The sequence below is a fragment of the Henckelia pumila genome, chromosome 4 (genome assembly GCF_033568475.1).
Source record: "Henckelia pumila isolate YLH828 chromosome 4, ASM3356847v2, whole genome shotgun sequence".
In the NCBI taxonomy this organism is placed as follows: domain Eukaryota; kingdom Viridiplantae; phylum Streptophyta; class Magnoliopsida; order Lamiales; family Gesneriaceae; genus Henckelia; species Henckelia pumila.
Window position 1 is genome coordinate 151,274,020 of NC_133123.1, and position 72,089 is coordinate 151,346,108.

General features: G+C 34.6%; 3 protein-coding genes and 1 long non-coding RNA gene across 4 annotated transcripts; all 4 read left to right on the plus strand.

Moving 5' to 3' along the window:
* Positions 1 to 202: 202 nt before the first annotated feature.
* Positions 203 to 691, plus strand: LOC140862068 (putative late blight resistance protein homolog R1A-3). Its single transcript, XM_073265071.1, has one exon. The coding sequence runs from the start codon at positions 203 to 205 to the stop codon at positions 689 to 691; it is 489 nt and encodes a 162-aa protein (XP_073121172.1).
* A 9,841-nt stretch (positions 692 to 10,532) lies between these two features.
* On the plus strand, positions 10,533 to 47,755 carry LOC140865448 (putative late blight resistance protein homolog R1A-3). The gene is made up of 2 exons (XM_073270102.1): positions 10,533 to 12,043; positions 46,314 to 47,755. Exons 1-2 carry the CDS (start codon positions 10,567 to 10,569, stop codon positions 47,513 to 47,515), a joined length of 2,679 nt encoding a protein of 892 aa, XP_073126203.1. The 5' UTR covers positions 10,533 to 10,566; the 3' UTR covers positions 47,516 to 47,755.
* Positions 23,365 to 36,051, plus strand: LOC140867019 (uncharacterized). The gene is made up of 6 exons (XR_012145018.1): positions 23,365 to 23,589; positions 34,141 to 34,287; positions 34,586 to 34,913; positions 35,002 to 35,595; positions 35,671 to 35,767; positions 36,001 to 36,051. It is a non-coding gene; the product is annotated as an uncharacterized lncRNA (long non-coding RNA).
* Positions 41,308 to 42,951, plus strand: LOC140865545 (putative late blight resistance protein homolog R1A-10). The gene is made up of 2 exons (XM_073270222.1): positions 41,308 to 42,083; positions 42,300 to 42,951. The coding sequence occupies exons 1-2, from the start codon at positions 41,308 to 41,310 to the stop codon at positions 42,949 to 42,951; spliced, it is 1,428 nt and encodes a 475-aa protein (XP_073126323.1).
* Positions 47,756 to 72,089: the final 24,334 nt, after the last annotated feature.

Here is a 72,089-nt window from a genome sequence, read left to right on the forward strand (position 1 = left end):
CTCGGTAATACTCGGGTGTTGGGATCGGGTGAGAGATATAGTGTTTTATACATTTGTAATATTTCTCCGGTATTAAATATTTGCAGCAGCTCCGTGGATGTAGCCTATTTTGGGTGAACCACGTAAATCCTTAGTGTCCTTATTGATAGTTTTATTCCGCAATTATTATTATCGTCATGATCATTCCGGCATAATCCATAACATGTACTACTTGTCTACTGATTACTCAATGACATGGAACCATGCTTTTCCAATGGGCCTAAAGAAGTTATATCTAAATAGTGTCCCTTTTCCTTGGGAAAATATGAACATAATCGGGTGGCTTCCGGATCTTCATGTGCTCCAAATGACGGCTATTAGAGTCAATAAAACTTCCGAGTGGAGAACAGAGGAAGGTCAATTTCTTCAACTCAAGTATTTTCATTCTTCCTTAGATTATGTGAGCAAGTGGGAAATGGAAAAAGAGCACTTCCCATGCCTCGAAAGCTTGATTATCGATCGTGCTATTTGGATTTATAAGTTTCCTAGTGGCGTAGGAGAAATAGATTCACTTCAATACATCGAGTTGAAGGACTGTCAACAATCATTGGTGGACTCAGCCAAGCAAATTCAAAAGAATCAACATGAAAATGGAAACAATGCTTTTCGTGTTCGTGTCATTGATTACAAAGGAGAAGATGTTTTGTTTTGAAAGATATTATTGTAAGAATTTGTGTTTGTTTCGAAGAAAGAATTTTGTTTGACTATTAATCGAAGCAAATAGTGGGATCGGACGAGGATACAAGCTCAAAACATTATAAATCATAAACTTCAATTTATGGTCACGTAATTCTTTGTTCTTTCAAATCTATCTATCTATCTTCTAAATCTATCTTCTAAATCAGCCACTTCCAATTGTGAAATTCCTTATATGTCCTCCACTATTTAGTTTAGCAAGTTATTTATTATGTGGGTTAATTTGTAATTTCATTGTCTATCTTAACTAATGAATAATTATTAGGTTATGAACATTAATAGTTATACATTAAACACATTGAATTTTTTTATATTTTTTCCTTCTTTACGGTTCTATATATAAATTCCTTATATGTCATCCACTATTTAGTTTAGCAAGTTATTTATTATGTGGGTTAATATATAAATTCTTTGCTATAATAATTTTTCTCAAAATATTATTTATTAGTTAGTGCCATTTTGTGTATTAGCTTAAATATTTAATTAATAGCTTAAATATTTAATTAATATTTCCCAACTAATCTATCTTCTAAATAAGCCACTTCCAATTGTGAAATTCCTTATATGTCCTCCACTATTTAGTTTAGCAAGTTATTTATTATGTGGGTTAATTTGTAATTTCATTCTCTATCTTAACTAATGAATAATTATTAGGTTATGGACATTAATAGTTATACATTAAACACATTGAATTTTTTTATATTTTTTCCTTCTTTACGGTTCTATATATAAATTCCTTATATGTCATCCACTATTTAGTTTAGCAAGTTATTTATTATGTGGGTTAATATATAAATTCTTTGCTATAATAATTTTTCTCAAAATATTATTTATTAGTTAGTGTCATTTTGTGTATTAGCTTAAATATTTAATTAATAGCTTAAATATTTAATTAATATTTCCCAACTAATACATCAAATTTTTCACATGCAAATCGAATTCTCCACATGAAAATTTAGTTAAAAAATGAAATTACTTTTTGTTTGTTAATTAAATGCATGAGATAATCTTTGATGAAATGTTGGTTTCCTTGGTTTAATAGTTTAAGTTATCAATAGTCCGTCTTTGTTTTCATTTAATCTTCTTCATCTTGATTTTTCTATGGTTCAGCTGATCTATAAAATATAATTATCATTTTCACAAAATTATGAGCTTATATTAGTTCCAAGGATTTCTTTTGATACTCATTTTGAGCTCTTTCAAATTATATATTATAATATTTTATTTAGTTGTATTACATTTACATTTTTGGTGCATTAAGTTTTTTAGGATCCCAATTTATTTTAATTAGCGTCTATATATTTGCTTATGTAGCTTAGACCTGGCTACGGTCCGGGTCCGGAATTGTGAGCTCACAATTTTACCCTCTTACTTATTTGTGATTCACAAGGTTGTTTGTGCCATTTTTTTTTTTACTAACTTAATATGGTCCTTAATAGTATATTTAACTCCACCAAATTTAATAACCTTGTAATTTAAGTGTTTAGTGGAAAATGATGTTTTTATAAAAAAATAATAATAAGGGTTATTGATTGATACATGGTAATTTGGATCCAATGTGTATGCATTTAATTATTTCGGTAAACCGTAAAGAAGGAAAAAGTATAAAAAAATTCAATGTGTTTAATGTATAACTTTTAATGTCCATAACCTAATAATTATTCATTAGTTAAGATAGACAATGAAATTATAAATTAACCCACATAATAAATAACTTGCTAAACTAAATAGTGGAGGACATATAATGAATTTCATAATTGGAAGTGGCTTATTTAAAATATAGATGAATGTATTTTTGGTTGCTTTTCATCATCTTTAATATAAATATATTTTTCTGTCATCCTTGTATCTTTGATTTTTATTTAAATATGAAGGGTATAAAGACATCTACATTTTTCGGTTTGACTTCTAGATTTTTTTTTGTTTTTTAACTTTTATATATAATTTTTGGCTAATAGATATACGTAAATAAAAAGATTAAAAAATTAGAAACTCTAAAAAAAAAAAAGAAATCCACAAATGCCCTTAAAAATATATCGGTAAATGTCATTTTTAAAAGTGTATTTCCAATGAACTGGATGTTTTCCGAATGAAACTGGGAATTGAGAGCAAGTGGATTTTAAGTGAGCTTTTGTAAATTTTACTTACGTCTATTTGCTCTACAATTTAATTAGTGTGATTTATTTTTTATTTTATTCATAAAAAAATAAATCAATGAGAAGTTTTTAAAGATAAAAATTACTTTCTAAATTTGAATTTAATGTATGATATATATGTATATGTGATATTTATAATAAATATGAATTATAGGGGAAAAAAGATTTACATATGACATTTTGATTTTTTTTTCTAAAACACATACTGTATTTTTATCTTTAAAATATGTGTTTTATTTCACATATTTATTTAATTCATATCATTTGAGAATTTCACATGAAAATTTACAAAAGAATCATTATGATATAAAATTAACTATTTATATTATGTAATTCTGAAAAATAGAGAAAAGTAAATAAATTATAGAAATGGCCGTTACAAATTTAGCACAAGAACGAGTGATATTGAATTTAATAAAAATTTTAAGGTTTTTATTTTAACATTAATATGATCATTTTTGTTAATTAAGAAAATTTTAATTGATAAACGTATTATTTTTTTTTATGAATATGTGTTTTATTGAACATATTTATTCGAAATCACGTGACAATAATGGCCATCGATATTTACAAAAGATCAACTCGGATATAAATAATTATCAATAATATGTAATTCTAAAAAAAATAGAGAAAGGTAAACAAAATCAAAAGGAGTTTAAAGATTTAGTAAAATCATGATTGATATTGCATTTAATAAAAATGTTAAGGGTTTTATTCTAACATCAGTATGATAATTTTTGTTAATTAAGCTAATTTATTTGATAATTGTTTGATTTATGTGTGCTTCTATTTTATTTTTATTTTTTTTAGCTTTTGTGCTCCATTTGAGTAAGTATTGATTTGGAAATTATATTATTATATTAATTTATTTATGGGCGTAATAATTTCCCCTATTGGGTAGAGAAATAAAAATGTGGCGCTTAAGCTGTCATATGGTTTAAAAGATTTGAGTTGCATCATTAACAGTTTACCACCTCCTATAGTTGTTGGTAAGGTGTCAAAGGCTCGTTCTTATAATTAATATCAGAGTCAAGCTCGTGGATTCGATTCTCATTGATTGAAATGAGTGCAATTATAATTAGGTGGGAGATTGTTGGATGCAATAATTGTCCTCGTTGAGTAGAAAAATCAAAACATGGCGCTTGAGTTGTTTTGCAGTTAAAATATTTGAGTTGCACCGTTGTCATTTGCTATAGTTTTTTTTTCAAAGCCGATTGTTGTTGCAGGGGGTTAGGAGGACCTTTACCCGTTTTTTGAACAAAAAAGAAATACAGGAGAGGGAGACTAGGCCAAAACCTCTCGAGCAATTATAAGAGCCAAAACAAAATTCATGAAAGCAAATTAATTACAAACTTTTGATCTAACTCTAATATAAGGAAAATTTGCTCTATCCAGTCTACAGATCCCCTTGAGCCGTCTCTGGAAGCCTTAGGTTGTAGAATAGACTTCCCAAACGCAAGTCCCTTAGCAAGTTCATTCGCCACCAAATTAACCTCCCTGTAGACGTGAGATTTGCGCACATTGGAGCCATGCCAAATTATTTGTATTTGCGTGAGAGTATGACTTAGCTCCCAACTCATGGGATCTACTTCAATGATGGCTAGAGCCACGGTAAAATCCACCTCCAGCCAAAGAGGAAACGGATTATACAGATTGCAAATCTGTAGCCCCTTCATAGCAATCAACTGAGCCCTGATGTTTGTTCATGCACCAATGGAATCATAATAAACAATAACCGGACTACTTGTGTGATCCCGAATGATGCCTCCAATGCCTGATTTTTCTCCTTCTTTCTTGCACCCGTCCGAGTTAAGTTTGTAATATCCTGGTGGAGGAGGAATCCAACGCACCACCCCAATGATGTTAGAGAGAGTGATGCGATGCTCCAGCCTAGATTCGCCACATGACTATAACCAATCCAATGACCAGCCCTCAGGACCCCTGCATCGACGATCGATAAAATGAACTAATTAATACTTTGAATGATTATGTCTGCTCGGATGCGGACCCCACTGTGTTTCTGATCGTTTCTGGCTTTCCAGATGGATCAAATAATAATGAAAGGTAATAGTTCCCTGATTTGACCCTTTTTTCGCCACTCCAGATCCACCCATCATTCACTAAAAACATGAGGGTTCTGCACCCAAATAACCGAGCATAATGATGCCAAACAGAGACTGCTGGAATGTTAGAGTGAAAAATATGAGAGAATGTCTCATGTACCTGGCAACACTGGCACAAAAATGCTAAAGCAATCCCTCGAGACTGAAGAATATCATCTACTGGAAGCCGCTTATAATATCAATGCCAGCAAAATATCAAAATGGTTGGCCGGAGTATCTTGGACCAATAGCCTTTAAGCCGCCCAATATTTGGATTCTTAATCCTCACCGCCTCCCAAACAGATTTAACAGAGAACCTTCCATTAGTCAAAAGTTTCCATATAATGCTATACATAGCCATCGGATCGTCGGGGACCACATGGAGTAGACTTTCCAAATTCCAATCCCTCCCATCAAGAAACCATATAACCAACCTATTGGGCTGCTCTTGGATAGGGGTAATATTCACCAACGGACCATCTGAAAGCCAAGAGTCAAACTAGAAACTGATATTCCCGTCCCCCTATGTTCCAATCGAGCTCACTTTCTACCCGGTTTCTAATCTTCAACATCCTTTTCCATGTGGGGGAAATATTTTGCATGAGACGCACCATAGCAGGTGGTACCATTTTGCAATATCTGATGTGCAAGTATCTGCTCCAAATAGAATCCACATTTTGGAATCTGAACCAAATTTTAATAGAAAAGGCCGTCATCGAGTTTTTCAGTCAACTAATTCCCAGAACACCTTCTGACATCAGTATGCAGACCTTGTCTCAGGCAAGCCAATGAATTTATGCACCCTCGTCTTCGATCCCCATAATAATTTAGCACACAACATCTCAAAACAATGGAGAACAGTGCCCGCAAGTCGTAAGACTTGGAACAAGTATATAGGCATGGAGCATAAGATGCATTTGATCAAAACCAGTCTACTCCCATAAGACAGGGATTACGTCTCCCACCCCTGCAGCTTCTTGCTGGTATTGGCGATAATATGATTAAAATACGAACTCTTAAGAGGACCCAAGTACAATGGCACACCAAGATAATGCAGTGGTAAAGTCCCTTCTCCCAAGCCAGTAATAACTAGCTATAGTTTCTTGTAAAGCGGCATACACGATATCTTACATTATTTTTTTGGTTTTTCTTTATGATTAGTATTTGGATGAAAAAAAGTATCTTCTATGACTTGAAGAGAGTTGTCCTTGTATCAAACGAGAAAAAAAAGTGGATTGAAAGTGTCAGATATGGATCGGTGAAAAAATATGATTTATTATCATGCATGTTGTTTTTGTTTTATCTATTGTGTTTTTCTCTATTTAGATTGATAAATACTCCAAAACATAATATTATTTCAATGAATTTAAACAATATCTAAATTTCGTAAATATATTTTTAACGGTTAATCACTCACGTGCAATGCATGTGCACTTTCCTAGTACTAGTAAAAAACACGTGTGTTGCACGTGATGAGCTAAACTACGAAAAATTAGAGAAAATTATTATATTTTTACACTTCATAAAGATTGAATTAACGCCTCATTCAAATTTAACTTCTTAGTAGTTTTTAGTTTTGAAATTTAAGAAATAAATTGTACATTCTCTGAAATTTTATTTACCGAGTAATTTATTATTTTGAAAATGGTTAATGTTTCATGCAAAACAGAAAGAAAATTACGGTATAGAGATAAACATTGTGATAACTGATGAGATTTGTTCAGCACATTCAATTTAAAAATAAATAAATTAATATCTATCTTTATTAGATTGAAAATATGAAAAGTCGTATTTTTGGTTAATTATATTTTTATGATATATTTTTGTTCAAAAAAACTGCTAAAACTTGTTAAGTTTTGAAGGTTAACCATGAGATTTGTCATGCATCTTGCTTTTTAGAACCTTGTATAAAAGTTTTCTCAAAAAAAAAAAACGTTGCATAAAAGTGACTGTGATATATTATATATCTATATCTATATCTATCTATCTATATATATCTATACCTATATAAAAGAGTGAATAAAAAGTCAAAGTTTTACAATTGTTAAATAACAACTTTGTCCTTTTATTTACACTATATGTAAAATCATATAAAAATATATAGGGTTATAAAAGTAAAAACAACACTTTAGTTATAAAACATAAACGTAAATCAATATTTATATTATATGTAAAATAGATTATTATGATAAACTCGAAATTGACAAAGTGTGTCCAAATTAGATAAGGATTCAGTTTTCAAAAAGATTGAAATACCTACATACTTTGTTTTTTATTTTCTTGTAGATAAAGTGATCAATATTTATATTATATCTAAAATCTTTTATTATGATAAGATCAAAATTGACAAAGTATGTGCATATTAGATAAGGATTCAGTTTTCAAAAAGATTGAACTACCAAAATACTTTGTTTTTTTATTTTTTTGTAGGTAAAGTAAACATATTTTTCAACAGATATTTTTTTAAAAAAAAATTCACAAAAAATTTAATTAAATACTATTCAATTTCTTTGAAGATTGAAACACCAAATTTTTTATTTTTTATATGTTTGTAAACTGAATAAAAACATATTTTTTTTAAAAAAATCTTATTTAATGCGTATAAGGACCTATTGAGATAAATAATACTGATGTTGAAATAAATCAATTCAAGTAGAGTCAAGTTTTAATGTAAAAGAATAAATAAAAAAATACACCAACACACACACACACATATATATATATATAATTTGAAATTAAAAAAAATTAACTAATTTTCCTTCACATAAAACCTAAAACCATTTTAAAAAATTATGGAGATGAATAAATCGGTTATGGATTTCTATAATTTATAAATACCAGTGTGAAGGTAACTGTTTTATGTTTTATATTAATAAATAATATCATGTTATTATATAAATGGAGTTTATGACATCTCATTATAATAACGTGATATGATTATATTATATATTGCTGCTTATATATTTTATTGTGTATATATTATAATATATCAATTATATATGTATAATGTCACATTATTATATAAAAGAAGTCTATGACACATCATTATAATATTGTGACGTGATATACAATACATGACTTTATACTAACTATATTTGTAAAATTTCACGTTATTATATAAAAGGAGTCTCTGACAACTCATTATATATAATATTACGATATGATATACAATATCTGACTTTATACTAATTATATTTGTATAATTTCACACTATTATAAAAAAAGAGTTTATGACACCTCATTATAATAATGTAACGTGATATACATAATTATTTAATTATGATTATCATTATATGCATCGCATGATTATCGTAAATTTTCATTAATACAAATAAATTAAGTTTTTAACAATCATAAATTTTTTTCCTCCCAGCGGTCACAAACGATAACAAAATGGCTAGTTTTTGTCCTATAAATATGATCACTCGTACACATTTTGAATCATACCAAACTCACACTTTCTCTCAAAATTATTTCTCGTCATTTTTCAAAGAAGAAAAAGATAACATTTTCAAGACTATTTTTTATAACTATTATGACTATCATACTCACGAGTCTTGTATTCATCAAGGAATATCTACCACACATTTTTTCTTTATTTTTAAACGTGCTTATACTCATCGTTCTTCCGTTATTTTGTACTATCATATTAATGAAAATTCACTAATAAAATATATTGTTATTTTTTCTAGTATTACTATGTCAAATTTGGCAAAGCTTGAATTCGTTGCGCTCGATATTAGGGGAAAAAAATTATATTTCATGGGCCCTCGATGTAAAAATGCATCTTGAGTCATTAGGTTTAAATGATAGTATTAACTAAAATAATATATCATCCTCACAAGATAAAACAAAAGCTATGATTTTCTTACGTTTACATCTTGATGAATGATTGAAATATGAATATCTCAAAAAAAAAATATGAGTATCTCACAGAAAAAGATCCAATGATTTTATGAAAATGAGAGGAATGAAGGAAATATTTGAGCATATAAGAGAAGTTATACTTCCAACCGCACGTGATTAATGGAATACTTTAAGATTATAAAACTTTAAAAAATCGGTGATTATAACTCTACGATGTATCGAATAGTCTCGCAATTAAAATTTTGTGGACATAAGATTACTGAAATGAAAATACTTAAGAAAATATTTTTAACTTTTCATCTTCGGGTTGACCCCAAAGGAGACCTCATCCCACATGAGTTAGAGACCGCATTGGCTCATGCGGGGTTAAATCGAGGAATGTGCACGAGCGGCAGAGACTTGAAAGAGAGAGCAACATGATCAATCCCTAAAGCATACCCCCATAATATTTCAGCATGAATATGCTCCACACGAGAATCAAACCCACAATGCTAAGAAATTTCTTCCCACGTCACCTCAAATCTTACCAATTCGCCTATATCCTTATAGGTTTCATCTTTTGACGACAGCGCAACAGCATTAATATACAATGTTATTTAATAATATATATATATAATATTGCTTCCAGCTGTTTCCCACATGCTAACTAATTAATTAATTAATCCAAGGTTTGATAAAATAAAAAAATAAAAGAGTCAACTACTTATTTATTTCGAGGCAAGAATGAGCGTTCCCACAAGCTGCACCATTTTTGTCTCCCTTTCCCATTTCCCATTTTCATTATAAATATAGAGCGTGAATTTTTAAATCTTAAAATTATATTAAATACGCGTTTATGAAATAAAATAGAAGATTGATGCTTTAATTTAATAGTTATTCGTTAGTTTACACTTATACATATTTTTTTTTCAAACTTTCAATATTAGTTTTATTCACTATGTATTTTGAAATTGTTTGAAAAAAATCGAGCATAATATAAATTATCTAAATCTAAGTATAATAAATATGTAAATAAAAAATAATTAAAATATATATTTTTTAATTCGAGCATAATATAAATTATCTAAATCTAAATATAATAAATATGTAGATATAATATATTTTATATATATATTTTTTAATTTTAAATTTATATGGTAATATTTTTCCAAGTGATTGGTTATTTTAATTTTTTTAATATTCAAACTTTGTAGTTGCTTCCTACGGTTCTTTTTCTTAATATTTTTCTAGTGAGTTTTTAATCTATGTGGAAAAATAAAAGTATATAATCGAAACGAAATAATTAATGATTTGAAAGTGGTTAAAAAATTAGAGTAGAAAAAATTATCACTTAACAAATAAACTAAAATTAGTGTCGACAATTCACGAAGCTCGATATACAGTTTTTAAATATTATTTAATAAAATCCTATACAAGCAGGAGTTATTTAAAATTTTAACATAGAATTTACAATAACTTGTTATAGTTGACTCGAATCCAGGAGATCATGCAATGCACTATAATTAGAATGACATTAAACAATGATTAATTAATAATATAATGGCTCTATGGAGATGTTTCCCACATGCTAATTAATTAATTAATTAATCAAAGGTTTAATCGAAAAAGTCAACTACTTAACATAATTGATTTATTTATACATTCAAGAAACTAAGATGAGTCTTCCCACAAAGCTGCACCATTTTTGTCTTCAGTTCCAACTTCCCATGGCTGCGTATGCTGCGCTTCTTGCTCTTGCTCGATCATTGCAAGATATTTTGGATCTTGAACAATATATCGATCCTCTACACAAACCAAAAATCATTTCTCTCCATGAAAAAGTTGATTTTATTGTTACTTCCCTTGAAAAGTATTCAGACAAGCATCATGGAAAGCTTGATTGTGTGGGAAATGGGATCAGAAAAGCTGCATTTGAAGCTCAAGATTTCATGGATTCGTGTTATTATTCACTATCAACTACTACTGATGACGATGATGAATATGGGAGTTCTTCTTCAGAGGCTAATGACGAGGAGGTGAACTTGGATCAATGCTTAACCATGGCGTCTGAAAGAATTGATTTTATTTTGGAAGAGACGATGAAGATGAACAACAGTGACACAGCTCAAGATCTCCCATCCGAATATTATTCATTTCCTGTTGATCGTTCATCCACAGCCAAAAACATGGTTGTGGGATTTGACGATGACTTGAATTCAATCAAAGAAAGGTTATACGAAGATTCTTCTAAGCTTCAAATCATCCCAATTGTCGGGATGGGAGGAATCGGGAAGACGACTCTAGCTAGAAGAGCTTACCAGGATTCAATAATTTCTGATCAATACTTTGACAAATGCGCATGGATCACGGTGTCACAAGAGTATCAAAGGAAAGAGGTTCTTTCAATGCTTTTGAAGTCTCTCAAGAATGAACAAACTGATAAGAGTGAAGCAGAACTGGCAAAACTAGCGTATCAAACTCTCATTGGCAGACGATATCTCATTGTGGTCGATGATATATGGAGCACCAAAGCTTGGGATGATTTGAAGATGATATTCCCAGATGACGGCAATGGAAGTAGGATCATGTTAACTAGTAGAATATTGGAGGTGTCTGCTCATGCAGGGTCTTCTGATACTCTGGTTCATCAAATGAGTTTTTTAAATGAAGATCAAAGCTGGAAACTACTTCAAGAAAGGGTTTTTAGACAAGAATATTCTTGTCCTCTCCATCTGGTGGAAATCGGCAAGAAGATTGCGAAAAATTGTGGTGGACTTCCACTCACCATCGTGGTGGTTGCAGGGCTACTCCTCTCTTCTGGCAACATGATGAGAGAACAATTGTGGGAAAATATTTCGGAAAATATAAGTTCTAGAGAGCCTACAATTGCACTTCAATGCTCAAAGATATTGTGTTTTAGTTATGATCTGTTACCTCTTCGACTAAAACCATGTTTCCTATACATTGCGGTTTTTCCAGAAGATTCTGAAATTGATGTTTCTAAGCTAATCAGATTGTGGGTTGCGGAGGGATTTCTGAAACCAAACGGTACTCATGAGTTCAAATGCTTGGAAGATGTGGGGGAACATTATTTGGAGGATCTTGTGAAGAGAAGTTTGCTCTTAGTGAGCAAGAAAGGGCGGGATGGGAAACTCGAAAGTGTTGGAATCCATGATATGTTGAGGGAGATTTGCATCGCAAAAGGTGAAGAAGAGGGGTTTCTTCATCATGTGTCATCCAAAATGAAATATGGTAGAGAATCCATAGAGAATCCATATCGTTGCCTCACAATTCATAGTTTAAATTCAACAACATTTGTCAAATATGTCTTTTATCCAATAACACACCACATGAAGCCTTATTTCATCAGGCCCCACCTTATTCCCATTTGCGGGTCTTAGGTTGCCTTTGTTATGCCATAGTCTTGCCTAGAGGAGATAAATTTTCCCCTCGATCTACGGCATGTGTCTTTCTTGGCTATGCATCTTTCCAAAAAGGCTATAAAGTTCAGGCCTTGGACACTCATAAAATTTTTATTTCCAGGGACGTTCAATTTTATGAACAAGAATTTCCTTTTTCTAATACCATTTCTCCTTCACCAATGTTTCATCAATTACCTATCACCTCTCCTTATGAATTTTCTCCTCAGCCCTGTCCTCCTCCTGCCCCTGCAGCTTCTATTCAAAGTACTTCTCCTACCCTTTTACATGAGTCTCTAGCTCGCCGTTCTTCTCGAACTTCTCGACCACCCATTTGGACAAAAGATTATATTTGTTCTCTTGCTCCATCCTCTTCTTTACATTCCATTTCTAACTATCTCAATTATGCCAATCTTTCCCCTCCCTATCAAGCTTTCCTCTCCTCCATTTCTGCCATTCGTGAACCTATTAGTTACTACGAGGCAGTGAAAGATCCCCGCTGGTGTACAGCAATGGACCTGGAACTCGCCGCATTGGATGCTAACAATACATGGGATATTGTGGACTTACCATCGGGCAAGGTACCTATTGGTAACAAATGGGTGTACAAGATTAAATTTCATGCTGATGGCAGTTTAGATCGTTTCAAAGCCCGCCTTGTTGCCAAAGGCTATACTCAACTTCATGGGGTTGACTATCATGACACATTCTCACCGGTTGCAAAAATCACTACAGTTCGATGTTTATTAAGTGTTGCTGCCATTTTTCGTTGGACATTATATCAAATGGATGTTACTAACGCTTTCCTTCAAGGTGATCTTGATGAAGAAATTTACATGAGCTTGCCTCAAGGCCTTCGAAGTCAAAGGGGGGCTGTGAGTAATGGACTTCGAAGTAAGGGGGAGATCTAAGTATGTCGATTAAAGAAATCATTATATGGGCTCAAACAAGCATCGAGACAATGGAATATCAAATTTGCCCAAATTATGAGGCAAGCTGGTTTTGATCAATCAACACATGATCACTCATTATTTGTGAAGAAAATGCAGGGTCAAATTACTATATTGTTGGTGTACGTTGATGACATCGTCATTACAGGGAATCATGAGGCTTCCATTGTAAATCTAAAAGAGTTCTTACGCATGACAATCAAAATCAAGGATTTAGGAGAACTTAAATTTTTTCTTGGCATTGAGGTGGCACGATCTAAAGATGGAATCTGCTTGAATCAAAGGAAATATGCTCTATAGCTCATATCTGATATGGGGTTGTCAGGTGCTAAGATTAGCGACACTCCAATGGAACAAAATGTGAGATTGACAACAAAGGAGTATGATGAAAGTGTGGGGCAAGATAGTGCAAATGATCCATTACTTGATGATCCAGGTAGCTATCGTAGATTGATTGGGAGGCTTATTTACCTAACAATAACAAGACGAGACATATGTTTCACAGTGCAAACGTTAAGTCAATTTATGCAAAGTCCAAAGTTGTCACATATGGAAGCTGCAACAAAAGTATTAAGATATCTAAAGGCTGCACCAGGGCAAGGAATATTGCTGTCTTCCAAGAGCTCATTGATATTGAATGCATTCTGCGATTCTGATTGGGGAACATGTCCTATGAGTAGGAAGTCAGTGACTGGCTATTGTATAAAGCTGGGCGACTCTCTAATATCATGGAAAACAAAAAAACAAATCACGGTATCCAGATCTTCTGCAGAAGCGGAATATAGAGCAATGGCAAACACAACTTGTGAAGTAATCTGGATTATCGGGTTGTTGAAAAACATGGGAGTTCATCAAACGCAGCCAGTAACTTTGTATTGTGATAATACAGCGGCACTTCACATTGCAGCTAACCCATTATACCATGAAAGAACCAAGCACATTGAAATAGATTGTCATTTGGTACGAGAGAAAATACGGGATAAAGTTATCAAGACATCTCACGTTGCAACAGAACATCAACCGGCAGATTTGTTTACCAAAGCATTGGGGAAACGCCAGTTTCAGTATTTGTCATCCAAGCTTGGTCTGGTTAACCTATTCCAAGCTTGAGGGGAGTGTTAAATATGTCTTTGTAAATAGTCAAAAGCGTGTTTTTGGTTGTTGACTTTTATACACATAAATAGAGTAGTTTAGTTATTTTTGTAATTAATAAAACTTTATTGTTCTAGAGGGTTTAAGAAACTAAACAAATGGAGTTTACCATCACGAGTTTCCAAACGATTCCTCTGTTCCTTCTTGCATTTTAAACATTCGAGCGTACGTTCAATTCTATTTTCCTCTGAATTTCATTTGCTTGGACTATATGCACGATCTAGGCACGTCTGTGTCTTGGATGGACCCCGCGTAAGTTGGAGCAAGTTTTCCCATGTATTCTCTACATTCCTCAATTTAAGGTACTTTGATTTTGTCTTAAAATCATTCCATTCACCATGCACCTTTAGTGAATTGCCGGTCTCGACATCAAAACATCTCAATCTCGAAACTGTAGTTGTTACCACATGGAAGTCCGGACAAACCAGTAATGTGTTAGATGTACCATGTGAAATTTTAAAGACGCGAAAGTTAAGGAATTTGATCTGGAAAACCTCTATTCGTTTAACCAAACCCTATGACGACATAGGAATTGGTCACGAAAGTGGTCTACAAACAATCGAGACAGTGAGGGATTTTATATTTTCCGAGGAGATCACCAGAATACTTGTGAATCTGAAGAAATTGAAAGTTGACTATTTTATGAAGAATCGTAGCTGGGATGATTTCAATTTCGACAACCTTTCCAATTTACGAAACCTCGAGGACTTACAAATCTGCATGTACCAAATCTACTCTATTACTGATCCCTCAATGACATGGAAGCATGCTTTTCCAATTGGTCTAAAAAAGTTATATCTAGACGGAGTCCCTTTTCGTTGGGAAAATATGACCATAATCGGGTCTCTACCGGATCTTCAAGTGCTCCACATAACGAATACCAGAGCCAAAAAAGCTTCCGAGTGGAGAACAGAGGAAGGTCAATTTCTTCAACTCAAGTATTTACATTCCTCCTTAGATTATGTGAGGAAGTGGGAAATGGAAAAAGAGCACTTCCCATGCCTTGAAAGCTTGATTCTCGTGGGTGCACTGTGGATTGATCAGATTCCTAGTGGCGTAGGAGAAATAGATACGCTTCAATACATCGAGCTGTGGTGCTGTGACAAGCCTTTGGTGGACTCAGCCAAGCAAATTCAAAAGCATCAACACGAAAATGGAAACGATGCTTTACGTGTTCGTTTCATTGATAAAGAAGGAGAAGATGTTTTGTTTTGAACAGTAACGTTGTTATGCCAACATTTGAAAAGAGATTATTGTAAGGATTTGTATTTGTTTCGATGACAGATTTTTGTTTGACAATGCAAATAGTGGGACGATGATCCACGCTATGTTTTATTCCACGGAACCGAGCGTCTTTGCCCATTTCCATTTCGTGACATCGAAAATAATCCCCTTTCATGTCCCAAGACTATGAAGTATTAGAGATGATAATAGGTCGGGTTCGGGTAGGATTTCATACTTCTATTCTCATCCTTATTTATTATATTTATCCAATACTTATTCTCATCCCCGTCGGATATTAACTTTGGGAGCAGATCCTCTATTGTGGTCAAAAAACAACACCATGTGATGTGCTCCCAAAACGATGCCATTTGAGAAAAAAAAATGGTGCATAACTTTAGTTTCTTCTCATGGGCTTCTGTTTTCCTATTCCATAATTCATTTTCCTTTTTATTTTTATATTTAGGTGGTTTGTCGACGGAAACTTTCACATATAATGTTAAATTTCTCGATCTCGGACTCGTTTATCTCTTCATTGCTCAATTTATCTAGTTTATTTTTATCAATTTGTTAAATATATTTTAGATGTATATATGATTTAATTATGAGTACTAGAATAACCGTATGGACAGGTGGTCGGTTGCATGTGATTGGTTGGACACGTGGATAGGGATTGGACCATCCGAAGGTCAATATCGGACAATCCGAAGTCAAGGTGCCAAGTGTCCGTGATGATGTAATCGTGCTTACATCACAAGGAGGGATGGGACGATCCCAAGTCCAGATCGGACCATCTGATCTGCTGGCGGGGACACGCGGAGTGAATAAAGAGATCGAATGCTCCGAAACCCAGTTCGAACCATCCGAACTCTGGCTATAAATAGAGGGTCCAAGAGCCATTTGGAGTGCACCCGTTTCATTTATTTCCCTCTCCTTTGGTTGTATATTCTAGGTGTTCTAGTCACCTAGGTTGGTCCGGAAGTTGGTGGAACGGTATACAAGGCGTAGCGAAATTGTGCCCAAGTTTTGGGGCAGTCGTCATGAGCGGACTGACGATGGATGCAGGTATGGTTTGAGTTCCCTAAAAATAATAGGGAGTATATTATATCTTAGTTAAGGCTTTTAGAGCACTGTTAGTGATGCATGAGTATTTTTCATTATAGAGTTATAGTGCGGGATGATAGGCTTGAAACCTAGACGGATGCTTCTAAAATTGCCTTAGTGAGGTAGTTAAGTACTGACTGAGATAGTCAGGGGGTATGCATGCTTATATGTTATATTTATGTGCCATGATTGCATGTTATTGCATGGATTATTATGCAACATTTACATATCATATTGTGCATGTACATCTTATGAGATGAACCAGTGTTAGGGCCGCCTAGCCTTGTTGGACGGTTTGATGTCGAGCGCCACGTAGATCGACGAGTTTAGCATGACACATCTGGAGGACACAGTCCACGTCTAGTTATGAGTGAGTGGTTGTGTCACGCTCCGAGACCGAGACGTGCCACCGGCGTTGTTTCAAATTCACACAAATTATAAAACAACAAGCCTCGTAGTACAGTATATGCAAACCAGTCTTTTCTCATAAATAAATGTTCCAAAAATATTGTCTTTACAACACGATAATCCAAAACTAATAACAATTGCGGAAGCGTCTATAAACTTAAATAACAAAATATTAATGTATTAATCCCAAAATAAAATAACCAAATAAACTCTTAAAAAATCTTCTATCACCATCCCCAAAACATATCTTGTTCATGCTCTTCTAAATCATCATCTGCATCATCATCTGGGAGGGGAAAAGTAAGGGGGGGGGGGGGGTGAGTGTTTTGGGAAACACTCAGCAAGTGGGGGCCGATCGATCATATCAAATATATACATATATATATTTATTTCAAAAAATCATAGCATAATTCAAAGCGTAAATATTTCATATCATGTCTTAACATAGCATAACATGAACATCATCATAACATAATTGACATGACATAACATAGCATAACATAATTTTGGCCAGACACTGAAATTCCTCTCATTAATCGTGGCTAACTGATCAGTCCCCTATATGTAATCCCTCTAAGGGGTGAGGTCATAGAACGGTTATTATTACCCATCGCATCAGGGCCATAACATAACATGGTTCGGAAATTTCCTTTCCACTCATAATTTGAGTCATAACAGTGTCAAAACATACTCTTAACAAATTCATCAAGAATATCAATTACATAGCAAAATTCGAAGGAATATCATGAACGATCGAAATTTTAAATCATACATAATATTTTAAAACATAAGCCCACTTACCTGCAGATGTGTACAAAAATCAATACTTGACAATGCTGGACCGAAACTTCAAAGGGATTCTTCGAAAATCCCACTATGCTCACGTGTTGATAGCTTATAGAACAAGCAAGCACTAAATCCTCTAAATTTCCTAGCCCAAATTCTCGAAAGTATGATGGCACAAGATGACAAATTCCTTTGACTTTTATGGTGAAAGATTAAAAACAAAAAGGAAAAACAGGACAAAGTACTTTCCCAAATGGCAGCCTTATACACGAAAATAATTGAAGAGAAGGGGGTGGATTTCTAAGCAAACTCTCAGCCGAGCTTCGAAAGCACGAAGAGGAAAAGAGAGTATGTTTGTGTGATTTTTCCTTAAACTATGAGCCTCTATTTATAAGCACTCAATAGGAGTTTGAGATTGACTAGGATAGTGACTTTCAATATTTGAATTCAAATCTATCTCCCAAGATTTTACCACACTTAGATCTTGATCACCTATCTTAATAATATTTTATCAAGATACCCAAAATTATATTCTATCTCCAACACTATCTCGATGACATAAAATATACTAATATTAATTATCATAAATTAACTATTATCACAAATAAATAATTAAATAATAAAAGATCCTAAACGTAATTTAGAAAAATTACGGTTTTCACATTCTCCCCACCTTAAAAGAAGTTTCGCCCTTGAAACTTTGATTAACTTACTAGTAAGGGTCGCTAAGATAAATGGTTCGATCGGTTACTCAGGTATAAGCCCTAGCATCATACGAATCTCTTAGATGTAAACGAATGGGTGGCGCCAAAATAGAACAAAACAGATAAAGAAACATTGTTGATTAGAATGGTACCTTCCACGACTTTGTTTGCACTGCCTGCTTCTTCTTGAGTAACTGCATAGACACGAGCATTGGGTTTATTTTCCTTTGGTTGGCCTTGGGTAGTAGTACTAGTATGTGGTCCTGTCCTTGCCTTCATGGTTTCGGGACATTGAGCAATTCGGTGTCCGAATTTTCAACAGTTGAAACAGGCTCCAGTGTTTCGACGACATTCCCCTTCATGTCGGAGGTTGCAGGTGGGGCATAGCTTGATCTGTGGACAGTTTGGAGCAGCATAAGTTTCCTTGAAGGATTCATCAGAATTTTTCGAACGCTTGGACACATGTTTGTGTGAAGAAGATTGGCCCATCAAAGGTCATTTGTTGTGGAAGTCATTTTCACGACGCTTGATGTCCGATTCAGCTCGGATGGCCGCTCCCATCAAATCCGCGAAGTTGGCAGGCTGATAAACTGCTAATGCCGACTGTATACGACTATTCAACCCCTTCTTGAAACGATGCAACTTCAGATCATCGTCTCCCATAATTGTTGGGGCATAGGACCCAAGCTCATTAAACTTGGAAGTGTATTCCACCACTGTCATGTCTGGTGTTTGCGTAAGATTCTCAAAATCGTTCAGCTTCTGCATTTTAACTTCAGCTGGAAAGTACTGCTTCAGAAATACGGTACGGAACTGCTGCCATGTGATTGCTCCCACAGCTAGCATAGCAGGTGAAACGACTTCCCACCATTTCCTTGCTTTGTCCTCCAGAAAAGGAATCGTCACCTCTACTTTCAGTGCTTCAGGAATTTCAAGTAAACGAAGTTGGTCCTCCATCTTCTTTATCCAATTTCGTCCCACTTCTGGATCGGCATCCCCTTTGAACATTTCTGTTCGGTTCTTGCGAAGAGCCTCGTAATGGAATTTTACTTCATTCTGGGCAGGTGGTGGAGGTGGCGAATTGCCATTGCCGTTTCCATTTCCGTTAATGTTTCCCATCCCTTGTATAGTTGTTGCCACTATTGCTGCAATAACCGCAAGGTCTTCTCTACTAAGTTTGACTCTTGGAGATGGGTTCGAATTATCCCCCTGGTTGTTGTTGTTGTTGCGAGTTCTAGGGGGTGCTCCGGCCATTTCCTACAGTAAAGGAGTTCTAAGAGTTTGTCGAAACATGACACTTTAAGAAGAAAGGAAATAGCGAAATAAATAAATCAATAAATAATCCAAAGGATAAAAATTATTTTATTGATTCCCAAAATTTCATGAAGGTAAACAAAACAAGTCAAGTCTCAAAACACCAAGATATCAGAACCATGCTGAATAAAAATAGTGCTGAATAAAAGGAATAAGCTAGGTGATAGTCTAATCTATGATTTCTCCATCGCCCGCGGCTTCATCTTCTGCCGGAACGTCTTCTGGGTCCTCATTTCCCACAAGGGCTGCCATAAGGAGCTGATCAATGTACTGGAGTGCGGTTAAGTTTTGTGCCTCTAAGTTGTGCACAGTGTGTTGCAGTTCTTGCACTTGATTTTGTAAACCTTGGATATGGATTCCGGACTCTTGACTCCATAGAGCCTCTTTGCGTGCCTCCTCAAGGAGTATGGCTTGAAGTTCCTTCACGTTAGCTAGGGCAGATGCTAGTTCCTTCTTTGTTTCCTCGTGTTCCTTCTCTTCCTTATTGAGGTAATATGCAATTCTTTCAACATCGGATTCAAGGTGGTCCTGATGCTCCTCCATCTCGCTCTTGTTAGCCTTTAGCATTTTCATGTTTTCAATTATTTCCTCTTTCTCGTATTGCTCCACGTATAGAGAAGACCTCAATGATTCGATAACTTGATCCTTGCTTCGCACAACGCTTTTGCGAGCCGTAAATTTGGTGCGAGCCATCTTCCTAAAATAAATAGGAATGGGTTCAAGTTAAAATTCAAATTGATGAAACTTCAGGCAGAATTGATATAGAACAAGATTTTTAGGCGAATTTTCCAAAAATGGAAATTTTTGAGATATTTCCAAGGATCGAAACTATTGATCACAAGGAGTATGAGACAATCGACAGAAACAAATTTTGAGTTTCCCACGAAAAGTTATAGGCAAAACAAACATTTCCAAAAATAGCAAAAACGCGAATTTGCGGGTTCAAACGACCGAAAAACGTCACTGAAAGTATGAGTTTGACTCAGAGGGACGGTTCGGGTTAGGATACGCTAGGCTTGAGTCAAAATTTGACAACGTCAAATTTTTCGGTACGGATTCCCATCCGGATTTATGAACCTGGCGGGCTCTGATACCACTAAAATGTCACGCCCCGAGACCGAGACGTGCCACCGGCATTGTTTCAAATTCACACAAATTATAAAACAACAAGCCTCGTAGTACAGTATATGCAAACCAGTCTTTTCTCATAAATAAATGCTTCAAAAATATTGTCTTTACAACACGATAATCCAAAACTAATAACAATTGCGGAAGCATCTATAAACTTAAATAACAAAATATTAATGTATTAATCCCAAAATGAAATAACCAAATAAACTCTTAAAAAATCTTCTATCACCATCCCCAAAACATATCTTGTTCACGCTCTTCTAAATCATCATCTGCATCATCATCTGGGAGGGGAAAGGTAAGGTGGGGGTGAGTGTTTTGGGAAACACTCAGCAAGTGGGGGCCGATCGATCATATCAAATATATACATATATATATTTATTTCAAAAACTCATAGCATAATTCAAAGCGTAAATATTTCATATCATGTCTTAACATAGCATAACATGAACATCATCATAACATAATTGACATGACATAACATAGCATAACATAATTTTGGCCAGACACTAAAATTCCTCTCATTAATCGTGGCTAACTGATCAGTCCCCTATATGTAATCCCTCTAAGGGGTGAGGTCATAGAACGGTTATTATTACCCACCGCATCAGGGCCATAACATAACATGGTTCGGAAATTTCCTTTCCACTCATAATTTGAGTCATAACAGTGCCAAAACATACCCTTAACAAATTCATCAAGAATATCAATTACATAGCAAAATTCGAAGGAATATCATGAACGATCGAAATTTTAAATCATACATAATATTTTAAAATATAAGCCTACTTACCTGCAGATGTGTACAAAAATCAATACTTGACAATGCTGGACCGAAACTTCAAAGGGATTCTTCGAAAATCCCACTATGCTCACGTGTTGATAGCTTATAGAACAAGCAAGCACTAAATCCTCTAAATTTCCTAGCCCAAATTCTCGAAAGTATGATGGCACAAGATGACAAATTCCTTTGACTTTTATGGTGAAAGATTAAAAACAAAAAGAAAAAACAGGACAAAGTACTTTCCCAAATGGCAGCCTTATACACAAAAATAATTGAAGAGAAGGGGGTGGATTTCTAAGCAAACTCTCAGCCGAGCTTCGAAAGCACGAAGAGGAAAAGAGAGTATGTTTGTGTGATTTTTCCTTAAACTATGAGCCTCTATTTATAGGCACTCAATAGGAGTTTGAGATTGACTAGGATAGTGACTTTCAATATTTGAATTCAAATCTATCTCCCAAGATTTTACCACACTTAGATCTTGATCACCTATCTTAATAATATTTTATCAGGATACCCAAAATTATATTCTATCTCCAACACTATCTCGATGACATAAAATATACTAATATTAATTATCATAAATTAACTATTATCACAAATAAATAATTAAATAATAAAAGATCCTAAACGTAATTTAGAAAAATTACGGTTTTCACAGGTTGGGTCCAGGAGTTTGATTCCCAGAGGCTACAGGCTCATATCTTAGGCGCCAGTCTGAGCAGTTTGGATACAATCCTTGATATAGATACCTATTCATATTCATTTGCATGCATCGTGTTTGTATGTTTTACTCGTACGTACGTATTGAGCTTTAGTGCTCACGTCTAATATTTTCTATGTGTCTAGACACACCATTTGATGGGACAGTTGTAGGTAGTTCACCCGAAGACTCGCAGTAGTCGGTGGCCTGAGAGTAGCAGCATGTATAACTATTATTTGGTATTTAAGATTAATTCGATTGGGTTTTATATTTAAATTTATTTATCCGGTTGTATTCTGTCGGTCCAACATTTATTTAAGCTTTTCGTAGCGTATTTATGATTAAGGTTAATTGCATGCTTTATTAAGTAATAATCTTTTATTAGTAGTGGATCCGGGTTGAGTCACTACAATATCATTCAACTTAGCCCAGCTGAGAACAGTCAGTTGAGAAAATCAGTCTTGAAACTGAGATTGCAGCGTTAAAACTAAGAATCACTAGAACAAAAATGCTCAATCACAACAACTAAAAGACAAAGTTTTTTGTAAAAAGCGTTGTTTTTTTTTATATGACAACGCTTTTAGTGAAAAGCGTTGTCTATATATATTTTATATTCATAAAAAGACAACGTTTTTTTAAAAAGCGTTGTCTATATGCATTTTTTAGGTCAAAGACAACGCTTTTAAAAAGCATTGTCTATGAGCATTTTTTTTAATGTACAACAATACTTTTTAAAAAACGTTGTAGATAAACAATTTTTTTATTAATTTAAAATAAAATTTAAAATAATTCATTATTTTACCCCCTTCGCGTCTGAAAAAAAGCCCAAAATCCCAAAACCCTTAGTCGCGATATCTCCCTTTCCCTTATGCTCTCTTTCGATTCCAACTTTCTGTTTTTCCATCATCATCATCGATTTTTGGTGCAACTCCGGTGACGAGCTTATTTGCAGACTTTTGGGATTTACCTTGCTCGAGTTTTTGGCGACTCCGGAGATGAGGCAATGGCAGTGGAAGTAAGGTCGGCCGCATGCTGCTCCATGGTTTGACATTGAACGAGGGTGATGGCGATCTTTAGGTAATGCCATAAAATTAATAGATCTGTCATTTTTTGAGAATTTTCTCTATCGATCGTCTCTCCACTTCTCCAGCCTTTATTTGTGGTGTTTTGTTCCTCGCTCAAAATTTATTTACACTTAATTCCATTTCGATTTCATGCTTGTATGCGTTGCGGTTTCGTGCCAGTGTTCGATTTCTTTTTGGAAATTTTTTATCCTCGTTGGTCTTGAATTAGAATTTTTAGCTTTGATTTTTTGGTATTTGCTTTATGTTAACACTTTGTGTTTTAAACTGAAGGATTAAGATAGTGGTGGTTTTAACACATTTGGTGTCGGGGGAGAGCCAAGGCGGCAAGTGGGTCTCGCGGCCAGAGTAAATGACCAACACCATCACTTCGTCGTTTGGTGCTGATCTCTCCGCCGTGTGAACTTTCTCCCCTTTTACTCTTCTTCAAGCTCAGGGTCATGAGCTGAATTTTGGTTACTTTTGCCGGTCTTCTTTTGTGTATTTTGAAATTGCTGAATTCTAGAGATATATAGCGAATAGATGGAATTTGATTTTGTTTGTTTCGTTTTTTTTATTTTTTGTGTTGGAGTGCATCGAAATTTGCTGGATAACAGATGCTTATGAGTTTGTTACTGGATAACTAATATACTAGTGCATAACATTCGTTATTTTACCGATTCTCAGTTGTAATAACCATTCAGTGGCTGTTTAAATCCTCTTCACTGTTCGCGTTGTTGTGAATGTTATGTTTTATTTTGTGGTAATTACTTAGAAGATAAAAATGATGCGAGGACAGTAGCATTTGAGTATATTTGTCATTCTCTTCTCTTATTTTCTCTTTCACTTTTGATATGCATAATGGGGATAGTCATTTTCTTTCCCTACCATGTTTGTGAGTATGGTAGTAAATGTAGGATATTGTCCTTCTTTTCAGGTTATATTTTACAGTTTTAACTTCAATTGGGGCTAAGAAGTAGCTGTCCTGTTTTATAATTCCTTTGATTATTAATTTTTATAAGTTCATTTCAAATTTTTGAAGAAACTGTGTTCTCTTGTTTGAGAATGAAAGGGCCCGTGTCCTGATTTAATATTTAATGATCAAACAACCAGGATTAATTAATGTAAACAGCGAAAACGAGTTAAAAATTTGCGTTTGGGCCTACAGAAATTTCGGCATGACCTATTCGTAAATAGGACATCCCAAAAACCTGTACAACACAACCAGCAATATATACTCGAAAATAGAGTCACAAATCCAATTTACAAACCTATAGCCGCACTGGCCAGGACTAAACACATGTAGAGCCGGCAGGGCTCGATCACACAAATAACAATTCAAAACAAGGTCCAAAACTATTTATACAGATACACAGGGCATCACCCCGGCAAATATAAAACTCGCTAAACTGATATATATACATATATCTGGGAACTTAACTCCACGCTCGCCTCACTGGGTACCACTAGATGACGCTCCACCAGATGCGTCAAATCTCTCTGGATAACCTGCTATGGAATCACAAACAACCACAGCATAAAAAGAAAACAGGGGTCGGACCCCAGTACAACGAACTATAAAAATTACGACAAATATAACTGACATGAATAAAATCAAGTACAATGCAATGAAATGCAATGTAATGCGTGACAGGTATCAATGAAATAGGAATACCAAAAGGAGTCCAAATAATCGTATCACAATAAACTCAGTGGCCACCCGTGCCAGGAATGCAGCAGACCTCGAATCATCACTGCTAATCCATACACGTAGCATCGGAGGGTGACAGGAGCGACCCGTCCAGCCTCATGCTATCATCAGGAGTGTCGTACGTAGCATCGGAGGGCAACAGGAGCTACCTGTCCGTGCCTCATGCTATCTCAGGAGTGCACTAAAACAATGTCACTCGCTCCATGATGACTCAATACATCTCAAGAGATCAATATCAATAGCAATCAAAGGAGTCAAGGCTCAACGTGCTATGTAAACTTGTAAATGAGTGAATGAAATCATATAATCCACGTAAGCACATAAAACACATTATCACTCATTACAAAATACTTAATATCATTACATGCCATTATAGGCGTCGTAATATAAACAGCTCATACGTACCTCAACCGACACTTAATTACCACATAAATATCTCAAGTATTTCTCGGATATTCCAATCCCAAATTTTCAGAATCTGTAATTCCAGAAAAATTGCTCATAAATCCTAAAATTCATATTTAATATTAAAACATCCTATCAATGACCAAATATCGAATATACGACTCTAAAAGTCAAAATACCCCAAGTAGAACAATCTGAATTTTCCGAAAATTCCTACAAATTTCGAAAATTCGCATTTATATTTTCTAGAGCATCTAAACACTCAATTAATGAATAATCAACACTTAAATTCGAAAATCCCCAATATAAAAAAATCTGGAAATTCGAAATAAATCCCAAATAAATTCTGAAAAATATCGAATACCTTCAACCGACTTCGATATAATACCTACAACCAATAATAAATCAAATATCAATTATCGGATGTCAATTAAATCGAAATACCCAAAATTCGAAACCCTAAATTCAAAATTATACCTCAAAGCTTGGAATTAAAGTGTTAAACAACTAACACAACCTACCCCTAAACTCCGGCGACGATCGGCGGCGAACGACGGCGGCTGGTGCGACGGGTTTTCGGAAATTTCAATAAAAATATGAAATATGGATACCAAAAGATAGCTCTCGTCGAGAGGATTCCAGAACTATATTTACTTTTGAAATCCGGCCAAAAACGAAGGAGATACGGAGATTTGAAGCGATAGGAAAAATTTGAAAAATTCAAACAGAGGAGACGGGGATGACGGAAACGTTTTTTTTTTTTAGGAGAGAGAAACGATAATATATAATATATTGTATATATATCCATTTTATGAGATATACATTGATTTAATGTGTGTCGTATTTTATTCATTCGGGGTTATAACTTGACCTGGTTTGAGTTATTTCAACTCATGTGTGCTCTATAAATAAAATATGCATTTTAATATCGTCTATAAACCGATATTTATAAATACATATTTTTAACACACAAATTAATTAATAGAGTAAAATCGGGTCCTTACATTTCTCCCCTTCTAAAAAGAAGATTTCGTCCTCGAAATTAAACACACATCAAACTTATATACAAAGTGGTTAAACATCTACCACTGATAGTATATAGGAAAATTAGAGTACATGGAATAAGTCATCATATTTTCAAACAAGTGAGGCCATTCCTGACGCATTCTGGACTCTAATTCCCATGTAGATTCTTCTCTCCCATGCCTACTCCATTCCACCATCACCAAAGGAATCGTCTTGTTCCTCAGTTGCTTTTCTTTACGATCAAGAATCTGCACTGGATACTCAACATAGCTAAGGGAACTATCCAACTCCACATCATCAGCCCTCAAGATATGAGAAGGATCTGGTTCATACTTCCGCAGCATAGATACGTGAAATACATCATGTATCGCAGACAAACTCTGCGGCAAGTTCAAACGATACGCTAAAATACCAATCTTCTCAACAATCTCGTATGGACCGATATAACGAGGAGCTAATTTCCCTTTACGCCCAAATCTCATAGTACCACGAAATGGTGATACTTTCAAGAACACAAAATCGCCAACCTGAAATTCTAAAGGTCTACGTCTGTTATTAGCATAGCTGGCTTGACGATCCTGGGCTGTTTTCATTCTGTTCCTGATCAGGTCAACTTTTTCTTTCATCTCTTGAATAAACTCTGGTCCTGACAATTGTCGTTCTCCTACTTCTTTCCAACATATCGGAGATCTACATTTTCTGCCATACAAGGCTTCAAATGGTGCCATCCCGATAGATACATGATAACTATTATTGTAAGAGAATTCCACCAAAGCTAAAGATTCTTGCCAACCACCACTAAAATCCATCACAACAGCTCGTAATAAATCTTCAAGTGTCTGAATAGTTCTTTCAGATTGACCATCTGTCTGTGGATGATAGGCAGTACTCATGGCCAATTTAGAACCCAAAGCTGATTGCAAACTAGACCAAAACTTAGAAGTAAATCTGGGATCACGGTCTGATACTATAGTAACTGGCACACCATGCAATCGCACTATCTGATCAATGTACATTTTTGCCATTTTCGTATATGTCCACGTACGATCATATGGAATAAAATGGGCAGATTTAGACAATCTATCCACAATAACCCAAATGGCATCACAACCACGATTAGATCGAGGTAGGTGTGTCACGAAATCCATAGTAATGTGTTCCCAATTCCACTGTGGTACTTCAAGACTAAGTAACATACCACCTGGTCTCATTCTTTCAGCCTTAACTTGTTGACACGTGAAACACTTAGCCACAAAATCAGAAATATCATTCTTCATACCTTCCCACCAGTAATGGGCTTTCAAGATATGATACATCTTTCTAATTCCAGGATGTACACTATGTCGACTACAATGAGCTTCTCGTAGTATATCGTCTTTCAAATCTATCAAATTCGAAACCACAAGTCTACCATTATAACGCAAACATCCATCAGAAGCAACAAGAAATTTCCCTGACTGACCAGCTGGAGTTAATTCTTTCAAATGATGAATATATGGATCAGTCTTTTGTGCTGCTTTGATTTTCGAAATTATTCGTGGTTCAACTTGTATAGATGAAACTATGAAATGATTACCTTTAGCTCGATAAGTCCATCCTGAAGTTCTCAAATGCTCATTAACTTTAGAAATAGTTAAAGATGCCAACACCTTAGTATGAACTTTTCTGCTCAAAGCATCTGCAACTTGATTCACGTTTCCTGGCTGGTATTGAATATCACAGTCAAAATCCTTAAGCAGTTCCAACCATCGACGTTGTCTCATATTCAAATCAGATTGTGTGAATAAATATTTCAGACTCTTATGATCGGAATAAATCACAAACTGCTCACCGTACAGATAATGACGCCATATTTTCAATGCATGCACAATGGCAGCCAATTCTAAATCATGAACTGGATAACGAGTCTCATGTGGTTTCAATTGACGTGATGCATACGCAATCACACGTCCATTTTGCATCAAAACACAACCCAGTCCATTCAAAGAAGCATCTGTACAGACAACAAATCCACCTGAGTCTGAAGGTAATGCTAGTACTGGAGCCGTAGTCAATTTCTCTTTCAAAGTCTGAAAACTAGCTTCACATTCCTCAGTCCACACAAAACGTCGATCTTTTTGCGTTAATATAGTCATAGGCCTAGCTATTTCAGAAAATCCCTTGATGAAACGCCTATAATATCCAGCCAAACCCAAAAAGCTACGAATCTCAGAGACATTGGTTGGTCGAGACCAATTAAGAACAGCTTCAATTTTACTAGGATCGACAGATACTCCTTGTGCTGATATCACATGTCCTAGAAATAATACTCTGTCCAGCCAAAATTCACACTTCGAAAACTTAGCATATAATTGTGATGTTCTGAGTTTCTGAAGTACTAAGGTCAAATGTTCTTTATGCTCCTTCCTTGACTTAGAATAAATCAAAATGTCATCAATGAAAACGATAACAAATCGATCTATGAATTCTCGAAACACACGATTCATTAAATCCATAAAAACTGCTGGAGCATTAGTCAACCCGAAAGGCACAACTAAAAATTCATAATGTCCGTAACGCGTTCGAAATGCTGTCTTGGAAACATCTTCCTCTCGAACTCGAAGTTGATGATATCCGGAACGAAGATCAATTTTAGAATATACAGATGTACCCTGCAACTGATCAAACAAGTCATCAATTCGTGGCAAAGGATACTTATTCTTCACAGTAGTCTGATTCAATTGCCGATAATCGATGCACATTCTCATCGTTCCGTCTTTCTTCTTCACAAACAAGACTGGAGCACCCCAAGGTGATACACTTGGTCTAATATAACCTTTTTCCAGCAAATCTTGCAATTGTGTCTTGAGTTCTTTCAATTCTGCTGGAGCTAATCGATATGGGGCTCGAAAAATAGGACTTGTCCCTGGCATTAATTCAATGCTAAGATCTATTTCCCTTTGAGGCGGAAAACCCGGAATCTCATCAGGAAATACATCAGGAAAATCCTTATGACAGGAATATCTGAAACTTTCAATTTCACTTCCTTCGTCACATCTAGAGCATAAATCATAAATCCTTCATTTCCTATCGACAATAATCTAAACATTTCCATTGCCGATACTAATGGAATGCGAGATTGTGAATCACTACCATAAAAATTCCACTTATTGCCATAATACGGTCTAAATCTCACAATGCCATGGAAACAATCAACCGTAGCTCTATAATTCATCAGTGTATCCATACCCAAGATACAGTCAAAATCAGACATAGCTAGTTTGATTAAATTGGTTATCATGATCTTATCCTCAAATCTAATCACACAATTCAACACTATCTCATTAGACATCAAGAAAACACCAGCAGGAGTAGCAATAGACACAGTATCCAATAACGGAGTAAAAGCAATCTCATGCTCATCAGCAAATGTAACAGATAAAAATGAATGAGATGCTCCTGTGTCTATCAAGATACGTGCAGGATACTCAAAAATATAACAAATACCTGCAATAACTCCCCCAGGTGCATCTTGTGCCTGATCCTGAGTCATAGCATGGACTTGAGCCTGCTGTGGACCTGGAAAACGCTGCTGACTCTGAGAAGATGGATACCTAGGCTGCTGAGTGGACTGTACTGGAATATAAGGCTGTGTAGGAGCAAACTGTGGTACAGGAGCATATGGTCTGAATGATGGTCATCCAGAAAACTGGCCAAACTGTTGTGGCTGAAATTGCTGTCTTCCAGCATTTGGACATACTCGAGACGAATGTCCAGCCTGCCCACAACTATAACAAGTTCCTGGAAATGCTGTACAATGTGCACTCAAATGATTACCACCACATCTGTCACAGTACACTCTCCCAGACGATCCAACTGCACTTCCACCACGACTACCACTGGAACTGGAGGAACTAGACTGTGGTTTCTTTTTAAATGGTTTCCCCTTAGCTTTAAACCAAGGCCTTTTCGCTTGCTGAGAAGATTGAATAGGCTGATATGAAGGTAAACCCATTGGTGTCTGTGAACTGCTTCCAGCTCCTTGAGGAACAGATGCTGGGATTGATTGTGGTTCACTCCTTAGTAGACTTGCTTCAATTTTCTTGGCCTTTTCTACTGCTTTCATATAAGTAGATGGAGTTCCAGTAGTCACCAAAGTATGGATCGTTCATGTAAGCCCTTTCAGAAAATGTGAAAGCTTTGACCGATCATTCTTTGCAATATGTGGGACATAAGGCAGAAGAGCAGAGAACTGAGAAGCATATTCAGCAACAGATTTATTGCCTTGCACCAACAGATTAAATTCATCTTCTTTAGCAGAATAATAAGATGGTGGTGCATATTCTTGTGCAAACTGCTTACAAAATACTTCCCATGTGATCTTTTCACCAGAATCAGAAAGTGTTTCTTTTGTCGTTTCCCACCACAGTTGCGCTCGGTCTTTCAGCTGAAAAGGAACTAACTTCAGTCGAATGTCATCAGGATATTCTAGTCCATTAAACATATTGTTGAGACTTTTCAACCAACTAGCAGCTTTCTCACTTCCTTCATTGCCAAAGAACTTTTGCGGACGCAACTCCTGAAATTGAGAAATTATTAATCTTATTCCTCCCATTTTCTCAGTCAATTGGGCTACTGGATCAGTCTCAGCCTGAATCGCTTTTCCTTTGTCAGGATTTACCCGTGGTTGTTGTTCCACCTCTAATTCCACATATTTCGGAGGCTGAACCGCTGGTCGACCACGTCTTCCCCTGACAATATCATCAAGATTTCTAACATTTATCGCTGCAGACTCTTCGACAACTTCCTTCCCTTTTCTACCTCTTCCTCCTGGTGCCATTCTACAAGACACAAGGATTTAAATATACAGGCAAAAATATCTTAACGAATAGAAAACTATGATAGAAATTCAGAGTTCTAATAAAATTCATAAACTAATTCTAAAGCCAAGAACTACTGGTTCTAACAAATACGTTCAAAAATAAACACCACAAGTAAGTCACGTAAGAACAAGTAGTCACACACATACGCAACCATTTTGGTAGTGTCTAAACTCGAGTGTCCTAGACTCTAATTCGAGCATATCCCAGTATACGCTTTGATACCAAATGAAAGGGCCCGTGTCCTGATTTAATATTTAATGATCAAACAACCAGGATTAATTAATGTAAACAGCGAAAACGAGTTAAAAATTTGCGTTTGGGCCTACAGAAATTTCGGCATGACCTATTCGTAAATAGGACATCCCAAAAACCTGTACAACACAACCAGCAATATATACTCGAAAATAGAGTCACAAATCCAATTTACAAACCTATAGCCGCACTGGCCAGGACTAAACACATGTAGAGCCGGCAGGGCTCGATCACACAAATAACAATTCAAAACAAGGTCCAAAACTATTTATACAGATACACAGGGCATCACCCCGGCAAATATAAAACTCGCTAAACTGATATATATACATATATCTGGGAACTTAACTCCACGCTCGCCTCACTGGGTACCACTAGATGACGCTCCACCAGATGCGTCAAATCCTCTGGATAACCTGCTATGGAATCACAAACAACCACAGCATAAAAAGAAAACAGGGGTCGGACCCCAGTACAACGAACTATAAAAATTACGACAAATATAACTGACATGAATAAAATCAAGTACAATGCAATGAAATGCAATGTAATGCGTGACAGGTATCAATGAAATAGGAATACCAAAAGGAGTCCAAATAATCGTATCACAATAAACTCAGTGGCCACCCGTGCCAGGAATGCAGCAGACCTCGAATCATCACTGCTAATCCATACACGTAGCATCGGAGGGTGACAGGAGCGACCCGTCCAGCCTCATGCTATCATCAGGAGTGTCGTACGTAGCATCGGAGGGCAACAGGAGCTACCTGTCCGTGCCTCATGCTATCTCAGGAGTGCACTAAAACAATGTCACTCGCTCCATGATGACTCAATACATCTCAAGAGATCAATATCAATAGCAATCAAAGGAGTCAAGGCTCAACGTGCTATGTAAACTTGTAAATGAGTGAATGAAATCATATAATCCACGTAAGCACATAAAACACATTATCACTCATTACAAAATACTTAATATCATTACATGCCATTATAGGCGTCGTAATATAAACAGCTCATACGTACCTCAACCGACACTTAATTACCACATAAATATCTCAAGTATTTCTCGGATATTCCAATCCCAAATTTTCAGAATCTGTAATTCCAGAAAAATTGCTCATAAATCCTAAAATTCATATTTAATATTAAAACATCCTATCAATGACCAAATATCGAATATACGACTCTAAAAGTCAAAATACCCCAAGTAGAACAATCTGAATTTTCCGAAAATTCCTACAAATTTCGAAAATTCGCATTTATATTTTCTAGAGCATCTAAACACTCAATTAATGAATAATCAACACTTAAATTCGAAAATCCCCAATATAAAAAAATCTGGAAATTCGAAATAAATCCCAAATAAATTCTGAAAAATATCGAATACCTTCAACCGACTTCGATATAATACCTACAACCAATAATAAATCAAATATCAATTATCGGATGTCAATTAAATCGAAATACCCAAAATTCGAAACCCTAAATTCAAAATTATACCTCAAAGCTTGGAATTAAAGTGTTAAACAACTAACACAACCTACCCCTAAACTCCGGCGACGATCGGCGGCGAACGACGGCGGCTGGTGCGACGGGTTTTCGGAAATTTCAATAAAAATATGAAATATGGATACCAAAAGATAGCTCTCGTCGAGAGGATTCCAGAACTATATTTACTTTTGAAATCCGGCCAAAAACGAAGGAGATACGGAGATTTGAAGCGATAGGAAAAATTTGAAAAATTCAAACAGAGGAGACGGGGATGACGGAAACGTTTTTTTTTTTTAGGAGAGAGAAACGATAATATATAATATATTGTATATATATCCATTTTATGAGATATACATTGATTTAATGTGTGTCGTATTTTATTCATTCGGGGTTATAACTTGACCTGGTTTGAGTTATTTCAACTCATGTGTGCTCTATAAATAAAATATGCATTTTAATATCGTCTATAAACCGATATTTATAAATACATATTTTTAACACACAAATTAATTAATAGAGTAAAATCGGGTCCTTACAGAGAATCTACCTACTACCCCCTCGGGCTGTCACGGCTACACAATGTTTGTTGATCATATAAAAAACAGTATAAATTACATTTTTGTATCGAACTCTACATGCATTTTTATCTTCTTTAACAGTAGTTTGTTATATTTTCATGTAGGTTGTAGCCATTTCTTAGAGAGTACTTAAAATTGAATCATACATTATTCAAGTCTTGTTTCATACAGTCATCAAGTACCAAATTTATGAAATAATGGTCAAATATTGTTTTCCTAATTACTTATATGGAAATTCATAGATGGAGAACATGGAGGTAATGGTGGAAGGATTACTACCTCTTGACCAGGTTTCAGGAGAAGAAAATGAGTCAAGAACTTCGAATTCTGAGCAAATCGAGATGGAGATTGCTCAGATTCTCGACAAGATCAATAACTTTACTCAAATGGTAAAATTCCATGTTACACAAGAGAGTATGCATGATTTTTTCAAGAGTATTCTTTGCTTCATTTTCATTTTCATTTTCATTTTTTTCAAGCTTTGAAGTATCAATTTCTTAAAGAGCTTTTCAGAAAAAGTTTCCCCTCGTGATTTTGTGAAGGTATCAGATTTGCTAGATCAGAAAATTCAATGCTGAAGGAATTGAGTAGCGAATTTGAAGAACGTGTTGTTTTGTAAATGATTTAAAGTAAATTAGGTTTTTTTTATGACCATAAATTTGATTTTTATTTGTATTCTGAATTAAGGCTTTGCCAAAATTCACAAGGAGCAAATGAAAAGTGGCAAGAGGAGATCAAGGAACGACGCTTGCTGAATGATGCAAATGAGAAGACTGATGCACTTTTATTTTAATCGATTTGACAGTCCTAAAAGTCCCTAAATTTACTTATTTGAATAATTTCATGGCGTTATGTTTTTATCAACTTCAATTATTATAATGTATGACATAGTACGTTCTTGATAAGTATGGTTTTGAATCATTCTCTTGTCTTAAAATTTTAAGTTAATTTTACCTTGTTCCTTATGTTTGGTTGGAATTAAGTTGTGGTCAATGACAATGGAGGTGTAAAAAATGTAAGCATAAAGTTCACAAATTCTTGATTAGATTCTGGAGGTGTTATTTTGTTCTCTTATGCATATGATTCTTTGAATTGTATTTCAGGACTCTCACTTGCTCAAGTATGACTCGATGTTGGGAACGTTCAAAGATGATGTTAAAATAGTCGATAAAGAGACCATCAGTGTCGACGGGAAGCCAATAAAGGTCGTCTCTAGCAGGAACCCTCTCCAACTTCCTTGGGCAGAATTTGAGATCGACGTTGTAATTGGGGTGGGATCGAACTCATGTCTGTCTAGATTTATGCTTCTTTACAGTAGTTTCAAGTATTCAAGATTAAATCTTTAAATTTTCTTGTTTGAAACTCAGTTTTAACTGAAAAAATGGTGCTGATATTCCGACCTACATGGTAGGGTAAACGAGCAGGATTACTCTCAGCTTGAGTTGGGTCAATAGTCCATAGGTGGTGATGATTCTTGAAATAGCAGTGGATTTTCACCTACCTTATGCATTTACAAGTGCAGGATCTCAATTATTATTTAATTGTACTGGGGACACGGGTTAGGAAAAATGAAACAGAAACAAAAATAGTAAAGGAAAAATGCATGTGATAAAGGAGCCATAATTCTTGGTTGTTCTTGGAGTGTTGCTGATTCTAAAAGGATGTTATGGAAAGCTATCAATGAAGAATATGTATATGTAATTTCTCATTCCTTCTTTCTTCTATGCTTATGTTCTTTTTCGTTGCTAATTTAGACATCTGATAAATTTCAGGCAAAGAAACAGAAAAATACAGCTGAAAGAAAGAAAGGTGCCCCCCTCAAGAAAGCTGCTAAATTAAACCACAGAGAAAGTGAAGTCACCAATGAGTGTATGCTTAACAATGAGATTTTTCATAGTTTTGAGCTACATTATGTGGTTGCTTTGCAATTCATGATAATTATAAGATGCTATGTGAATATTAAAAAAAAAATCAAAAGTAGCAATCTTATGATATATTCATGGGATTAGCGGTATTAATACTATTAAACATCATGATGCTTATATATTTTTACATGGATTGCGAAGTTACTGATGAGTATGACATGAATTCTTTTCTTACAGAAGCAAAGTTCAAGAATTAACTATGACGCATTGAAAATTCTAAACGAAGAAATGGTACTAAGTATGTTTTTTTTATTCGCAAGACAGTCATCAATCACTGAGTAATTCTAATAATGGGTTCTAAGTGGATTAGACCCTTATTCCATTTTCCTTTAATTACTTTGGCCTTTGCGTAGTGTGTATATTTGAGTGTTCATGCATCTAAGCTTGGTTCGGATCAAGCTCTTACGAACCAAAATTTAGTCAAGTGGAAAGGCTTATCCTACCTCCACTGTACATGGTATACTTTTCATATGATCTCTATTGGCCATGTAGTTATTTCATTATTTTTTTAATGCATGTTCCTAGGGAACATATATCCTCTGTTAATTGCGAATCTTCAAATCAACAAATCGTGACCAAACTATTACAGATTCACTCTCATATGACATGAATTATGATACTCATCAGTTGAAAATTTTTCAAGAACAGTTTTTCCAAAAGCAAATTATTAGAGCTTGCATGTTGTGGCTTTATCAAAGAGCACTGGGATTTCATTTACGTAGATTAATGGAAAAGTCACCCTTATTTCTTACCTGATCAACCAGGATCCATGATCAAGAAATTTTATAGACCTAGCTACGCACATTCGATTTATTTTATAGATGATCAAAATATTTGTTTTTTTCCAAGTGGAATAAACCTGATGAGAAAAAAATCCAAAGAAAATGAGGTAAATTGTTCGTTGATAAATCAAATACCCAAACCCCATTGTTGTGACACAATGATTAATCAAATATCGTGACACAATGATATCTGGACAAATTCTTGGTTTTCGAATACCACCATTTCTTCTCTGATACAAATGGGTTTTACTTTCTTTTCACTTGCAGATGTACAGAACTGTGTGAAATCAACTGATAGAGCAGTAGCTACTTCAGGTTAGCCTCTGGCTTTGTTTCTTTTCTAATTTTAAATCCAGAGACAATAATTTGTATGTATGGTTATATATTTATTTGTAATGATTTTTCCTCTTAAACTTTTGTTAATTTCCTTGAGAAGATTGATTGAAATGTTGACCAATGCTGTGAGCCACACAGAGTAAATGTCAAAACCCTTTTAGATGGAGCACTCCTACAGTAAAGTTAATTGAACTTATTTCTTTTATTATTAATTTGGTAACTTTAAATTATGTAATTTCATTTTATTTTAATATGCTCAAGGTTTATGAAAATTTATGTGTTTTTATATAATTTTAAACACATTGTAGTCTGTGTACTGACAATAATTTCAAACAGTATTAAAAAAAACAGAGTTTTTGGTATTCTTTTGTTGATTTGTCAATATAAGGTTGCATGAATTCTGTGTTGAATGCCAGTCTGAAATTTGCTGTTTCAGGTTCAAACTATTAGACAAAGTTATCTCTCAAAACGTTCATCAACCCTTAGAGGTGATTAATTGGAAAAGAAGGTTGCTTGAAATGATGCGGGGCTCAAGCTTTTGGATGATGAGGAGCACATTTTCAGTATGCGAATTATGTATTTGTTTCCATTTTACTTTTTTATTTTTTGTTTGATTTGTTGTGCCATTCATAACCATGGCTTTGAAATTTTATTCTTGTTTGCTGCTATTGTTCAGCACATTTCCGGTCCTCCAAATGGATTTAGCATTCTGGAGTTTGTTCGGTTTGAGGCAGAAAACATAGCGCACATGGCCGAGATGAACAAGAAAAATTCTATTATTTGTTATATTTGAATGATTTTGTTATATTTGAATGATTTATAATATTGAAATATTGTATATTAGATTTAATTTTCAAAAATTTTGAATATTGAGTGATTTATAATATTGAAAATTTGTTAATTAAATTTTATTTTTTTTGTTTTTTATTTGAGAAAAGACAACGCTTTTTAAACGTTGTCGTAGGTGGTTTAAGTGTTGTATTTGCAAAACACAACGCTTTTAAAAAAGTTGTGAAAAAGCGTTGTAAATGACCGTGTTGTAAAAAGTCCGCCCAAATACAACGCATAAAAAATGTTGTCGTTGCTAAAAAATACAAAGCATAAAAAGCTTTGTCTTTTTCAACTATCACAACATTTTTTATGCGTTGTCTTTTCTCAAAACGACAAGGCTTTTTCCGCGTTGTCTTTGACCGCAGTCTTTCACAACATTGGCTACGACAACGTTTTCTAGTGACAATAACAACGCGAAATAAGCATTGTCGTTTGTCGTTTTTCTTGTAGTGATTATGCAACTTAAGACAAGTTACATGAATCTTACCATGGAAAATCAAAGACTAAACAGTCTAATAAGTTCATAGAACAAGTCTTCGAGTTTGTTGACATAGATGTAAAACTCTCAAAAACCCACAAATGACAAGAGTGGTCTAGGGTTTGGGAAAACTGATGATAATGCTAAGACGAGTTCTCTCCCAAAACTGAATATGTGAAAAGTAAATACATACACTTTGTACGAGCATGTTTGAGAAATGAACATGGAGAAATCTATGACAAACATATCCTAAAAGTGGGTAAAGAAGTTGAGCAGATGAACAAGAGTAGATTTGGAATCAGTTTTACTCCAGAGGAAGCTAAGTCTGATCCCATAAGAAGTCTTGAACGGACTAACAGGGTTCTACCTAATCCTATGAGAGAAAACCGAAACCGTTACTATAATCAACGACCTGTTCAGAAGTGTTATCGACAACTCAACGATTTGGGAAAGATAAAACAACATTTTTTGTCGCAAGCACACCACCTTCCACGAACTAGGACACAAATTTTGCACAAAACTATAGGAACACAAAAATTGGTAAACTGATTAAAGTAGTCCATATTTGGGTTCCTAAAGCATTAATCCCTAGTGGACCCAAATAGATATGAGTACCAAAATCATTCAACCTTGTGACTGCATGCAACAAGTATTGAAGAAAAGACGGATGATTCATGGTATTTGGACAATGGATGTTCAACATGACCGAGAATGCTAAACTGTTATCTGAACTGACCAAATGCAATGGACTTTTAATTACCATTGACGATAACTCACAAGGTAGAACCGTGGATAAGCGTAAGATTATCCACGGTAAGATTATCATTAAGAATGTCCTATTAGTTGAAAATTTGAAATATAATCTGATTAGCATCAGCTAGTTATGTGATTATGATTATAAAGAATCAGGTCTATTTTTATATATAAAAAAAATTATTTTTATATTAATTTTTTTTAAAAGGCCCTATTTCTTGATCCGGGACCTATATGTGTACAAGTATTACAGTTTACAAGTTAAGTGCTAATTCTTGAATTCCTTTGTAATTTTTAATCCAGATAATTGATAATTATAATTTTCGTCATAAATAATATAAAATAGTCTATTATTATAATTTCGAACAACTTATTCAAAAGCCTCTGCAAGAATAAACAGATAGTTTAACACAATTTGTAATAAAAAAAATTTGACAGCTAATGAGAGACAGGTTAAAATCTGAAAATTCATAAAATATAACCAAACTTGTCTTAAAACAATTACATATAACGACGTCTTGAATATGTAATTCACAATTTGTAATAAGAAAATTGATATTTTACAGCTACTGATGGGATCATTTGAATTTATGGCACCATAATTAAGTATTTAAACATGTCCTTTCATTTAATTAAAAACACATGGTTCCAAATGGGTATAATGTGTTAGTCAAATGAAAGATCATGTGAATTTGCAATTTCTGTGCAGTATATTATATTTATTTGTCATTTCGTTTTTCTATGTTATCAAATCATTTTGTTAGTAATTTTATTTATTTTTTTTTTAATCAAAATTATTGATATGATTTTACATCCGTTAATATCATATTAACAACACATGATCAGAGATGAAACTAAAAAAACGTTGAGGGTCGCCCCTCAAATTTTTCCAATTTTCTTTCTAAATTCTACATATATATATATATATCATTATATAATTAAATAAATATAATAAAAAGTTATATAATGCATGCTTTAAATCAATGATAAAAACAAACTTTATAAAACAAATCACATAATATTAATTACGTTTGCAAACATTTTGAATTAAATTTTTTTTTATGATTGACAATAATAAAAAAAAAAAGGTTTTGAATAGAATTTACAATAACTTGTAGGAGAAATTTTTATTTTAAAGTTGAATCGCATCCATGAGATCATGGACATCATGCAATGCACTATGATATTTTTATTAAAAAACAATGATTAATTAATAATATAATGCTTCCAGCTGTTTCCCGCTTGCTGATTAATTAATTAATCAAATGTTTAATCGAAAAAAAAGGCAACTAATTATTTAATTATTATTGTTATTTATACATTCAAGAAACTTAAATGAGTCTTCCCACAAGCTGCTTCATTGTCTGCAGGTCCCATGGCTGCAACTTATGCTGCGCTTCTTGCTCTTGCTCGATCATTGAGAGATATTTTGGATCTTAAAAAACATGTCGATCCTCTTCACAAAGAAAAAATCATTTCTCTCCATGAAAAAGTTGATTTTATCGTCACTTTTCTTGAAGATTATTCAGATAAGAATCAGGGAACAATTGATTTTGTGGGAAATGGGATCAGAGAAGCCGCATATGAAGCTCAAGATTTCATGGATTCGTATTTGTGTTGGGTATCAACTACTGATCATGACGATGGGTGTTCTTCTTCAGAGGCTAAAGGCGACGAGGTGAACTTGGATCGAGACTTAACCATGGCGTCTGAAAGAATTGATTTTATTTGGGGAGAGACGATGAAGATTAAGAACAGAGACACAGCTCAAGATCTCCGATTCGTATCTTATTCTTCTCATGTTGTTTCTTTATCTACGTTCCAAACCACTGCCAAAAACGTGGTTGTGGGATTTGATGATGACTTGAATTCAATCAAAGAAAGGTTATACGAGGATTCTGATAAGCTTCAAATCATCCCAATTGTGGGGATGGGAGGAATCGGGAAGACGACTCTAGCAAGAAAAGCCTACGAGGATTCAATCCTTTCTGATCAATACTTTGACAAATGCGCATGGATCACAGTGTCACAAGAGTATCAAAAGAGAGAGATTCTTTCGGGGCTTTTCAAGTCCCTCAAGAATGAACAATCTGATAAGAGCGCAGCAGAACTGGCAAAACTGGTGTATCAAAATCTCTTGGGAAGGCGATATCTCATTGTGATTGATGATATATGGAGTACTAAGGCTTGGGATGATTTGAAGATGATATTCCCAGAGATGGCAATGGAAGTAGGATCTTGTTAACCACCAGGCTATTAGATGTGGCTTCTTATGCAGGATCTTCAGATTTTCCGATTCACCAAATGAGCTTTATAAATGAAGATCAAAGTTGGGAACTACTTCAACACAAGGTTTTTGGACAACAATCTTGTCCTCTCCAACTGGTGGAAGTCGGGAAGAAGATTGCCAAAAATTGCGGTGGACTTCCACTCACCATCGTAGTTGTTGCAGAAAACGTTATGAGAGAAGAAGTTTGGGAAAATGTTTCGGAGAATATAAGTTCTAGAGAGCCTACAATTGCACTTCAATGCTCAAAGATATTGTGTTTTAGTTATGATCGGTTACGTCTTCGACTAAAACCATGTTTCCTATACATTGCGGCTTTTCCAGAGGATTCTGAAATTGATGTTTCTAAGCTACTCAGGTTGTGGGTTGCCGAGGGATTTCTGAAACCAAATGATGGGTTCAAATGCTTGGAAGATGTGGGGGAACATTATTTGGAGGATCTTGTGAAGAGAAGCTTGCTCTTAGTGAGCAGGAAAGGGCCGGATGGGAAACTCGAAACTGTTGGAATCCATGATATGATGAGGGAGATTTGCTTAGCAAAAGCCGAAGAAGAGAGGTTTCTATTCAACACGAATTCCAGTACATATTTCATAGAGAATCCATGTCGCCGCCTCTTAATTCATAGCATCGATGATTTTTGGGACGAAGAGTCGAGATTACGTTCAGTTGTAATTTCCCCGCGGGCATATTATTATTTATCGAGACTAAATCTACGGTCTAGGCACATCTGTATCTTGGATACATCCATGGTACGTTGGCGGAAACATTCAATCTCTAGATTCAATAATTTAAGGTACTTCGATTTTTCCTTACACGATCAAGGATTTCCAGTCTCAATATCAAAACATCCTAATATTGAAACTATAGTTGTTAGTCATGGTACTTTCGACCATGAGTTGGAACTGGAAGTACCATATGAAATTTTCAAGTTGCGAAAGTTAAGACATCTGATCTCTCACATTCCTTTTAGTTTATCCTACTCCTCTGACATGGTAAATGTTGATGAAAGCAATCTACAAACATTGGGGACAGTGGTCGATTTTATATTTGCCGAAGAGATCATCAAAATACTTGTGCATCTGAAGAAATTGAAAGTTGAATATCATACGCGGGATCGTGATTTCAATCTGGAAAACATTTTCCATTTACACAACCTCGAGGACTTGCATATCTCTATGCATTCAAGGGCTTGTGGGAGTCGGATATGGTACCATGCTTTTCCAATGGGTCTAAAGAAGTTATCTCTAAAAGGAGTCCATTTTGGTTGGGAAAATATGACCATAATTGGGTCGCTCCCGAATCTTCAAGTGCTCCACATGATGGATATTACAGTCCATAGAGCTTCCGAGTGGAGAACAAAGGAAGGTGAATTTCTTCAACTCAAGTATTTCCATTCTTCCTTGGATCTTGTGGTGAAGTGGGAAATGGAAAAAGAGCACTTCCCATGCCTTGAAACCTTGATTCTCGAGGGGGCTCGGCGCATTCACGAGATTCCTAGTGGCATAGGAGAAATAGATACGCTTCAATACATCGAGTTGAAGGACTGTAAAAGGCCATTTGTGGACTCAACCAAGCAAATTCAAAAGCATCAACATGAAAATGGAAACGATGCTTTTCGTGTTCGTGTCATTGATTCCGATGGAGAGGATGTTTTGTTTTGAAAAATTATTATGAAGTCAGCATTTGAAAGAGAATATTGTAAGGATTTGTATTTGTTTCGGTGTCATTTTTTTGTTTCACAGTTAATCGAATCAACAACATTCCCATGAAAAACAAGAAACTGTTGCTGCTGAAAAAGGTCTCAACAAGAAAAAAACGAAAATCAAACTGAAGAGTAGAAAAGGATGAAACATCATTGAAGAGTAGAAAAAAAAAAATCATTTTATGTCTCTCCACGTTTACGAATTGAAAGTTCCTAATTTGTCTGGTTTTTAACCCAAAAATTTTTCCTTATGAGCTACAAGTCTTGCAGAAATGGCCTTTTAAGTTAAAACCTTGTGTCCCTAGGAATGATTATTCAGAGTTTGGAAGAAGTTTGTCCAGCCTTGGATTAACATTACGCATCTGGTTGAATTTTTTTTAATCATCAACAGAAACAAATTGTTAAATTTGTAATTTTGTTGGTACAATATAATTATGGTCAATCTATTTATTTATGGGGGCAACATAAACATTTTATTTTAGTAGCCAACAAATTTTGTTGGTACAATATAATTATTGTCCAGCCTCTACTGTAAACATAAACATTTTATTTTAATGGCCAACAAATTTTTTGGGGCAATTTTTTATGGTCAATCTATTTATTTATTATAAGCCAAACGAGACAATGTTTTGTATTAAAATCAATATTACCAATTTATCCTTGACCTCTCCTAAATCTGGAGAAGATGGTGCCTTTTTTGTCAAAATATATAGGTATATATATTGCCATTTTATCAGTATTGAATTATTATGGAAAAAGATATTTTTAATTTTTTTTTAGAGTTTTTATTTTTTAATTTGTAATCTCTATGTTCGTGGCATTGACTATATATGTATTTAAAAAATAGTTTTCTGCAACCCAATTTTTTTTGGTTATATTTATAAATTTACTTGAATAGAACAATATAAAAGTTCATTGCGATATTTTTTTCTAATATATTTATTCTATTTGTGATAATTAGCCACAAATTATATGTTTAAATAAAATTTATATGCCTTTTTTCAAAGTTTCTAAATTTTTAATTTTTTATTCTACTTGCGGTCATTAACCAGAAATTATATATATAACTTAAATAAAAATATCATCTATATCATGTGACTTGGTTTCCGATATCTAATTTATTTTTTTAAAAAAATTATTGTTTAATTTGCATTTAAAAGTTACTTAAATAAAATATGGTCAAAAAAGTTAATGTGCTATAATTTTTTAATTTTTAATTTTTAAATATTTTAATTTACTTATTATCCTCCGGATCTACTACTAGTCACTTGATAAACATATAAATGACTTAATTACAACATTAACATATACATAATGATAGATAACTGAAAATATAAAAATTAATCATATAACTCAATCGTATTATAACAAAAATAGAAATAATCTAAAACTAAAATCATCAAATTCTACACAATTTCATCAAACTATCAATCCGTTTCAAAATTTCATTCTGCCAAATAATCAAAATGAGATTTTAAATTCCAAATCCATCAAAAATCAATGGAACCAAACACACTGGAGTTACTACACTTACAAAGAGCGAAACGAAATTCAGCCAAAAAAATATCAAATTAGAATCTTAAATTAATTAATTTTGTTTCATGGTATATAAAAGAAATCTATAAACATATTTTTATTTATTATATTGTAAATTTAATCATGGGTATGACATAAGTTATTTAGAAATTTTAAAAATAGAATTTATAATAATTTGTAGAAGAAAATTAAATTTCATGACTGAAAATCAGTCTTTTGTTAAAAATAAGGGCAAATAATGATTAATTAATTGTATTATTCTTCCACCAGGGCTAAATAAATAATTAAATATGTAATTAATCAAAGGAGTAGTCAAGCAGTCAACTTAACTATATCATGAACTTGTACTTTCAAGAAAATGTGCGTCTCTCATTTTTCCCATGGCTTCTACTTATGCTGCGCTTCTTGCTCTTGCTCGATCATTGCGAGAGATTGGGGATCTTCAACAGTACATCGATCCTCTTCACAAAGAAAAAATCCATCAACTCCATGAAAAAATTGATTGTATCGTCACTTTCCTCAAAGATTATTCAGATAAGCATCTGGGAACACTTGATTGTGTTGGAAATGGGATCCGAGAAGCCGCATATGAAGCTCAAGATTTCATGGATTCGTATTTGTGTTGGGTATCAACTACTGATCATGACGATGGGAGCTCTTTTTCAGAGGCTAAAGGCGACGAGGTGAAGAACAATGACACAGCTCAAGATCTCCGATCCCTGTCTTATTCTTCTCCTGTTGATTCTTTATCTACGGTCCAAGCCACAGACAAAAAAATGTTAGTGGGATTTAACGAGGACTTGATCGCAATCAAAGAAAGACTATACGAATATGCAACTAAGCTCCAAATTATCCCAATTGTTGGGATGGGAGGAATCGGGAAGACGACTCTAGCTAGAACAGCTTATGATGATTCACTCTTTTCTCAGTACTTTGACAAATGCGCATGGGTCACAGTCTCACAAGAGTATCAAAGGAGAGAGATTCTTTCAGGGCTTTTCAAGTCTCTCAAGAATGAACAATCTGATAAAAGCGAAGCAGAACTAGCAAAACTAGCGTATCAAAATCTCTTGGGCAGGCGATATCTCATTGTGATTGATGATATATGGAGTACTAAGGCTTGGGATGATTTGAAGATGATATTCCCAGATGATGGCAATGGAAGTCGAATCTTGTTAACCACAAGGCTATTAGATGTGGCTTCTTATGCAGGATGTTCAGATACTCTGGTTCACCAAATGAGTTTTATAAATGAAGATCAAAGTTGGGAACTACTTCAACAAAGGGTTTTTGGACAACAATCTTGTCCTCTCCAACTGGTGGAAGTCGGAAAAAAGATTGCGAAAAATTGCGGTGGACTTCCACTCACCATCGTGGTGGTTGCAGGGCTACTCCTCTCTTCAGGCAACAATGCGAACAGTGAAGAAGTTTGGGAAAATATTTCGGAAAATATAAGTTCTAGAGAGCCTACAATTGCACTTCAATGCTCAAAGATACTCTGTTTTAGTTATGATCGGTTACCTCTTCGACTGAAACCATGTTTCCTGTACATTGCGGCTTTTCCAGAAGATTCTGAAATTAAGGTTTCTAAGATAATCAAATTGTGGGTTGCGGAGGGATTTTTGAAACCAAATGATGGGTTCAAATGCTTGGAAGATGTGGGGGAACGTTACTTGGAGGATCTTGTGAACAGAAGTTTGCTCTTAGTGAGCAAGAAAAGGCGGGATGGTAAACTCAAAACAATTGGAATCCATGATATGTTGAGGGAGATTTGCATAACAAAAGCTGAAGAAGAGGGGTTTCTTCATCAACATGTGTCATCCAAAACGGATTCAAGAACAGAATTCGTAGAGAATCCATATCGCCGCCGCCTCACATTTCAAATTACCGAGGGAAATCAAGAATGGGCAATCCTAGATTCGAGAGTTCGATCACTTCTAATTTTCCCTTTGAGGGACAGACATTTCACATATACACCACGACTATGTCCACGGTCTAGGCAAATCTGTATCTTGGATGTACCTGAACTATGTGGGACGAACGTTTCACATATAACCTCTACATTCCATAATTTAAGGTACTTTCAATTTTCCTTGTACCAGGAAAGGTCAGATATATTTGGTAATTGGTTAGAACTCCATCGGGACTTAACAGGCTCAATATCAAAACTTCCTAATCTTGAAACTTTAGTTCATGATAGTACATCCCCATTAGACGACGGTGAATGGCAACTGCCGTATGAAGTTTTAAAGATGCCGAAGTTGAGGCATCTGATCTTGAACAATGGTTTTTGTTTATCCAATCCCTCTGACATAGGAATTGTGCATGAAAGTGGTCTACAAACAATGGAGATAGTGATGAATTTTATATTGACCGAAGAGATCATCAGAATACTTGTGAATCTGAAGACATTAAAAGTTTGTTATATTACGGAGAATCCTAATTATGGGGACGATTTTAATCTAGACAACCTTTCCAATTTCCGAAACCTCGAGGACCTGAGCATCTCCATGATGTTCCCTGAAGTTTGCTCAATGACATGGAACCATGCCTTTCCAATGGGTCTAAAGAAGTTGCATCTATCTGGAGTCCCTCTGCCTTGGAGAAATATGACCATAATTGGGTCGCTCCCGAATCTTCAAATGCTCAGGATATCGGTTAATATATTCACTGAAGTTTCCGAGTGGACGACAGTGGAAGGTGAATTTCTTCAACTCAAGTATTTTCGTTCCGACTTAGATGGTGTGGTGAAGTGGGAAACGGAAAAAGAGCACTTCCCATGCCTTGAAACATTGATTCTCGATGGTGTCCGGTTGATTGATGAGATTCCTAGCGGCATAGGAGAAATAGATACGCTTGAATTCATGGAGTTGCGCTACTGTGAAAAATCAATGGTGGACTCAGCCAAGGAAATTCGGAGGTTGCAACATGAAAATGAAAACCATGGTTTTCGTGTTCGTGTCATTCATCCCTATAAAGGCATTTGAAAATAATATTGAATGAATTTGTATTTGTTTCGGTGTGAGGTTTTTTGCTGCTGGAAAAGTCTCAACAAGAAGAGAAAACAAGAATCAAACTGAAGAGTAATAAAGAATGAAACATGATCGAGAGTGTTAGTACTCAGATTTTATTATTATTTTTAAATCGTATGACAATCCAAATGTTATGACTTATGATCATTGCGTTGCACCTCAAAATATATGATTACGTACTAATCCCATGCATTGTTCTTTTTTCCCCCCCTTTTATGAGATAAGAATTTCAAGATAAAAGATTTTTTAAATATACGAATGATTCAAAAAAAAAAATTGATGTTTTTTTGTTTTCCGCTGTCATTATATCAATTTATTTATTTTTATTTTATTTTTTGGATGTAAAAACAAACTTTAATATGGAATAGTACAGAGTGGTTTTGGTTAAAATTTTGTACTACTGAGCTTGCGGTTTTTTTATTTTATTTTAAAGTAATTGGTAAAAAAAAATCCACATGTTATATGTTTGATTAAGATTCAGTCTCCGTTACGAATTTATTTTTTCTGCACTCGTTGATTCATGAAAAGATTTGTATGTACTCTCTTGGCACACAAATTAGTTCAAAGTGAAAAATAGGTATAAAAATTGAAAATCAAGTACAAATATATGAAATTTATGTAATAATTATTTTAGATTTGGTATAAAACAAGTTTTCTTGGTATAAATATTTTGTGTTATATTTCATCTCCCTAAAATTGAAAATATAAATTATGATTTTGTTCTCAATTTTAGGCAATTGATACCGTAAATATGTTTCATCTCAAATTTCTTAAATTAGTGAACTTAAATTTTTAATTTTTGTGATTTTCAAAATACTAATGTTTTTAATTATTGATAATGAACAAGTGATTTAATATAAATATTTTGTACATAAATATGTATGTATAGTAAGTTTTTTTATATTAAGAAAGTTGTTTCAGTGCTATACTTAAAATCTTAATTTTTTATCAGATATGAAATTGTTAATACTCAAATATCATATATTAGTATTATATATTTAACATTTTGTATCGATTTTTATCCATGAAATAAATTTTTTGACATAAAACATAAAACTGAATATTAACTTATATTTAAAATCAAAAGACTCAATCCCAAGTTAGCTTTAAAGTAACACTAAGGGTGTCAAAATGCAACACGACCCGTCAATCCGACACGAACCAATACGAAAAAAATTAGGTTTGGGTTGGGGTTTTTCGAGTTCGGGTTAGTGCTAGGTTAGGCGGGTTCGGGTTGGGTTCGGGTTGGGTCGCGGGTTAACCCGAAATTTTTTTTTTAATTTTTTTTTGGAAAATATTACATATATTTTTATATATTGTATGTTTGAAAAAATTTATTGTATATTTATATGATATATTTTTATCATTTAATATTTATTTTGTACATTTTTTATTTTTTAAACAATTGTTTATTTGATTTAGTAAATATACTTTTAATTTTTTACAATTAAATTTTCAAATTTAAATCGGAGATTTTGTTATAATGTGTTTAAATTAAAATATTATTATTATTTTTTATTTTTTCGAATTATTTTTTATTAATTTTTTATAAAAAAAATTAAAAAAATAAATAAAATTCGGGTTAGGCGGGTTGAGTCGGGTTAGATGGATTCGTGTTCAGGTTGAGGGTCTTCGGGTTGATTCGGGTTCGGGTTGGGTTCGAGTTGAAAAAAAAAATAAAAAAAATTCACGGGTTAACTCAAAACCCGATCCACCCGACCCGATTGACACCCCTAAGTAACACCATATCACTGGCTCAAGCCTGACTTGAGGCGTGACATGGGAACCAGATATGTTCTTCCTAGAACTTTCTTCCTTCGATTATCTCCAATTTTTTTTTTATAATAGAATATTTTTTCATGACAAACAACAACATTAATTACGAAAATGTCATCTTTTAAAGAAATTGTCAAATGGTGCATTCACATATATATTTTGGTCCATTTTTATTTTTTAAAAAATTAAATTAATTTTAGTGCTCAATTATTTTATTTTAATTAATTAATTTGAAGTTTTTATTTATTTTAATAATTAATAGTGATTTTAATATTTATAATAAATAAAAAAAATAAAATAATAAACAAGATCATGACAAAAACTAAAGTAACATAATTTATAACAAACGCATTATTGATATGGGTTGGAGATTTAGTATATAATTATTAATATAGTATTCGATTTATTGCAGTAAGATATTTCATCTTGTGTTATGTCATGTTTTCATCGTGTGATGTCATGTTTCAAGTCAAGAGACAAGTTTCTCTTCGTCAATGTAAGCAATGTCCGAATTGGGCTGTATTTTGTAAACCAAATTGTTGTGCAGGCTTGGGCTTTCGAAAAGTACAACAAGTACAAGAGTGAAATGAAATTCCGCCGAAAAAATTAAATTAGAATCTTAAATTAATTTTTTATACAGGTAGATAAAAGAAATCTATCATCATATTTTTATTTATTATATGTAAATTTAGTCATAGGTACAACATAAGTAATTATACCTGTAAGACAAGAATTAAAATCGACTATTCTAGAGTGATCAAAACTTGGTCTGGGCATTGAAATATTTTTTTTACCTTGGTATGATCATATTTGGGAACTTGATGCAATCTGTATAATTTGATTTGTATCTATCTTTTTAGCTGCTTAAAGACAGTAATCACATGCTTCATATCATGGATTATTTTTGTTTTCAATCTTTTTTATCCTTGATCGTGCTTTATATCAAGTAATAGTTTTTCTAAGCACAAATAAGAATCATTTTTTATTTTGGTTTAGTCTGAACTTTGCAGGTAGGTAAAATATAAATATATAGAATTATAAAACTGATCTTGTAGTTTTTCCGATATCATTTATTTTAGTAACCAGTACTATTAATATTAAGAAATAGTACATGCTATTCCTCCATCAATGTAGCCCGTTTGTTTGTCACATCATCTACTGTCACTTGTCTTGCTTTTTTTATTGTCTGTGTAAGACTGTAAAACTTTTCTTGTTTTTTTTATCTGTATTCAAACTACAAATTTTTTAAGAATAATAGTTTTGAAGCAATGATTTATTTGAATAAATTAAATGATTTTTTTTTTTGGTTTGTAATATTTTTTAATATGAAATAAAAGAACGGTTGCATGGTGGGAATTTATAAATTAATAAGTTTGTAGTACATTTTTATTCTAAAATAAAGTATCACTCATAGAAGGTATACCGTATATAGAGACAAAAGATATAGAACCATGTACCATGTTTGTATTCCATTTACTGTATCGCATAGTGGGTTTAGAAATAGTAATTTTGTTTAAATATATAATATTGATCAAAGAAGAACAAAATATTATATTCTGTATTCCAACATACTCGTGAAATTTTGCATGTTTAGATTTCAAAATACCACAATTGGATGTTTTGATTCAAGGCGCTTCAACAATTATCCTTCGTGTATTGCCAAGTCGTCCCACATAGTGATAGAAATATTTTCCATTCTAAACAAAAATATTTATCTGTTAGAGGTTTTTCTAAAAAAAATTATATACTAAACTTTGTAGTTTAACTTTACCTTGTATTGAGAAGCATAACTTTTATCTTTTGTCCTCTCGTTTTATCCGGTTTGTTGAAATTGTTGACTTTGTTTATAACCATGTTTTCAAAACCGGACCCGACCGGCCGGTTCAACCGGTTCGACCAAGAACCGATCACTGGTCCGGTCCGGATTGCTCCTAAAAACCGTTTTTACGGTCAAAACCGATCAAGAACCGGTCGAACCGGCTTTGAACCGGTCAAACCGGTCAAAAAACCGGCCCAGAACCGATTCAACCGATTTTTCGAATTTTTTTTTTATTTTTAAAAAAATATATTTTAAATTTTAAAACCTTTATTTAATATATTAAAATATATACATAACATTATTTGAAATTTATACTTCATTAAAAATATTATTTTAGTAATATTAGAGTTTTTTTAATTAATTAATTAATTATTTAAAAATATGTTAGGATCGAAAAGTGTGTAGAGGGGGGTGAATACAAAATTTAAAATTTTAACAGTACTTCGATCTGATTTGTTAGAATCAGACGGAAGCTTTAATTGCTTAAAACTTTTGATCTGCTTGAAAGGTTCTGATCAAGTCAGGCGGAAGTAAAATTTCTCGCAGATTGAATACGTATAAAATATAATGCAGATGGAATGAAATAAAAGCAGTAAAGAGAGAGATTTGTTTCTGGATGTTCGGAGATGAATTCTTCTACGTCACCCCTTTTTCTGTATCCAGAAGGATTCCACTAGAAGACTTTGATTTATACAATCCTTTTGTACAAATCCAATCCAATCAATCTTTGACAGGAACTCCTAGCAATACTTCTACTACAAAGCAGAACAACTTTTCCACTTTGAGTTTACAGAATGAAGCAACAGAGTATGCTTCGTTGAATTGATCTGGAAAGCTATGAAACTTTGATCTGGATCGATTTGAGGTATATCTTTGGGCTTTGATCGATCTGAAAGATATTATAGCCAAAATTCGAGACTTTGATCTGATAAACTTCTGAATATGAGTGAGATCTTTTTCAAACTGTGATTGCTTTGTAATTTTCACTCCTTGGTCTCGTATCTTCAATCTTCGGAACACTTGAAATATATATAGTCTTGAAAAGGTGATTTATGAGCCGCCAACAACTTCTGTGAAAGAGCCGCCAACAAATCCTGTGAGAAGTTCGCAAATCTTGACTTAAGACGACGGCCGATCAAACGTTCAAAATCTCATTAAATGAGTTTGTCGTTTTCTTCAATTATCGCAACGGATAAATTTCGAAAGACTCTTCGATCTGGTTATTGGACCTTGCATCAAATATTCCGATGAGATTTGATCTGGTTCTCGTCATTTTGATCTGGCTTAACTTTTGATCGATCCGATTAGGTATTTTTACTTGGTTTTGTTTTGACTTTGAAATCACCGAAATTTTAGACTTTGATCTCCAACAATTTCCCCCTTTTTGGTGATGTCAAAACCAAGTTGATATTCGGATTGAAATTTTAAAGAGTATCATCAAATAAGCTTCCAAAGAAAATTTCAATCATAGATCAAATAATAATTTTAGACAAAATAAATGTCAAAAATTGATGTTCAATGACTTGATCTGCTTATAGTTTTCCTTTGCCCTTGGCTTTTGCTGTGGTCACCTTTTCCCCCTTTTTGGCATAACCACCTTCAGACAGGAGGTCTAAGATAACCGTAAGCTGGGTTCCAAAGGTGTCATAAATCTGTTTTGTGTGAGCTTTAGTGGAGGCGTCGATACTGTCTAGATTTAGAAGAATCTTCATATATTCTGAGGTGTGTTGCTTCTTCATAAGCAAAGCAGTCTCACTTAAGTTGTTGACTAGTGTCAACACATGTGATTTAAACTCACGAAGTTCATCAGACGCTTGCAGCTGATTAGCTTGCAGTTCACCAACTATAGCAGAGAGGTGAGTGATTGTATCAATCAAGCGTTGATCTGTATGAACTGTAGCCGGATGAGAGGAGGGAGGTACTGCTTCTTCAGAAGAGATGAAAGTACTCATTTGAAGTTTTGAAGCAGAGGCATCAGGAGGGGTAGGGTCTATGTTCTCCATGAGATCGGATGACTTATCTGCATCGGTGAATGATGTCTCTGAGAGGGATAGACCAGGAATGGTCATCTTGTCTTTGAACAAAATGGCAAGAGGTTTGAACATGTGGTGAATAATATCAGGCCTGACTATCTTTTGAATAGGAGGCAAAGCCATTTCCAATTGCTCAGAAGACTCTCGGATCAAAGTATCATCAGATAGATCAAACATTTCTTCTGTCATGGAGACAAAAGGTACCAGTGCTGTGTTCGTATCAATAGCAGAGATATCTGTTCGTTCTGGAGAGTTCATGATGAGATCGTCAGTAAGAGATTCATCCGAGATAGAAGCATTGACAAGTAATGCATCTGCAACTTGATCTGCAACAGTGTCTTCAGCAAAAATAGTAGTGTCAAGAGGTGGAATGGTTGAGATCGAAGAAGCAGCTAATGATACTTCTATGTCCTTCTCAGCAGAAGAATCAAGTCGGTCTGCATGTATAGTTTGATCAGTTAAGACCTCTTCGATAGCAGAAGGAATTAATGGATCCTTGACTTGAAGATCTTGAACAGACTGTTCAGTGAGAACATCAGCGATGATCGAAGGCTCCTTAACGACAGTAGTGTCCTTATCTGATGAGATGCTTGTATTGAAAGGATCAGCAGACAGAATAATGTCATCTATCAGAGATAGTTCATCTGCATCAGAAGTTGAAGAAGAAGTTTGATCTCTGACCAGTGTTTCGGATGGAAATTCTTGGCGCATGAGATAAACTTTGCATGACATCAGATTGGCATCATTCTCCAATTGGTTGAAGGCAGCATTTTTATCAAAGATGTCCAGACTGATTGGATTGAACTTTTCTCTTTCTGTACGAATGTGCTTGAGAAGAGTACATTCCTGGAGGCGAAGACGAATGAACTCTCTTCTGCTCAGGGCTCTGGAAATTATCTTAGTTTCAGCCCACTCCAGAATTTTTACTTCAAGTGCAGCAATCCTGTCTAGCGTCTTTGATTCCTTGATATGAGAAAAATGATCCTCAGTCCGATGGAAAACCCATTTATCAAAGAACTTCATCTTTATGTTCACATCTTTGATAATGTGTTCAGCAGTCAGATCAATAATTCTCTGAATGTTGCATAACACATTTGGAACATCATCGGGCTGTTTGAAGAATCCAGATTGAAGTACTGAAATATTGAGCTGAGTCACCGGTGGAACAACTTGTTCTACCATAGAGAGAGGAATAGCAGAGGAGGGTCCCAGATGAATATGCAGATCATTTAAAATATCTTCGATTTGAACTGCAAACCCTTGTGATTGTTCTGTTGGTGCAGTTATCATAGCAGATAGAATATTGAACAGAACAATAGACCAATTGACGGAAATACCAGCAGATATAGCAACCATAACATCAAATTTCTCAGATGTAATTGCATCGAAAGAACCTGCTTTGGCCAGAAGAGATTTGGCCATGATATCGTGTAGGATTCTGAATTCCATCTTCAATTCCTTCTTCTTGCATGGAATTCTGATAGGCTTGTCGGTTAGGGAGTACATACTTTTCATTTGTTTCTTTGTTTCGGCAGAGATTGAGGAAAAATCCGTAATACCCTGTCTTGGCAGATCAAACGAAGAGGTGAAAAGAGAGGAGGTAATTCGAACAGGTTCTCCATCCAAACTTGCAGAGATAGAATCATCTTCCACTTTGGCCGACTGAAAGAATTTGGGAAGGTCTTGCTTGTAGAGCAATTTCCCGCATTCAAGAAATTCCGCAACCCAGAAGCTTCAATCGTTCTGAATATATCCACCAATCCTTGATCTGTCAGATCGAATATTGTGTGAAAATCGATGAGAAGAACGTTCTGGGTAATTGGCGTCATCTTCTTCCTGCAAATTGAAAGAGTAAATGCGAGTTATCTGTTCTTTTGCAAGAGAAAGGTAATTAGGGCTCAGAAAGATTAAGTGTAGAAGAGATGAGTTTTTCCGATAAGATTTAATACCTAGCGCGTGATAAATGACGTATGCAAATAATTCAAATTTCAAAAAGTTGCGGCTGATGGGATAAGTTACTCACGCGGTAACTCATCGGGAATATGAAAAGACCAATAAAAATAAATGAGAAAATAAAATAGAATCCCCTATAAAGAAGTCATTCGGATGAATGTTTCGAACAACTAAACAAGAAAAAGAATTAAGAATTAAAGAAATGAGTTCTCATCTGTCTCTCGAAGAATTTAAGGAAGAGCTTCAGGATTTCATCCTGAAATGGGTGATGCGACTCTATTTCAAGGTGGAGGAAATCCGGATGTATCAACAGGCTCCATTTCCTCCGTGCAAGTATGAAGAGATTTGCGAGATAGAGGATCGCAAAGACAAGTACAAGGAATTGCTGGGTGCCATCAGTGTTGAGGAAATTCTCTCGAATCAGGGAGTTTCTTTTCTGATGTACAGGAAAGAGACAAAATTCCTCACTCATCTGATTAATGCAGGTGAGTTCAGGGGACGACGCTTTGATCCGGTTGTGTTGGAGTGGTTGAACCGATGGCGTCTGGATGCGGATGTGAGAAAGAGGGTCTGGGGTCCGATGAGAAGAAATCTAGATGATTAGGGTGAAAAACCGATGTAATGAAGTACTCTTTGAAATATTCAATGAAATGCAATATTATGTTTTATCCTTTGTGTTTTGTGTGTGCAATTGACACAAAAAAAAAAAAAACTTAAGCAGTTTGTAAATAATATCAAAACATGGAAGCATTACAACCAGATGAATTCACACTAATCGATTTACCTTTAGTCGGATGAAAGTTTCAAAGTCAGATGAAAGACTTTGAAAAGCAATAAGAAAGGCAGTAATAAATTTATGTTGAGAGTTACGAAGTAAAATCACAGAAAATAATATAGAGTAAATATGATTGGACTAGCCGTCTGTGACTTATCAACTTTTGCAATAAAGTCAAAATAGAATAGGAAACGTTTTGAGAATCTCAAGAAGGATTATCATGATCTAGGCAGATCAAATTAAATTCTCGCAATAAATAAACAGAAAATGATTGGACGTTTTAAGCAGCCGAAATCCTTTCTTCTGTTTGTCCGTTCCTATAAGAAGCAAGGTTATAAGACATTTAGTAATTCATAATTTTGAAATAACAAGAGTAAATGGCGAGAGAGGGTGATAATATAGTTGTTCCATCTGTTGAGCAAGAATATGAGATTCGAAAGGATCTATACAGACGAAGGGTGTTTGAGCGAGGAATGAGGATGTGGCAATTTCTTGATTCTCTCCATTATCCTCATCGTAACCGTAATCCTCCTCTAGCGGTGCGTCGTCGGAACTATGCGAAAATCCGTTGGTGTAAGTTTATGCTTGATACTCAGGATATCCAAGACGTTTTGAAGTCATCTGGAGTTCGTCTGTGCATTCTCCTTGCAGAGCGAGATGAGATGCAAAATATTTGCTTTGACGATGATGTTTGCAATGGCCAAGACTCCCTATCTGCTTGGATGATCAACTGGAGCCTAGAGATGCGTAGTAGAATAGATCTGGCCCGTGTAAACTATGAAGCAAATTAATGAATGAAAAAGATTTTATGTTTTCAATTTATTCTCTGTTCTGTTATAGGCAAATATTATGCATATGTTCCCCCTAAACTTGTGCTTAGATTAATCAATATTAATTAAATCAAGAACATTTCGAAAATAAGAAAACTTAGCGTCTGGTAGAGGCTTTGTGAAGATATCAGCGACTTGCAAATCAGTTGAAACATGTTCCAGACGAACGTCTTTCTTCTGGACGTGATCTCGGATGAAATGATATCGAATATCAATGTGCTTCGTTCTGGAATGTAGAACTGGATTGTATGTTATAGCAATTGCACTTGTGTTATCACAGAAGATTGGTGATTCAGATGAATTAACACCATAATCTCTGAGTTGCTGTTGAATCCAAAGAAATTGTGCACAACAACTTCCAGCTGCTAAATATTTTGATTCTGCTGTAGATGTAGCAATGGAAGTTTGTTTCTTACTAAACCAAGATATAAGTCTATTACCAAGAAACTGACAAGTTCCACTAGTGCTTTTGCGATCAATTCTGCAACCTGCATAATCTGCATTTGAATAACCAATTAGATTAAAACTAGAATCTTTTGGATACCATAAACCAACATTCTGAGTGCCTTTAAGATATTTTAAAATTCTCTTAGCGGCAATATAGTGTGATTGCTTCGGATCAGACTGAAATCTTGCACACAGACCGACTAAGAACATAATATCCAGTCTGCTTGCTGTCAGATAGAGTAGGGAAACTATTAGTCCTCTGAAGAGAGTTTGGTCTATTGAAGGTCCAGCTTCATCTTTATCCAATTTGATTGAAGCGCTCATTGGAGTACTAGCCGCGGAGCAATTCTCCATTCCAAACTTCTTTAGAAGTTCTTTTGTATATTTGGCCTGATTTATGAAAATTCCTTTTTCCATCTGTTTGACTTGCAAGCCCAGAAAGAATGTTAGTTCTCCCATCATACTCATCTCGAATTTGTCCTGCATCATCTTAGAAAACGTTTTACATAATTTGGGGTTAGATGACCCAAATATGATATCATCAACATATATTTGTACTAATAAGGTATGATCGCCTTGAACAAATTTAAACAAGGTTTTATCTACAGAACCAATAGTAAAACCATGATTATTAAGAAATAGAGAGAGAGTATCGTACCAAGCTCGTGGAGCTTGTTTTAACCCATAAAGAGCTTTATCCAATTTGAACACATGATCTGGATAAGTTTGGCTTACAAATCCTGGAGGTTGTTTTACAAATACTTCTTCTTGAAGAAGACCATTGAGAAAGGCACTTTTAACATCCATCTGGAATACCTTAAAATCTTTGAAAGCAGCGTAAGCAAGAAAAATTCTAATAGCTTCAAGTCTAGCAACAGGAGCAAACATTTCATCAAAGTCAATGCCTTCTTCTTGTCTGTAACCCTGTGCTACTAATCGAGCTTTATTTCTTACTACAGTACAAATTTCATTTAATTTATTTTTAAAAAACCATCTAGTTCCTATTATAGATTTATCTGAAGGTCGAGGAACTAAATGCCAGAAAGAGTTTCTTTCAAATTGATTCAATTCATCTTGCATAGCTTCTATCCAATTACTATCAAGAAGAGCTTCATCTATCTTCTTAGGTTCTAAATGAGAGATAAAGGCAGCATGCATAAGTTCATTAATCATCTGACCTCTGGTTCTCAAAGGTGCAGATGGATTACCTATTACCAAGTTTGGTGGATGAGTTTTGGACCATCTGTAATTTGGACCAAGTTGATCTGCATTTCCTTGTTGATCTTGATCATCGAGATGTGCAATATGATCTGTGTTTGTTGGAATCTCATTCTCAACTGGTGGTCCTTCTGGTCTCTGTTCTTCAACTTGATCTGGTTCACATTGGATATTTTGAATGATCTGGATTTCTTCTTCATCATCTGAGATAAGCTTTGAATCTTCTAATCTGTTACTAAGATCATTTAATCTTGAAGATTCATTAGTGACAGATGTCTCATCAAAGACAATGTGAACTGATTCTTCAACCGTTAAGAGATTTAGTATTAAATGCTCTATAAGCTTTACTAACATATGAATATCCGAGAAATAAACCAGCATCAGATCTGACATCGAGTGCAGTCAGATGAGTCTTACCATTGTTGTGAATAAAACATTTGCAACCAAATACCTTGAAGTATTATATCACTGGAACTTTGCCAAACCAGATCTCATAAGGTGTTTTACCAATTTTCTTATTAATCATTGATCTGTTCTGAGTGTAACAAGCTGTATTTACAGCTTCTGCCCAAAATTTTTGTGAAATACCTGAATCAGCAATCATTGTTCTAGCAGCTTCCTTTAGAGTTCTATTTCTCCTTTCTGCAACACCATTATGTTGTGGTATTCTAGCTGCCGATACTCATGCTTGATTCCATGATTTTCAAGAAAAGCAGACAGAGTTTGATTTGTAAACTCGGTTCCTCTGTCACTTCTAATTTTATCAATCGATTGAGATTTCTCATTTTGAAGTCTTAATAGGAGTTTAATCAGTTGAGTGGCAGTTTGATCTTTGGATTTTAAAAATACCACCCAAGTAAATCTTGAGAAATCATCAACAATAACTAAGGTATATTTCATTCCCCCTAAGCTTGTTACTGGTATAGGACCAAAAAGATCCATGTGCAATAGTTCTAAGCTTTTGGAAGAAGATTTAAAACCTTTATTTTTGAAAGTTGATCTGATCTGCTTACCTAATTGGCAGACAGAACAAATTTTATCTTTTGAAAACTCAATTTTAGGCAGACCTGTAACCAATTCATGTTACTCAGATTGGCTAAAGCTTTGAAGTTCAAATGATTGAGTATCTTATGCCATAACCAATTTTGGTTCATTTTTGATGTTATCAAGCAGACTGAAGATTTTGGTTGATCCGACCAATTGACTCTATAAGTGTTTTTGTTTCTTTCTCCTGTCATAATGGTTAGTCCAGATTGATCTTTTACAGTGCAAGAGTGCTTTAGAAATTCTACGCAGTAATCATAATCACATAATTGACTAATACTAATCAGATTGTATTTCAAATTCTCTACAAGTAATACATCTTTGATATGAATATTTCCATGGATAAGCTTACCCTTACCCATGGTTATACCTTTAGAGTTATCTCCGAAAGTAATCTTAGGTCCTGTTCCTGGAGTATATTCAGATAGCATTCTTCTGTCTCCTGTCATATGTCTTGAGCACCCACTATCCAAGTACCATACAGTTTGTTTATTCAATTCGCCTTTGTTTTCCTACAAAAGAAAAATAAAATAATTTTGTTCCCCATTCCTACTTGGGTCCACGCGGGATTAATCCTTTTGGAATCCATACTTGGATTATCCTTACAGATTTTCCAGTATGTTGTCCTCTGGGAATAACATACTTATTTGATGATCTTTGTGCATTGTGCCAAGTATTATGATCAGATTGATTATTCCTATTTGACTTCCAATACTTCATATTAGAGCTGTTAGATTGTGGTTTATGTTGAGTTGGTGAAATTCTTTGTCTTTCTGAACCATTTCTAGACCAATTTGATCTAGGTTTAGTCCATCCTGACTTAGATCTTTCTGGCTCAACATATCCCAGCCCTCTGTGTAAGAGTTTGCTCTGATGAGATATTGAGTATGTCATAGGAACTTCTAGTTCATATATCGTGCTGGATCTTACAAACTTCATATACTTTAAGCTGTTATTTTCCAGACACGATTGAGTGGTAGGAGCATATGAACTTCCTTCATTTGTGCTGTAGCCTAAGCCAGATTTATCTCCAGCTTGCTTTTGCATTCCGGTAAGTTTATCTAAGGATATCGATGCTTTATTCCAAGAGTTTACTAGATCTGTTAATCTTTGATTCTCAGATAAAGTTTCTTGTAACTTACTTCTCATATCATTGTTCTCGGTCATCAACAAATTTATCTGAGCTTTTAGACTATCAGAGCACTCTTTCGAGTTACTTTGTTCTGACTTATCTGTTATGCTCTTTTCAATTGTTCTGACTTCATCGAACTTTTGAGATAGTGTTCGATATTCAATGACCATCTTATTTAATGCATTAATAAGATCTTTCTTACTAAATTCATCAGAAGTAAAGTCAAGTACCTCTCCATCGTCTGGATTGTCAGAGTCATTGGCCATAAGACATTTGACAGCTTCATCTTCACTTTCACTTGATGATGCTTCTGAGTCGGATGAGGTGGAATCTGATTCTGCCCATTTGCTATTGCTTTCATCTGCTAATAGGGCTTTTTGTTCTTTCTTTCTGCTGAATCTTTTCCTTTCTTCTCTCGAATTCTTTTTGTATGAATTCCTTTTCTCATCCTTCTTGGGTTTAGTACAATCGGCTATGAAGTGTCCTTCTTTTCCACAGTTGTAGCAAGCTCGATTTTCTTCAACTGGTTCTTTTGGTTTGAAGCTTGATCTGTTAGCTCTTTGGAAGCTATTGTGTTTTTTCCTCATGAATCTTCCAAACTTCTTTACAAATAGTGAAATTGCGTTGCTACTGATTTGTTCTGCAGTCTTAGTTGTAGGAGTTTCATCTGCAGCAGTGAGAGCTTTTGTGACTTGTGATGTTGATGTGTCTTCCTCAGTTCGAACTCCCAGCTCGAATTCATAGGCTTGAGGTCTGCAAATAGATCATGTAGTTCGATCTTATTGAGATCTTTGGATTCTCTCATCGCAACTTTCTTTACATCCCATTCTCGTGGCAGAGCTCTCATGACTTTGAGTGCTACTTCTCGATTGCTGTAACTTTTTCCAAGTGCATTTAGCTCGATCATAATGCTGTTGAATCTTTCATCAAATTCATTCATTGTTTCTCCTGGTTTCATCTTGATATTATCAAAATTTTGAATAGCCACCATTAGTTTGTTCTCCTTCGTTTGATCATTTTCTTCACATAGTTGAGTGAGTTTTTCCCATATTTCTTTGGCAGTAGTGCAGCTTTTGATCTTGCTAAACATGTTTTTGTCCAGCGTTTTGTATAGAATATCTCTGGCAACATTGTCCAGATTGGCTTTCCTTTTATCTTCCGAAGTCCATTCAGATCGAGGTTTTTCTATTATCTGCGGAGCACCTTCAGTAATAGCAACAACAGTGTTGATTTTCATAATCTTCATTGGTCCATCTGTTACAACGAACCACATATCATCATCTAGTGCTGATAGATGTGCCTGCATACGAATTTTCCAATCATCATAATCTTCTTTTGAGAACATAGGGATTTTGCTAAAAGATGTCATAGCTAAGGACGCCATAGACTAAGAGACGATTCAGGTGATAAGCAAGAATCTCTCTGATACCACTTGTTAGGATCGAAAAGTGTGTAAGGGGGGGGGTGAATACACAATTTAAAATTTTAACAGTACTTCGATCTGATTTGTTAGAATCAGACGGAAGCTTTAATTGCTTAAAACTTTTGATCTGCTTGAAAGGTTCTGACCAAGTCAGGCGGAAGTAAACTTTCTCGCAGATTGAATACGTATAAAATATAATGCAGATGGAATGAAATAAAAGCAGTAAAGAGAGAGATTTGTTTCTGGATGTTCGGAGATGAATTCTCCTACGTCACCCCTTCTTCTATTTTCAGAAGGATTCCACTAGAAGACTTTGATTTATACAATCCTTTTGTACAAATCCAATCCAATCAATCTTTGACAGGAACTCCTAGCAATACTTCTACTACAAAGCAGAACAACTTTTCCACTTTGAGTTTACAAAATGAAGCAACAGAGTATGCTTCGTTGAATTGATCTGGAAAGCTATGAAACTTTGATCTGGATCGATTTGAGGTATATCTTTGGGCTTTGATCGATCTGGAAGATATTATAGCCAAAAGTCGAGACTTTGATCTGATAAACTTCTGAATATCAGTGAGATCTTTTTTAAACTGTGATTGCTTTGTAATTTTCACTCCTTGGTCTCGTATCTTCAATCTTCGGAACACTTGAAATATATATAGTCTTGAAAAGGTGATTTATGAGCCGCCAACAACTTCTGTGAAAGAGCCGCCAACAAATCCTGTGAGAAGTTCGCAAATCTTGACTTAAGACAACGGCCGATCAAACGTTCAAAATCTCATTAAATGAGTTTGTCGTTTTCTTCAATTATCGCAACGGATAAATTTCGAAAGACTCTTCGATCTGGTTATTGGACCTTGCGTCAAATATTCCGGTGAGATTTGATCTGGTTCTCGTCATTTTGATCTGGCTTAACTTTTGATCGATCCGATTAGGTATTTTTACTTGGTTTTGTTTTGACTTTGAAATCACCGAAATTTTAGAGTTTGATCTCCAACAAAATATATAACTAAAATTAATATTTTAAATATATTTATATGGTTATTTAGTTTTTAAAATATGATAAATCTATATATTTTTCTATTTATATTCATCTTTTAGGTTTTAAATATTTAAAATATATTATTAATTATATTATATAAACGGTTTTCCGATCCGATCGTTCGGTTAAAACGGTCCGACCGGTTGGACCATTGTTTTAAGGTAAATCGGTTCGATCACCGATCCGTTTATGAAAACATTGGTTTAGAACACTGATCATATCTACACACATTTCATTGTTGTTTTGCAGTTAATATACATAAATATTAAATCTATTTTTAACTGAAGAAATTATGTATGTGTGGTGAGATAATTTACGCATATCCTCTTTTCTATTCAAGAGATTGGCCGGTGACCGGATCAAATTCCTTGAATTCAAATGTAATTAGCTCTGACAACTTTAGCAACTGAGGTACCTATGCAACTGTGGTACTCTTTTATAAATACAACTCGTACTTGGGGTTGACATTTGCATATTTGGGTTCTATGTATTTGATAAGAGGATTGTAAATCGTATAAGACTTGTTGGTTTCCAATAATTTGTGAAAATTTTTCATTAACATTAGAGAAAATCAATCCGTGAATCATTGTACCTTGATTTTTCCAAATGAAAAGTGAGAAAGATTATTTTAATTCTGAAATACGTACGTAAGTGAGAATGTGTTTTCAAAATTTCAGAATAGAAAGAATCACATGCATGTATGTATATCTTCAATTTGTGAAAATTATTTCCTTAATGTGAAAAAGAAACGAATTGCGTCATAACTATTGCACAACAAATTGATGAAAAATCAAAATGAAAAAAATAAAATAAAATAGAAGAAAGATAAATGACTAAGCGTTAAATTTTTAATTTAAAAAAAATAAAATGAACGTAAGTTCAATATGTATATTGGAATAATAATAATAATAATAATAATTTATAAATTAACAAAAAATAAAACCCAAAAGACAGTAACAATATATAAATAAATAATAATAGTTATCACTGTGAAAATGTGTTAATCTATTAAATATAGAATTCCATCTATTGATAGAAACCTGTAAAATTTTAAAATTAAAAGTTGAATTTTTTTAATTAATCATCATACAAAATAAATATAATAAATACTTATAATAAAATAATCTAAAAGATAACTTGTTAATAAATAATGCGTCAATTTCTCGAATTTTTATTTCAATGTAGTAAAATAAAACATTAAAATTCAAATAAATAAAAAATTTAAAATCAATTAAAAATATTAATCACTAACATCATGATTGGAAAAGATACTAATATAGATTATCATTAATAATTAATTTTCTTCCATTTATTGTGCTGAATATGAGGTAGTTAACCTGAAGAATATTTGAAAAATTAATCTGATTGCACAAGAAATAAAAAAGACAACAATATCAATAATTTTCTCAATTTGAAATGTTAAATTATGAAAAATAAAGGAGGATGTTGGTGGTATTAACGACTTTCTATATAACCATCAAAGTCACTAAGAAATAATTATTAATGAAAGGGATTCAAATGTATTGGAATTCCAACAGCATTAATTGACTATGCTTAGAACTTTAACAAGGAAGCTAAAGGGAACTATGCTATTACCCATATAACCTAAAAAAGATAAAAGATGTGTAAATTATTAATATAAAATGGTAAAAATGTAAATTCACAATGTTGTGTGAGCCTTTTATATCTATATATATATATATATATATATATATATATAGATTAAATACCATCAAATTCTACACAATCTATATATCTATAAAAGGCTCATTTTTCATTGTGAATTTACAATTTTCACCTCACTTTATATTAATAATTTGCACATCCTATTTTTTTGTTTTTTAGGTTATATACGTAATAGCATATTTTCCTTTAGCTGCTAGAAATAAATTTCTATGCGTATTTCCTATGTCTGTCTTCGGTCAATTGATTAAGCTTAGTCAATTGCTTTGGAATTTGAATAAATTTGATTAAGTTTCATTAATAATTATTTCTTGTTGACTTTGGTGGTTATATAGATTTTTCATATTGGCCTTTCATCTTCCTTAACATTTTTAGTTATTTCATTTAGTATTTTATTTTCACTACATTGAATTTGAATTAAGAATTTGATAAATAAACACACTATCGCTTACTCAATTATATTTTCTTTCTATTTTATTTTATTTTTGTTTTTACTTTTTTAAAAAAATAAAATTTAAATAACTGTCATTATTTACTTCAAAAATAAAAAATTTGTTATCATTATTTATTTATACTTTTCATTGTGAATTTATAATTTTCACCTCACTTTATATTAATAATTTGCACATCCTATTTCTTTGTTTTTGAGGTTATATACGTAATAGCATATTTTCTTTTGGCTGCTAGAAATAAATTCCTATGCGTATTCCCTATGTCTGTCTTCGGTCAATTGATTAAGCTTAGTCAATTGCTTTGGAATTTGAATAAATTTGATTAAGTTTCATTAATAATTATTTCTTGTTGACTTTGGTGGTTATATAGATTTTTCATATTGCCCTTTCATCTTCCTTAACATTTTTAGTTATTTCATTTAGTATTTTATTTTCACTACATTGAATTTGAATTAAGAATTTGATAAATAAACTACATTGAATTTGAAATAAGAATTTGATAAATAAACACACTATCGCTTACTCAATTATATTTTCTTTCTATTTTATTTTATTTTTGTTTTTACTTTTTAAAAAAATAAAATTTAAATAACTGTTATCATTTACTTCCAAAAAAAAATTTGTTATCATTATTTATTTATTTATCTATTGTTTATCTTTCTTTTTTTTTTTAGATTGAATTCTAAATTTTAGAACTTTAGACATTTTCCTCATGATAACTATTATTATAATTATGATAATAGCTATTATTATTATTATTATTATTATTATTATTATTATTATTATTATTATTATTATTATTATTATTATTATTATTATTATTTGTTGAATCCGATATTTTGGTGATAACAAACAACAACTCATTGTATAGGAATGTGCTGTCAATCCTTTGTATTTCAGGAATCTACTACAACTCCTACCGCAACCATCTAAACCCTTCAAGTTATCTACCGGAAGCTTGTCAACCGCCTTTGTCTCTCGACCGGTTGCAGTCACAAGCCTATCGTCTGGTTATTCAAACCAGCAGAGGATAAATTTCTCTACCGGAAGAAAGTCAACTGCTTATCAAGATATCTCAAGACAAATACTTGAGACAAGACGTTCTTTGCAAGATCTTTTATTAAAAGCAGAACCGGCGTATCAGAAGATTTGTTGACTCTTGCATCGAGACAACAGGTTGCACTAAAATGGAAAAAATGCAGAATGGCTACAGATAAAGCATTCGACCGTTTATACCAGTTTTGGACTCTGGAAGTTGTCTGCATCTAAAGAAGTGTACGATCTTCATACAGAATCATCAACGCATTTATGAAGCATTAAATGTGCATTCAATGCAGCATCAGAACATTCAAAATAAAGACGTTGATGGTTGACCTATATAAAGGGAAGATTGCTCAAGAAGTATCAGAGAAGATAAGCAACTCGAAAAATCTCAATCAACTCAATCACTTGAATACTATCAGAAGTCCTCATCTGATATACTGAAGCAATACTTGAGCACATTTCCAAGATCATTCACTTGCTGCTCAAATAAACCCTCGCCTACAGTTTACATATCTGATCTTCAAGGATTATCCTAAGGTTTCCAAACCTCTTGACCACTCTGCAGTTTGAGAAGCTCAATCGGACTGTACTCATTATTGAAGAGGCTTGAAGCTACTCTGAAAGCTTCCACCAGTCTGATAAGAACTGAGAATCTTATCTGTGTAAATCTAGGAGTTTTGGATTAGGCATTGGATAAGTCCTAAGTCTGAAGTGGGTGTATTGCAAGACGTTGTAATAACCAAAGTCTTCTAGTGAATTCCTTCCTAAGTGGAAGAAGGGAAGACGTAGAAGGATTAAGCCTTCGAACTTCCATAAATCGTGCCTCAGTCTTTACTGTTATTTATCTTACATATTGCTCATACATTGTGTTATAAACTTTGCATCACTAAAACCTCTGAACTATTTCCGCACTATTTAAGTTGTTCAAACCGTTTTAGAAGTTGAGAAAACAGATTAAGTGAACTAAACTTCACTTGATCATTTTGAAAAGGAAAAAGAAAAGTTTCAGAGTGTATTCACCCCCCCTCTACCCTCTGAACCGATCCCAACAAGTGGTATCAAAGGGGGTTCCTTTCTCAACTGCTGATCTAAAGTTTTAAAATCATGACTTCTTTCAACAAAATTCCTATGTTTTCTAAAGAAGATTATGATGACTGGAAAATTCGCATGCAGGCACATCTTGCAGCACAAGACGATGACATGCTATATGTCATAACAGATGGTCCCATCAAAATCATGAAGGTCAACCCAGCTCTAACCGATGGTGCAGGACAAATGATTGAGAAACCAAGAGCTGAGTGGACTACTGAGGACAAAAAGAAGGCCAATCTTGACAATGTGGCCCGGGACATCCTATACAAAACACTGGACAAGAACATGTTCAGCAAAATCAAGTCATGCTCCACAGCAAAGGAGATTTGGGGGAAGCTCACTCAGCTCTGTGAAGGAAATGACCAGACCAAGGAAAACAAGCTCACCATGGCCATTCAAAAATATGACAATGCCAAAATGAAGCCAGGGGAAACCATGGCTGAATTTGATGAACGGTTTAGTAGTATCATTTGTGACCTTATTGCTTTAGGAAAAACTTATACTAACCGTGAAATTGCTGTGAAGGTTATGAGAGCTTTGCCCAAAGAATGGGAAATCAAGACAGTGGCCATGAGGGAGTCAAAAGACTTAAGCAAGGTTGAACTGCATGATCTCTTTGCAGATCTCAAAGCCTACGAGTTCGAGCTCAACATGAGGACAGAGGATGAACCATCTAACTCTCAACCAACCAAGGCCTTAACCTCAACGGTGATGCGTCCACCGGTCGAAGAAGCTCCAAAGAGATCAGCTGAGCAAATTAGCAACGAAGTCATGACACTCTTTGTCAAGAAATTTGGTAGATTTATGCGTAAAAACAATTCTAAATTTAAAAATTATCATAAATTGGACCATACAGACGATGGTCCTACTTGTTTTAACTGTGGCAAGCCAGGCCATTTCATTGCAGATTGCACCAAGCCTAAGAGCAATGATCAGAAGCAAGTCTTCGAAAGAAAAAGGGGCAAGGAGGACAAGAGGACGTTTAGAAAAGGTAGAGACCAAAGGGTTCTAGTAGCAGACGAAAGAAAAATCAAGTGGGCTGAATCTGACTCTGACAACCCCGATACCGGAAGCTCTTCAGATGACAGCGAAGATGAAAAGGTGGAATGCCTCATGGCTGACATCGAAGAAGAAGCTGAGGAGGTATTTGACTTTGGTTCACCTGAATTTACTCACAGTGATCTATTTACTGCTTTACACGAAATGGCTAATGAATACAAAGCATTATCCAAGGAATTCAAGGAGGTAAAGGCAGAAAGAGCTTACCTAAAAGATAAGTCAAGCAAATCAAGCTGCATGCAGCGAAAAGATCTTGATGGTCTTAAGGTCAAGCTAAGTCTGCTGGCTACTGAGAATGACACCTTGAAAAGAGTGTTCCAAGCAACCTTGACTGAGAACAAAAAACTACTTGAAATAATTAAGGCTTGGAATAAATCTTCTGTAACCATTGACAAGATTCAAGAAATCCAAAGACCGGCACATGACAAAACCGATCTAGGATTTGGAACAAATGAACAGTCTATGGAATCTTGTATTCAGTCAAGCCTGGACAAAGGCAATCTTAACAAAATAAGATTTGTCAGGTCCAGCACGATATATGAACATGATGAGTGCAGCTTTGACAAAAATCAGAAAGTATCTAACGAACGAAGCTCTAAGCATAGAGGGCTGGGATATGTGGATCCCCAGATCTCTAATCAAAGAGGAACTTGGGTCAAACCAAAACCTAATGAAAGAAGAAAGGGAAACCAATCTAATTTCAAAAGGCCATGGAATGAGTCTAACTACTCTAAGAGAAGATGGTCAAAGGAGAAGCCTTACCAGTACTTTAATTGCAGGCCAGTTCAAAAGAGGTACAGGCTAACTGATAAAGATAAAAAAGGCAAGCAGCACACAGCAACCTTACAAGCACACACATTTACTGCTTATCAACCGCACAGATTTCTGGACACACACACGGGCAAACCTGTAAGGGTGTTTCAGGTATGGGTCCCGAAAGGGCTAATCCGACCTGGACCCTACTAGATATGGGTACCAAAAGTTCTTCACTTTTTGCAGGTACTAAAAGTTCAAACGGGCGAGAAGACCACTTCTATCAAGGACACTACCTGGTACTTAGATAGTGGTTGCTCACGGCACATGACAGGGAATCCAGAACTTCTAACAGAAGTGGTGTTGTGCAAAGGACCAAAGATCAGCTTTGGAGACAACTCCAAAGGTAAAACCGTGGGTAAGGGTAAGATTATCCATGGTAACATCATTATTAAAGATGTGTTGCTTGTTGACAAACTGTGCTATAATTTGATAAGTATTAGTCAACTATGTGACAATGATCATTCGGTCGAGTTTCACAAACACACTTGCATCATCAAAAATGACAAAGGTGAGACTCTTATGACCGGTGTAAGAGACCTAAACACCTATAAGGTAAACTGGTCTTGCTCACATATTTCTTCACCTACTTGTCTTACTGCTCATCATGATAAACATTGGTTGTGGCATAAGCGGTTAAATCATCTAAATTTTAAGTCCATTTCTAACTTGAGGAAGCATGATTTGGTTTCTGGTCTGCCTGAAGGAGATTTTATAAAAGACAAAGTTTGTCCTGCTTGTCAACTAGGAAAGCAGGTGAGAGCAACCTTTAAAAATAAAAGGTGTATGTCTTCTTCCAAATGTTTAGATTTACTTCACATGAACCTATTTGGTCCTATACCAGTAAGAAGCATAGGGGGAATGAGATATGCTCTTGTTGTTTTAGATGACTTTTCTCGATTTACCTGGGTCATCTTTCTCTCCTCAAAAGATCAAACTGCACCTCACCTGATTAAGCTTTTTAAACGCTTGCAAAATGAACAATCTACTGTGATAGATATAATCAGGAGTGATAGAGGGACTGAGTTTTTAAACACTACTCTTATGACTTATCTAGATGATCAGGGAATCAAGCATGAGCTGTCAGCTGCTAGATCCCCACAGCAAAATGGGGTGGCTGAAAGAAGGAACCGTGCTTTAAAAGAAGCAGCCAAAACTATGATTGCTGATTCAAATGTTTCTCAAAGGCTTTGGGCAGAAGCAGTTAACACAGCTTGTTATACTCAAATAGATCTATGATTAATAAACGATTTAACAAAACTCCATATGAGATCTGGAATGGCACAAAACTTGATATTTCTTACTTCAAAATTTTTGGGTGCAAATGCTTTATCCACAACAATGGCAAAAATTATTTGACAGCCTTCGATGCCAAAGCAGACGAAGGAACGTTTATTGGTTACTCAGCCGTTAACAGAGCTTATAGAGTGTTCAATCAAAGATCACTAACGGTCGAGAAAACCATTCATGTTGTTTTTGATGAATCTACTCTTTGTACAGAACAAACTCAAGGGAGCATAAATGATCTGAGTCATAGACTGGAAAACACAAATCTACAGGAAGAAAGTGACAGTGATCCATATCCTCCAAAGAAGGATGATCCAGTTCCCTCTACCGTGTGTGATCAAACAAGGCCAGAAGAGGATCCACCGGTTGATAACGATCCTCCTGCCAATAATGATCCAGTAAACGAGGACGTTCATCAACCAATTGATGACAACCCTTTAGGAAATTATTTTAGGTGGAACAAAGATCATCCACCTGGGTTGGTCATAGGTGACCCTTCTGCTCCTCGAAAAACACGTGGTCAAATGATTAATGAATTCTTGCATGCAGCTTTCATATCTCAGGTAGAGCCCAAGAAGATAGATGAAGCTCTATCAGATGCCAGCTGGATTGAAGCTATGCAAGAAGAGTTGAATCAATTCACCCGCAACAATGTTTGGCATCTAGTTCCTCGACCGGAAAATCAAAATGTGATTGGAACTAGATGGGTGTTTCGTAACAAGCTCGATGAACATGGCACTGTTGTGCGTAACAAAGCTCGACTTGTTGCCCAAGGATTCAGACGAGAAGAAGAGGCATCACAAGAAGTTAAAGTCTCTTTCTGGACTTGCTCCTACCGTTCCAACACCAATTCTGCCAACGGTTGAGACTACTACCACTGCTGCTACTACTGCTCCACGTCCTATCAAGGGTGTGATAATCAGGGAAGGTGCCTCATCAACTCCAAAGGTCACTCTCGCTGATCCCAAGGACAAAGGGAAATGTGTGATGATCTACTCACCTAAGGCTCAACCAGCAGCTACTGTAGAGCTCAACTTGATCATCTCTCACGTTCTCCGCACTGTCAAGCGTCACCTACAACGCTTTGACAGATGGCATCATTCCCGTACTCACCTGACGCTTGCTCAAATATTTCCTAAGTGGAAAGCTCTGAATGTTATTGAGCAAAAGATGCTTCTTTTTGCTGACACTGAAGACATCGTGAAGGCTCTGGGAAGAAGACAGCTCATCGACTTGAAGCTTCGAGGAAGCCTGTTATCTCTGTTGATTAATGAGCGTGTCAAGAACTTCAAATCCAAGAGTCCTACCGCCGCCGATGACTTTGTGATTTTGACTGGACTACAGAATAGTCTACGTCAAATCACTCAACTACTTCAGCACTTCCAAGCTCTTAACAACGTAAAAACAACAGCTTCAGCAGCTTGTTTACAGGCTTATGGACTGGAAGCACAGGTGATGATGAAGACTTTTCTTACCCAAGATCAAGGTGAAGAAGACGTCTCTGCTCTTACTCTTTCAGATGGGATTCTGACCGGTCTCATCACTGCTGACCTGTTTCAGTCATCCGCTCTAGGATCGATTGTGGGAGCATCTTCATCGGTCGA

Coding starts and splice junctions, on each gene's coding strand:
- LOC140865545 (XM_073270222.1), top strand. CDS start 41,308: ATGAGCTTTATAAATGAAGATCAAAGTTGGGAACTACTTCAACACAAG. Junction 42,084..42,299: donor TCTAGATTCAATAATTTAAG/GTACTTCGATTT, acceptor TGTTGATGAAAG/CAATCTACAAACATTGGGGA.
- LOC140862068 (XM_073265071.1), top strand. CDS start 203: ATGTACTACTTGTCTACTGATTACTCAATGACATGGAACCATGCTTTT.
- LOC140865448 (XM_073270102.1), top strand. CDS start 10,567: ATGGCTGCGTATGCTGCGCTTCTTGCTCTTGCTCGATCATTGCAAGAT. Junction 12,044..46,313: donor GGAGATTTGCATCGCAAAAG/GTGAAGAAGAGG, acceptor GCATAACAAAAG/CTGAAGAAGAGGGGTTTCTT.